The following is a 72,089-nucleotide window of genomic DNA, read 5'->3' on the forward strand; positions in this document are numbered from 1 at the left end:
GTCCAACCCCATTCTGACATGCAGGAACTCTCATTCAAAACCAGCCATCCAGCCTCTGTTTAAAGACATCCAAGGAAGGAAACTACACTACACTCCGAGAAAGAAGTGTGTTTCACTGTCAAACAGTTGTTACTCTCAAGGAGTTCCTCCTAATGTTGAGCTGGAATCTCTTTTCCTGGAGTTTGCATCCATTGTTCCATTGTGTCCTGTTCTCTGGAGCAGCAGAAAACAAGCTCGCTCCCTCCTCAATATGACATCCCTTCAATGCCTTCTAGGGATGCAGAAAGTCCCACAAATCAGGTGAGAATGCTCCTATGTCTTCAAGAGGGCATTGGAAGGTGGGGATAGGAATGATCATGATCATGATGTAAGAATAGATGCAGTGGGGAGTGCAGCCTCGCAAAAATTCTTGGGGAACTAATATGGCCAGTGAGCTTTCCCAAAAATGCCCACCCCTGATTTATTAGCATACTGGATCAAGATCACCTATTTTGCTCCTGAAATGGAGAGTTTCCCAGTTAGGAAAGATTTAGCTTCTCCAGAAAGTCATAACTCCTAACAGAATATTCTGCAGTAGGAAGAGTCAGGTAGGGCTCCTGGTTGAGGGGAGTCAGTTTCTACCTGGTGGCCACTGAATAAAATTTGGGTTTTGCCATTGGTGAATGTAATTTCATCATGGCTACAGACCATGGAGAGGACTACAATTCATTCCCTGCAAAATACCATAAGTTTCATTTTTGGCATCGCTAAGTAAAAGGATCAGGGAATGGGAAAGACCTTTCCCTGGGATCTTTAAGAGCCACTGTGGGTCACAGCAGAGCTACTGAGGCACATGGACAAATCACTGGACTCAGAAATGAGGCAATGTGTTATGAGTGTGAAAGTATGGAGAATGGCAATAGCTCAGTGGCAGAGCATATGCTTTACACTCAAAATCTCAGTTTCAGCATCTCCAGGTAGAACTAGAAAAGCCATCCTTTTTCAATCATGGAGAGCTGCTACCAATAAGTGTAGACAAAACAGAGATAGATGGATGAAGAGGCTTACTACTTATTCTGGACTGAAGCTTATTGCTGCACACCTTTGGTACAGCTTCAGTTTAGGCAAGGATAGTTAGCAGCAGTGATTGCCCTTCTTTCTGACAGGAGTCAGGATCTGAGATGAGGGTGTCCCCTATCCATTGCTCCCATCATTTCCCCGATCCATTTTAGGAAATATGATAGTCTTTAAGTGTCCCTTTATTTTGCTTTGATGTACTTTGCAGAGTAGTTTATCCATCGATATTTATATTTTGCTAGATAAATATTCAGTTATAGAGAGATTATACTGCTCATTCAATTGAGTCTTGTGATACTGGCTGGATTTGTGGACTCATTCCCGAGGTGATTTAGCTGAGAGATGTGGATGTAAGCCAATACGAAAGAATACCCTGTCAAATTGACAGATGATGATGATAATGATAATGATAATTATGATGATAATTAGTTCAGGTTTACATACACAATGGAAGGCAGGTATACAAAATATGGGGTTCTGATGTATGTGTGAAAGCTTAAATACTCTAAAGGCACCAAATCCTTCTGATTTTGGAAGCTAAGCAGGGTGAGTTCTGGTTAGTACTTAGATGGGAGATCACCAATGAATATCAGGTGATTTGGGCATATTTCAGAGGTGGGAACTTGCAAAACACTTATGACTATTATTTGCCTAGGAAAACCCAATGAAATTCATGTGGTCACCATAAGTTGACCAGGGATAATAACATATGGATAAATTGAATCAAAAGGCTGGAGCAGAGGCTGAGAATGAAAATACTGACTTGGTTAAGTGCCTGAAAACAAGGAGCCATTCTCTTCCCTCTTCGAAATGGATTAAAAACAAATGTTGGCATATGCTGGAAGCTGCACCAGAAAAACTCCTCTTGTGCCCAGGAAGAAGTAATAGTGCACCGCATGCACAAGCCCCATTACTTCTAATGGAGCTCGAGCATACACATTTTTTTCCTTACGCGGGAGAGTCTGGAACGGATTCCCACATAAGGGAAGAGTATGCTGTAGATCATTTTAAACTTCCTTTGTCATATGTTATGATTTGTTACATCCCCTGGATCTCCTGGCTGGTGAGCCCAGGATGGAGGTGTTGCTCTCCTTGATGAAGAGAATTGTAAAACTAAAGCCCGGATTGGACATAGAAGGAGACTCCACCAAAATCTCTGAGGGATTGTGTTCCTCTGTCGAGCAGCCCTTACTCGCAGGAAGTTCCTCTTAATGTTGAGCTGGAATCCCTTTTCCTGCAGCTTGCATCCATTGCTCTGAGTCCTAGTCTCTGGAGCAGCAGAAAACAAGCTTGCTCCCTCTTCAATATGGCATCCTTTCAAGTATTTAAACAGGGCTATCGTATCACCTCTAAACCTTCTCTTCTCCAGGCTAAACATCTCCAGCTCCCTGAGTCTATCTTCATAGGGTTTCATGTTTTCCAGACCCTTCACCATTTTAGTCACCCTCCTTTGGACACGCTACAGTTTCTCAACATCATTTTTAAATTGTGGTGCCCAGAACTGGACACAATATTCCAGGTGGGGCCTGACCAGAGCAGAATAGAGTGGCACTATTCCTTCCTTTGATCTATTCTAGACACTATACTTTTATTGGTGCAGCCTTTTTAGCTGCTGCATCACACTGTTGACTCATGTTCAACTTATGGTCTACTTGGATTCCCAGATCCCTTTCACACGTATAAGTCTCTCATTCAGCCTGGTGTCCCCCATCCTATATCTATGCATTTCATTTTCCCGTCCTAAGTGCAGTACCTTACATTTCTCCCTATTGAAATTCATTTTGTTAGCTTTGGCCCAGATTTCTAATCTATTAAGGTCATATCAGAACTTGCTGGTATTTCTTCCTCCTATTTTCACTCTTCCTTCTTCTGTGTCAAAGCCTGCTTTTCATATAAATATGTTCTGCATACAAGTTGAACAGGTAGGGTGAAAGGATAGAGCCTTGTCTGACCTCTTTGCCAATTGGGAGCCATCCTGTTTCTCTGTTCTGAGAGTATCCTCTTGTCCTGAGTACAGATTGCTCATCAGGACTATCAGATGTATTGGTACTTACATGTCTTTAAGGGTGTTCCACCGCTTTGCCATAGTCTATAAAGCACATGCTGATTTTCTTCTGGAATTCTTTGGTGCCAGTCTTTTGGGTCATGAGACCACTAATATCTATTCACTGCAGCAAATAAAATTACAAATTCTCCTTCCTCTTGTGTGAACATTGGCTTAGTTGCACCGGGGCTACAAACTCATATATTTATGGATATCACTCGTAATTTTGCTGCCAGGTGACCATAACATTTTGCATTAATACACATGTATAAAGAAAGAACTGGTAAGTTTTACTTACCAGTGAATCAATGAGATACCAATGAGCAAACCACAGGGTGACAGTGGGAAAGATACAGCAATTCTTAACTTTTATTACAGCAGTCCAAAGCATTTTATATCCAGGAGGCTGTTCGCTGGAGATCTGAAGAAAGAAAAAGTTTGTGCAAAATTAAAATTTTTCACCCAGACATTCCACAGAATTCAATGCATGCAAAACAGAAATACACGCATATTGATATAGAACTCCCAAAATTCAGCTATTTAATAAATTCTGAGTTCAGCTTTAAAAACTATGAACATCTGTCATAAAAAATGTGTATATGAGAACCTCCAGAAAATCCACTCTGCATTTCAAATTATACTCTCCATGGAACCAGGACCTTTTGTTTTGTTTTTAAAAATCAACTTGTAATGCATAGTGTACCCTGAAATTCCTACATACATGTCTCATCCAAGTTATTCCTTTGGTTTGGAGATGGGAGTTGTGTTTGGTTATGTTATACCATTTTGTGGTATCACAGTTTTTACCTTTGCCAGAGGTTTCCTTAGGCTTGGGGAAGGCAGGCAGACAGGTAAGAGAGCAAGTAAAAACCTCAAGTTATTTTAATCACATCTATGAAGAAACCTGTGACGTGTGATATGATTTTGAGGGCAGGGGAAAGGAACTAAACAAGATTCTTATCCATTTACACTTATCAGTTTAATGGGTATTTCCAGTATGGAGATGACAGTGTTCATCCATTTCACATAGATGTTAAACATGAAGAACCTCTCAGAAAAAGCATAAAGAAAAAATTGACAACTATAATTCAGAATCACGAACATGGGTGAATATTCAAAGATTGAATGATAGATGTTTAAGAACTAGGCACTCATCCCATGTCCATTTCTGTCCATTTCCCTTCCTCCTATGTTATTTTTACAAAACAAATCTTCCAGTCTGTTTCATGGATTTTATAAGTAATATTGCAGATTTTGTAATATTACTATTAAAAAGTGAACCAAAAAAAATTGTTACCAATCAGAAAATAAGCGAAAAAGGGGAGAATACCACCCTCACTCCCCACAAACAACACAGACAACAATTTTAAGATTGTTGATATCCCATTCCACCTTGACTGAACCAAAAGTATATCATTCATGTACAAAGTGTACATTTCACAATTCAAATTCAGTTCAAAAAGGACACTGAGAAACTAGAGTGTGTCCAAAGGAGGGAGACTAAAATGGTGAAGGGTCTGGAAACCATGAAGTCCTATGAGGAAAGACTTAGGGAGCTGGGAATGTTTAGCCTGGAGAAGAGAAGGTTAAGAGGTGATATGATAGTTCTGTTTAAATACTTGAAGGGATGCCATATTGAGGAGGGAGCAAGCTTGTTTTCTGCTGCTCCATAGAATAAGACACCAAACAATGGATGCAAGCTCCAGGAAAAGGGATTCCAGATCAACATTAGGAGGAACGTCCTGACAGTAAGAGAAGTTTGACAGTGGAAGACATTCCTTTGAAGAGTGGTGGAGTCTCCTTCTTTGGAGTAATTTCAGCAGAGGCTGGATAGCCATCTGTCAGGGGTGCTTTGATTGGGAGTTCCTGCATGGCAGAATGGGGTTGGACTGGATGGCCCTTGGGGTCTCTTCCAACTCTGTCATTCTATGATTCTATGATTAACTTTAAAGCCCCAGATGGTTTGAGTCCAGGTTACCTCCTCCCATATAATCGGCCCTATACACTCAGACTCCAATCAGCCAGAAGTAGTTTGGCAACTGTCAGCCAGAGGACTTTTTCTTCAGTCACCCCGAGACTGTGGAATGACATGCCAGATTCAACAACTGAATAGAGTGTCTCAATTTAAAACAGCATTAAAAACCAGTCTCTTCTGGAAGGCTTGTCCCAATGATTTTTAAAATTGTGATTTTTAAATGATGAATTGTTTGATTATATAGTGTCTTGCAATGAATAGGGAATGAACATTTACAAAAGACTGTAAAGTTGATATAAACTGTTACACGTTTGTTTGTTTGTTTGTTTGTTTGTTTGTTTGTTTTAAAAAATCTTCTCTTTGATGGTTATACTTTCATTTTGAAATTTTAATAACTCTGTAAGAGTAACTTTGGGTGACTTTATAGAAACTTTGTAAGAAGCGGATCCACGAAAAACTCCTTGAAATAGTAAAGATTGCTGTGAATAGTGTGATGTAAGTATTACATAAAGTAAAAAAAAAACAGCAAGAGTTAAAAGGAAAAAATTGGATCTCAACCATTATGTAGAAGGTTTCCATTCTCACAAACATAACTAATTACTAGAAATGGTTAGTATGTAACTATAAAACATTAGCTATGTTTTATTTGTATGTTATAAAGGCTATAAATAAAATATTTAAAAAATAAATAATGACTTCTAAATGTGCATTATTTTGATATGTGTCCTTTTACATGTGTTTTTAACTGATGCCATATATTTATTAATTGTTGCTGTACCTTGGCTCAATTCCTGAAGAGAGGTGGGTAAGAAATAAATTATCATTTATTTATTTATTTATTTATTTATTTATTTATTTATTTATTTATTTAATTTTAATTATTATATCAAGGGTGGGAATTACTGGACCTCCAGATTTTGGACTACAGCTCCCAGAAGCCCCAGCCAACAGTGATGCATGCATGTCATAGTCCTACAACATCTGGAGAATCACATGACTCATCCCTATCCTAATAGATAGGAGACTATTGCACATTTTCTCTACCCAATCCAGCAGCTATCGATAAAGAGCTTCCATTAAAATTAGAATAAAAACCCCCATGATCAACTGTTTTAATATAATAGCTTTATGTCGTCTCTTCTCCCCAAACAGCAAATGGATGAGCTTAAACTTTTGAAAAATGCTAAAAGCACACTTTACTGCCTTCTCCGTGTGTACTTTAATTGGATTGACATATTGGTCGGCATAGAGAGAATAATTAATCTACACTTACATTATGAAGAGTAAAAATTTCAGGCTTCTTACTTGGGTTTCCTATTGAAATGCATTCATAGACACAGTGGGATTTGATCCCAAAATTTCTCCAGTAAAACTAGCATGAAATGAGATAAGGGAGAACAAAAATGATACAAACTAAGGCCTCTTTCACACTATCCAATTACAGTATTTTGATCCCACTTTAACTGCCACGAGTACATCTTAGAAAATCCTGGGATTTATTCTTTAGTGAGGCACCAGAGATCTCTGGTAGAGAATTAGAAATAACTCATGGAACTATAAATCCCAGGATCCCATAGGAAGGAGGTGAGGCAGTATAAAGGTATTTTAGTTGTGCTGCACCTTAAATACTGACACATCTTGTTTGTTGTAAGCTTCTATAACTTCCCATAGAAACATAACAACACAGGGAATTGCCTTATGCTGAGTCAGACTATTGGTTGACTTATCCCTGATTTGAAAAATCTGACCAGCAATGACTCACCATTATTTGTAGCTGGATTCTTTCCTAACTGGTGAATCCTAGCATTCCCTGGCAGTGTCCCATTCAAGAACTAACCAGAGCTGACCCTACTTTGAATCAGGTGTATTCAGGCTGGCATGAGGATACCTATGATGAAGGGGCTGTAGTATACTAGTTGTTGTTGTTGTTGTTGTGTGCCTTCAAGTAGTTTCCAATTTATGGAGACCCTAAGGTGAACCTATAATGGGGTTTTCTTGGCAAGTTTCTTCAAAGGAAGTTTGCTATTGCCATACTTGGAGGATGAGATAGTCTGACTTGGCTAAGGTCACCCAGTGGGTTTCATGGCCAAACTGGGAAATGAACCCTGGTCTCCAGAGTTGTAGTCCATTCAAACCATTCATCATTCAAACCACTACACCACATTGGCTCTTATAGGCCTGGAACAGACAAGCCAAATGCACCATGCTGGCACTGATTTTACAGTTAGGGACCATGCACCAACTGCACGGTCCCTAACCCTAGCATGGACTGGCGGTGTAGTAATGGCAGCGTCCCATGTACATGGGTGCCGCCATTGCAACATAAGCACTGTGCAGCGTCTGCATAGTGCCACGTCGCTTATGTAATGAGTGCACCAGTGGCGCACTTGCGACGTCACTCCATCACCATAAAAAGAACCTGGAAATACTGGGTTCTTTTTACTCCGGAGGGAAGCTGTGCAGTTTGGAGGCTGTGGCTTCCCTCCAGAGGAAAATAGGCTGCCAGCAGGCCACCACTTTTGGGCAGCCTGTACCACACCTTAGTCTACAATATTTTAAGCCAAAAAAAAATATTAGGCTTTGTGTTACCACAAGATTCATGGTTTCTTCCCCAACAGGCTAAGATGGCTATCCACTGGATATCAATCTGACTTGTGCATTGTCCCCTGCTTGATCTGTGCAAGTCTACAGCGCTATATAAATAATAATAATAATAATAATAATAATAATAATAACAACAATCTCTTCATTCTTCTAATTGTGTCCACATTTCCTGGGGCTGGTTCCAGATATAGTCCTGCTTAGAATAGACCCACTAAAATAAACTGAATTACTAATGTTTAATTCCTTTAAACTTCTGTAAATTAATGTTTAACAGCATCTTTTTTGGATTACTGTAAATCAACCTCAAATCTTATTTGGGGATATCAGTTAAATCAATAAATAGCCCTACTCTTAATATAACCAACACGAAACCAACACCAGGCTTCCTGTTCTCACCCAACAGACAAAATTTGGTAATAATCTAAAGATGTGTGGGTGCACCTCAAGAAATGTCACCAAGTTATACCCACACTTCTTTTGGCTCTTTCACAAATGTAAAAGGTGTTTTGTCAAGGTGTTTTGTTACAGAACAAAATGGTGAAAGGTCTGGATGCTATCCCCTAAGAGGAGTAGCTTAGGGAGCTGCATGTGTTTAGCCTGGAGAAGAGAAGGGTAAGAGATGATATGATAGCCATGTTTAAATACTGAAGATGGAACAAGTTTGTTTTCTGCTGCTCCAGAGATTAAGACACAGAGCAATGGATGCAAGCTACGTGGAAAGAGATTCCACCTAAACATTAGGAGGAGCTTCCTGACAATAAGAGCTGTTTGACAGTGGAACATGCTCCCTTGGAGTATGTTTTGATTGTGAGTTCCTGCATGGCAGGGAGTTAGACTGGGTGACCCTTGCAGTCTCTTCCAACTCTATGATTCTATGAAATTGCTTTAGGAAATAATTCAACTGTAGTGTTGAATTTTCTTGGAAAGGGGAAGGAACTCTTGAAAGTGATACTTGCTCTTCTTTTTGCACACAATGCCTCTAGAACACAATGTTTGTGTTTGAAATTCACCCTCGCTATACCTCAGGGCATCATCCATTTGGCTGACCAGGCTAAGGAGTATGATGTTGATGTTAAAAGGTGAAAAAATGCAGCTGGAACAGAGATGGTTTGGCTGTTCCTCCACTAGGACTTAATTAAGCTTGGTCTTAATTAAATAATTAGTCAAGTTCTTTGAGTGGTTGAGATGAAGGGTGATCTGTGAGAACAAAGCTCTCTTCCCATTATCATTGCCATCCTCATTGCCATCCCAACGGTGCCTGGAAGATCAAAGGGAACCTAACATGAATGAGCATCAGCACACAGTTCTGTTGTTCCAATTGATTTTTTATTATTATTTAATTTTTTTTGCAAAGCACTTTTCATGTGTATCAAAGTGCCTGGCAAGAGATGCACCAAATAATGCTGCAGATTCAGTGGGAGTCAAACTTTCTTGAGGCTTTTTCTTTAAGAATGGATATGAATGACAAAGAAAAAATCTGCTGGACTCAGAGCACAAAAGAATTCCTTCATGCTGTTCAAGATGCTGAAGAGAATTCTGCACAGTGTCTTAGCACTTTGTAAAAAGAAATATGTGAAGGTAGGGCAAAAGAAGGAGAAGGACAGAAGGACTGTGGAGCAATATAGTCGTTGGGTAGCTTGGGAGAAAATGAGCATCCATTTCATTTTCATGAAAGCAGAACTAGATGAGATATTAATTGCAAGACTGCAGTTATTGTGCATGGTGGTTCTCCTTATTTGTTATGCACATAGGAGCCATGATGAAATCAGTTTAACTTCGGAATGAATCATAGAATCATAGAGTTGGAAAAGACTCCAAGGGCCATCCAGTCCAACCCTATTCTGCCATGCAGGAAATCTAAATCAAAGCATCCCTGACAAATGGCCATCCAGCCTCCGTTTAAAGACCTCCAAGGAAGAAGACTCCATTACACTCTGAGGAAGGAGTGTGTTCCACTGTCAAAGAGCACTTTCTGTCAGGAAGTTCCTCCTAATGTTCAGTTGGAATTTCTTTTCCTGGAGCTTGCATCCATTGCTCCATTGGGTCCTATTCTCCGGAACAGCAGAAAACAAGCTTGCTCCCTCCTCAATATGACATCCCTTAAAATATTTAAACAGGGCTATCATATCACCTCTTAACCTTCTCTTCTCCAAGCTAAACATCCCCAGCTCCCTAAGTCATTTCTCATAGGGCTTCACGGTTTTCAGACCCTTCACCATTTTAGTCGCCCTCCTTTGGACAAGCTCCAGTTTCTCAACATCCTTTTTTAATTGTGGTGCCCAGAACTGGACACAATATTCCAGGTGGGTCCTGACCAAGGCAGAATAGAGTGGCACTATTACTTCCCTTGATTTAGACACTATACTTTTATTGATGCAGCCTAAAATTGCATTGGCCTTTTTAGCTGCCGCATCGCACTCTTGACTCATGTTCAACTTGTGGTCTACTTCGACTCTCAGATCTCTTTCACACGTATAAATCTCTTGTTCAGTCAAGTGTCCCCCATACTATATCTGTGCATTTCATTTTTCCGCCTTAAGTGTAGTACCTTACATTTCTCCGTGTTGAATTTCATTTTCTTGGCTTTAGCCCAGCTTTCTAGTCTATTCAGGTCATTTTGAATTTTGTTCCTTTCCTCTGGGGTATTAGCTACTCCTCCTAATTTGGTGTCATCTGCAAATTTGATGAGTATGCCCCCAATTCTGTCATCCAAGTCACTGATAAAGATGTTGAATAGCACTGGGCCCAAGACAGAGCCCCACTGGACACTCCACTGGTCACTTCTCTCCAGGATAAAAAGGAGGATGAAATGGGGTGTGTGTGTGTGTGTGTGTGTGTGTGTGTGTGTGTGTGTGTAAGTAACAGAGGTGAACCTTAAGTCCTCTACAACCCATTTTTCCTTCCCCTGTCCTGACCAACTCCCCCTCCGCAGAAGAAACAAACTAGAAACATTTAGCCCATGACACTGAATTTTGTAACTGCTTTTTAAATGGAACTTCCATTTTCACCGTTGGCAGATGGTCTTGATGTGTAGATAACAGCTTCAGACAGAAGATATGGCTCTGGACCATGGAAGGGGAAGTTCTATCCAGTTTTCCTTTAATAAACTCAATGTGATCCATTACCTTCCTTTCCCCACTTTATCTTCACTTGTAAACTGTGGCACAACTGGACTAAGGCTACCTGCTGATTTTCATGGCTCAGTGGATACAACCTGTATCCTCCGAATCCTAGTCTAATATCCTAACCTCAACATCATACTGGGTTTTCCTTTGAAGAGAAGGAGGGAAATAAATTTAAGAAATACACAACAAAACTGCATTCTTGCAATTGATAGCTTGTCTACTTAAGCCCAGTTAAGCCTTTCCTTGTCTGTACCTATGGAAATGGGGGGATCAATCAACTCATTGATAGATTAGCTACATCTATATGACTGTCTCTCAACAAAGGTTCTTCAGCTGGCATATAACCCAAGACAAACAAAATTAAACATTGAAACAACTACAATAAGAATGCAAAATAAAAAGCCTTTCTCTTCAGAAAGACAACATATGACAATTAGGGGTTTGGATTCACTGTACTAAAACAGCAAAAGCTGAAGGCGCGCTTAAAGAGCACTTCAGCTTGGATTTGTTGTGACTGTGAATACATATCTCACCTTACACCAAAGACCTTGACCCAAATAATTCCTAGTTGTTGAAGGCTTTCATGGATGGCATCCATAGTTTTCTGTGGGTTTTTCAGGCAATGTGGCCATGATCTAGAAAAGTTTATTCCTGACGTTTTGCCAGCATCTGTGGCTTTGGCATCTTCAGAGAATGCTGGCCTGGAAGAGAGCTGGATACACACACACACACACACACACACACACACAGTGTGACCCTGGGTAGGGAGGAAATTCCACGTTAATCTGTGTATTGTTCTGTTGTTGATGGCAGGGCACCAAGGTGGGAGGATATGCAAAGGAGGATTAATGTCTGCTAATTGGTGATTATTACACAGATTAACATGGAATTTCCTCCAGACTCAGAGTCATGCAATATATATATATATATATATATATATATATATATATATATATCCCACTTTCTTTCATGCCAGCATTCTCTGAAGATGCCAACCACAGATGCTGGCAAAACATCAGGAATAAACTCTTCTAGAACATGGCCACATAGCACAAAAAACCCACAAAAAACTTCCTAGTTATATTATTCCTTCTACCCATATCAACATAGATGGGGAAAAGAAAGGATAGACCAGTCTCCTGTGAGGTAAGTTGGCACAACAAAGTTCATCATTCCCTTTGAGAAGGAAACTGGAAAGAGGAACACAGGATCATTTTCACTGCTGCCAATTTTCCGCAAAGCCGAAAATGGTGAAATGTTGGCTTTCTTGATACATGAGAAACTCTGACAAGGAGAACTCCAGCTATCATCCTACATGGGGAATTCTGTTTTCTGTGCAGGACTGTAATTTATTGTGAAGAAAATACTGTTTTCTGTGCCAAAACTCAAAAAGACGTGATTTTTTCCCACTTGGAATGCGTCCCAAACTGTGACTAGCTTTTAAAAACTGCACAGTTTTCAATTATTATCTCACAATGAGGAGAAAAACGGTACAATTATTTATGCTTGCCTGTGGAAGCAACATTTATGAAGATTTACATCACTACTGAATGCATCCTAAGTGTCCTCAAATAGAAGTTGAAAGTGATGGAAGGACTGGACATATGTTTGATTTATCTGTTCTTAGTTCCATTTTGAGAACTCCATTTTGGGATGATTTTAGCACATCTACTGAATTGGATTGACTTGTTGGATTGTCCTGCAGCCAAAGAGGGTAGAGGAATGCCAGCCCTGTTGCTAGGGAATGCAGAAGAGGGCAACAATGATGAAGACGGTGAAGAAACGCATGCTGGGCATCAGGGAAAGTGGGTATTAGCTGAGAGGCAACATTGAAAGTCTGGAGGCATCCAAGCCAGGGAGAAGGAGGGCATCTTTATTTATTTACATCCGACTGCTTCAGGATTATTATTATCAGAGTGGCTTACAGCATGGCCTCAGAACTCAGCTGGGTATCTGGATACTGAGCCAAGGATGAGGAGAAGGATTTCTCGATGCTATTTAACCCCCATTCTCTCTTTTTGAGACCTGATTGAAAGCACTAATGTGAGAATCCCTTCCTCCCCACCGAGTCCCACCATGGTCCTTCCATGTGCATTATGCACTTTAAAACCCTGTTTGCAAAATCCTTTGGCATTACAAGTGGAGCTGAGCAGTACTTAGAAAGATATGTACATCAGTTATTGTAATTGCTTTGCAACCAGCATACATATTATATACCACCAACACCCACCCGCACACATAGACACATACCCTTCCTCCTTTCTTGCAATATTATTCCTGTTACATGCTGGCGTGTGAGTCGTCATTTCTCGGAAAGATCTGATGGAAATGTATTGCTGTGAACATTCATCCACATGGAATTTCCCTTTGTTCTCAGAGCAGCCGAGGAACACCGCCGGACTGAAGATGTAAGAAATCAAACAGTTTTTAATTTAGGGAGGCAGATGATAGACCTCATCGAGAGCCTGTTTTGTGATTCAAAAGATTGCTCTTTCTTTTCCCTTTTCCTTTTAAAAAAGTGTCAGCCAGTACAAAAGAAATAAGATGCTTTCATCCCAAGATTTAACTGTTTCTGCCTATTTTACCTATTCAAGCTCCTAGCCATTTAACAAGTATCTCTCCTTTCTTACATTCAGCCACGTATGCTTCACCCCAAAAAGGAGAGAATGAAAAGATTCGCATGTGTATGATAACTTTCATGAATTCAAGAATAGCTACTGTGATGTGACCAGATATATGATAGGACTACACAGAAAGACAGTAATATCTCAGCAAAGTAGGGAAGAATGAGCCCAGGTGAGATGTGGACCTGCTCAATCCTATGACGGCTGGGGATTCTGATGCCAAAAGGGCCATGAAACCAACTTGAGGTTTAGTCCAAACTCAGAAAGATCTATCTAAAATATTTAATGTAGATTGAACCTGTTCCATCTTTTAAAGATTAGGGCTGGCATCCTGTAAGGCATTTATGAATTTGTAACCTAAAGCCTGTACTTTTCAGTTTAAGGAGTATGCATGCATGAACATACAAAGTTCATTGTGCACAAGTATAGGGTGATTCAAAAACCATAGTGCAAAACCAAATAAGATCAATCTTATTTTTACACCATTCTTTTTTTAATCACCCTGTAAATTAATTTATTCTATGTGTTTCTTTCCATATGTTTTATGTCTCTGTGACTATCTAATTATGGCTGGCACCATGTGTCACAGTTGTAGATTCATAATCCAGTGTTACAGATCCGGTTGAGTTCATTGTTCAGATACTGCCTCTTGACAGGCACCCCCTTATCTTCTTTATAAGGTTTTGAACCAATTTGAACAATTATTAAGGTTTGTTTACTGTTTATTTCATTTGGATGCCACCTTTCTTCCAGAAGAGACTCAAAGCTGCTACAGTTAAATCACTCTGAACCACTTTGGAACCAGTTTGAATGACAAATGATATTCATGCCCACTTAGGCAAACCCTTTTTACACCATATCGAGACACAGATACAACAATTTAGATTTGCGGCTGTACAGAGTAGGAATGGTATTGTAATTATTTTGGGTGGAATTTTAATAAAAATCAACTTATCTTGCATCTAGAATCATAGAAAAATAGAGTTGGAAGAGACCCCAAGGGCCATCCAGTCCAACCCCATTCTGCAATGCAGGAAAACCAAATCAAAGCATCCCTGACAGATGGCCATCCAGCCTCTGCTTAAAAACCTTCAAGGAAGGAGACTTCACCAAAAACTCCAAGGAAGGAGTGTGTTCCACTGTCGAACAGCCCTTACTGTCAGGAAGTTCCTCCTAATGTTGAGCTGGAATCTCTTTTCCTGGAAATTGCATCCATTGTTCCTGGTCTTATTCTCTGGAGCTGCAGAAAACAAGCTTGCTCCTTCCTCAATATGACATCCCTTCAAGCATTTAAACAGGGCAATCATATCACCTCTTAACCTTCTCTTCTCCAGGCTAAACATCCCCAGCTCCCTAAGACGTTCCTCATAGGACACAGTTTCCAGACCCTTCACCATTTTAATCACCCTCCTTTGGACACATGGCTCCAGTTCTCAACATCCTTTTTAAATTGTGGTGCCCAGAACTGGAAACAATATTCTAGGTGGGGCCTCACCAAAGTAGAATAGAGTGGCATTATTATTTCCCTTGATCTAGACACTATACTTCTATTGGTGCAGCCTAAAATTGCATTGGCCTTTTTAGCTGCCATATCGCACTGTTGACTCATGTTCAACTTGTGGTCTACTTGGACTCCTAGATCCCTTTCACACGTATTAGTCTCCTTGAGCCAGGTGTCCCCCATCATCTTATATCTGTGTATTTCATTTTTCTGCCCTAAGTGCAGTACCTTACATTTCTCCGTGCTGAAATTCATTTTGTTAGCTTTGGCCCAGCTTTCTAATCTATTCAGGTCATTCCCATTTTTGAATGCATAGCATCAGCTCTGATCTCTACTCTATGGCATTAAAAAGAAGGCTTTTCATGACTCCCACTTGATCTATATCAGATGTGGAGAAACGTGGTGCTATGCCTCATCAGTAACACTGCTGACTTGATAAACTGGAAAGTGCACTGCTTCGAAGCAACAGGGTCAAAAGAAACAGTGGGACATTGTTAAATATAACATTTAAATATAAAATAAGAGTCAAATATAAAATGAAGGAGAAGTTAAGGACAGTAGGATCAGATGGACTAAGAATTTTGGTTACAATACACAGAAGGATTAATGAAAAATAGGGTTAAAGGAACTTTCTTAAAGAAAATATTTTTTAAAAGGCTGTTATCGAAGATTGTTGTTAAATATGATAGGCCTGGTAGAAATGCACAAATTGTTTTTTATTATCATTAGAATATTAATATTAGTTTTCAAAGACTGGAAGCTCCTAATGACTTTTGTTTTTGGAAAGAAATAAAACAATCACTCAGTTATTTTTGGATCTGATTATAATAAAGGACTGAAGATGTAAAGAAGAGAATAATAAAGGACTGAAGATGTAAAGAAGAGAATACATGTTTAGGTTAGAGAGTGGGGCATGAAAGACAATATATATGTTTGTATGTATAAATGCTGAAAAGAAATTAGGATGTAATTTTTCCTCTTTCTTTTTCTTTCTTTTACTTTCTGTAGTTTAATATATTTTTGTAAAATGCAATGTCAAAATCCACTACACACACACACACACACACGGTCACCTACCAAACTTTTCATGTTTTGAGATGAAAAATCTTGTGAAAAATACAGGGATTTTGAAAAAAATGTAAAATGTAGTTTTTCACAAAAACCAGTCAAATGCTGCATAGAACACATCTTCCAGTCCCTTAAAACCCACCTTAGAAGCCAGATAGCCATTCTGAGCAAAGGGGTTTTGTGGCATCATGGAGCAGGGTTTGATAAAATTGCCAACTTGATAGATAAAGGGAATGCTGTGGATATAGTATATCTTGATTTCAGTCAGGCCTTTGACAAGGTTCCCCATGACAATATTACAAACAAGTTTGTAAAATGTGGGCTAGACAAAGAAACTGTTACATGGATTTGTAATTGGTTGACCGGCCAAACCCAAAGGGTGCTCAACAATGGCACCTTTTCATCCTGGAAAGAAGTGACCAGTGGGGTGTCCAGTGGGGCTCTGTCCTGGGCCCAGTGCTATTCAACATCTTTATCAATGACTTGGAGGATAGAATTGGGAGCAAACTTATCAAATTTGCAGATGACACCAAATTAGGAGTAATAGCTAATACTCCAGAGAACAGGATCAAAATTCAAAACAATGTTAATAGACTAGAAAGCTGGGTGAAAGCTAACAAAATGAACTTCAACATGAAGAAATGTAAGGTACTGCACTTAGGGAGGAAAAATGAAATGCACAGATATAGGATCATGGGGGACACCTGGCTTAAAGAGACTTCTACGTGTGAAAGGGATCTAGGAGTCCCAAGTAGACCACAAGTTGAACATGAGTCAACAGTGCAATGCGGCAGCTAACAAGGCCAATGTGATTTTAGGCTGCATCAATAGAAGTATAGTGTCTAGATCAAGGGAAGTAATAGTGCCACTCTAGTCTGCTCTGGTCCGGCCCCACCTGGAATATTGTGTCCAGTTCTGGGCACCAGAATTCAAAAAGGATGTTGAGAAACTGGAACATGTCCAAAGGAGGGCAACTAAAATGGTGAAGAGTCTGGAAACCATGAAGCCCTATGAGGAAAGACTTAGGGAGCTGGGGATGTTTAGCCTGGAGAAGAGAAGGTTAAGAGGTGATTTGATAGCCCTATTTAAATATTTGAAGGATGTCATATTGAGGAGGGAGCAAGCTTGTTTTCTGCTGCTCCAGAACAATGGATGCAAGCTCTAGGAAAAGCGATTCCAGCTCAACATTAGGAGGAACTTCCTGAGAATAAGGGCTGTTCAACAGAGGAACACATGCCTTCCTCGGAGATTTTGATGGAGTCTCCATCCTTATGATTCTTTAAACAGAGACTGGATGGCCATCTGTCGGGGATGCTTTGATTTAGATTTCCTGCATGGCAGAAGGGGGTTGGAATGGATGGCCCTTGGGTCTCTTCCACCTCTAGGATTCTATGATTCTAGGTTGTTGAAGAAGGATGCCTCCAGCCTTCCTCACCCAGCATGCTGTAGTTCAATATGCACAATCCAGGGTCCTGTGAAATCCTGTTGCAATTCCTTGTCACACTACAGCTTACCAGTTGAAGGAGGCTGGATCCATCCTTCTTCAGCGTCCCACTCACCAGCACTGCAGAACTCTTTCTTTTGGAATGGCTGTCCAGCTTTTAACATGCATTTTAATGACATCTGCTGTCATGATGATGGTGTCATAATCATTAATAAGAATACAAAATAGTTATAAGGTTGCATGTCAATCTTACAGGATTGTCACTGCCTATTTTCTTAACAGGATGCCAGCTAATATTTTTTCATGAAACATTTTTTTGCACCTAGTAAAAATACATATAAACATACATACATAAATCACAATTGACCCTGTGCAAAATATTTCATAATCTCACCCAACTATGACAGAATTTCACACCACTATGAAAATATTCACTTTGGCACTTTGGGGTCAAATATGCAAAATTATAGATTCCAAATTGACTTTTGGATCTGGCTGGGAACTGCAGACGCTGAAACTCACATCCAGAGCTGGGATTTTGTTGATGGCTTGTGTGTGTGCAAGTTCCCCATGGAAACAGTGTCTTCATTCATTTCAAGATTGTGAAAGTAGGCTTATGTATATGGTGCAATTGCACATGCAGGTATGCATAGAAATGACCATTCAGTTGTATATTGGGTTGCACATACAGATGTGCAACACTGCCATTCAATACAAGGGTTAAAAAACACAATGTGGAAGAAAGCATGTGGAGATTCATGCTGCTCAATCCCAAAAGGGGATCTCATCTTCTAGCATGGCATCCTCTTAGTGAATTTCTGGTGCCAGAAGTAAAGAGGCAACAAATTCTGCTCTGGAATATGCAAAACCAGACATCTGTTATTATGTCAGATGGGATAAAGACAGAGGTCACTATTGTCTGCCAATTATGGCCACATATTTATTCTATTCTTCGCCTAAAGAAGGCCACCTACTCACTTTTGTCTGCACTAGACATCCAGTTCTGCATGAGCCCAAGGTTCCAGACAGGCATCTTTTGCATCATATGTTTGTTTTGTTGTTATTATGTGTATCCAAGTCACATCAACATATACATCTCCAATAAACAGAGTTTTGTTGGCAAGATTTATTCAGAAGAGCTTTACCATATCTTTCCTTTTAAGCTGAGATAGTGGGATCTGCCCAAGTTCACCTAATGGAAATCAAATCCTCGTCGACCAAAGTCCTACTCAAACCAATGGTAGCATGCTGGCCCTCTTCACCCATTTCTTGATCCTTTTAACTGGAGACTGAAGGAAGTAATCCTAGGACCTTCTTCAAAACAAGTAAATGCTTAATCACTTAGTAGAATCTTGTACGAAAACTCGGCAGGCTGCCTCTCCACCCAATAATATGAATTTCTCTCAGTTGGCAAGGGAAGGGGCAGTTCTGGGAGTTGGATATAAAGAAGTAACTTTAGCAAGCTCTGCACCTGCCATATTCAGCTGGAGCCTCTATTCTAAGAGAATATACAACATTAAGTATTGAAGTTTATTGCATAGCTTATACCTGGAATCTTGGCAGGAAAAGAAATATAGAAATGTATTTTGTGCTCAAGTGAACTAGATAATAATAATATGCTAATGGAAGCTTCTAATTTATAGGTGTCCATGAACAAGGGCTATCTCTGGCAACAGTCTCCATAAATAACTCTGTAATCAAAGCTGTATGCACACATTTTTAAACAAATAGTAATCACTATATTTCGTACATAGGATTTGTTGAAAGAAAAAAGAGTTTTAAATTGTTTGGGTTTTTTTTTTATTGTGTTCTTTAATAAACTTGAATACAAAAAAAGTTGATATGACAGTCCTAAGCATAAAGTACGTACAAAAGATATGGGAGACTTCTGTTGCCCTTACGGACAATACTTCAGAGTGTGGTCCAATAGTGCGAATTCATCAGCTGTGCATCAATCACATTGTTATACACCATTAAAAAATCTGACAGACAGAGAAAGGATTATACTGTATGGTTTCAATGTTCTTACAGCTTTTGAGGTAGGGCTAGGAAAAATAATCATATTCTGGCTATCAGTTGGATATTCTGATTCTAAAGCATGACTATAGAATTTAAAACTGGAAAACAGTACATCTCAGAGATCACAGAGGGCCCACACAAAGTCCCTCAGTGACACAGACACTAGAAGTTGTAATATCAGGAAGAGGTTCTGGGCACCACCATTTTAAAAGGACATTGAGAAACTGGAGCCATGTGTCCAAAGGAGGGCAACTAAAATGGTGAAGGGTCTGGAAACCATGAAGACCTATGAGGAACGCCTTAGGGAGCTGGGGATGTTTAGCCTGGAGAAGAGAAGGTTAAGAGGTGATATGCGAGCCCTGTTTAAATACTTGAAGAGATGCCATATTGAGGAAGGAGCAAGCTTGTTTTCTGCTGCTCCAGAGAAAAGGACCTGAAACAATGGGTGCAAACTGCAGGAAGAGAGTCCACCTCAGCATTAGGAGGAACTTCCTAACAGTAAGATTTTTTTAACAGTGGAAGACACTGCCTCAGAGTATGACAGAGTCTCCTTCCTTGGAGGTCTTTAAACAGAGGCTGGATGGCCATCTGTCAATGGGGATGCTTTGATTGTGATTTCCTGCATGGCAGAATGGGGTTGGACTGGATGGCCCTTGGGGGCTCTTCCAACTGTACGATTCTATGAAACCTATCCAAGAAGTATGAGAATCTAAGGAGCTTATCGCTTGGGCAAATAAGCTGGTTTACCTCTTCTGGCTTCAATTCTGGATCTGGAATGCCTCAGATGTTATCATATCTAAATCACCACTGATCTAGGTGAGATGACGTTGACTGGATGCCAGCACTTTTTGAAAGTTGGGGATCTTCAGACTTCAGAAATTGGCTGCTGAGCAAGGCTTCAACCTGGGATGCATCCAGTCAGTGGCATCTCACCTAGATCAGTGGCGATTTAGGTATAATAACATCTGGGGCATCCCAGATTCAGAACTGAAGCCAAATAGGTAAGCCATTTTATTTTCCCAAGTGTTAAGCTCCTTAAGAAAATCTGGAATTTCTTGACGCCAACAGTAATTTTAGTAGAGTTGCCAAAAAGATTTCCAAATAATGTAAAATTACAAACAACTGCTTCTGTCATCCCTCAAGACCTTAAATACTAGCACCAATAAATATACCTTATTGAATGCCAGTCACTGGGACTGATGGTCAACACCAGAGGTAAACAATCAGGAGACCTTGGAAGACCACCCTTTCCCCGCACCAAATCCCAGGACAAAATACCGCCAAACACTCTCTAAAGTGTAAGTGTGTCACTTCTGGTCCCTAGGTGTCACTTCCAGTTTATTTGCTGTTCTTATTATAAAAATGACTCCCAAGTCCCTGAAGGACATTTGGTGATACAAGGAGCCATTTTTTGGGGGGGCAAAGATCCATTTTTTATCCCTGAAGGAGACCTGGTGACCACAAAATGACCCTTTGGACCACAGGCCACACTTTCTGCATCCCTGTTTATACTCTTATTCCATTCCAAAACTGAAAAGGAAACTGAGCCCTGAATGGACATAGTTCCAATTTCTTTGTAATAGAACCTTCCCAAGAGTGTACCTTTTCCTTCATAAAATTACATGAAAGCTCATTGGGAATGGTATATATTAAAGAAAGGTAATGAATAGATTTGTCAATCCAAGGAAAGGTCTTTGACTAAAACTATTTTTGGAACCCTATATAGTCAACCACATTTGCAAAAACGTATTAGGATTGCCACTCTGTCCTCCTGTCTGTGGGGAGGGTTGGCATATAGAACCCACATGATCCTCTCTGTACTTGGAAAAGCTGCATTTATTGGATTTAATCATTGCAGTTGTCTGAGGATTTATTTCAGTATATTTTTTATTAAAAACTTATCAACGTTCATGAATTCCATGAAAAGAACATCACTTTTTCTTTAACATCAGCACATGGGAGAAAGCAAACTGTCCATCTGTCTGTTAACATTTAATTCATACCTGTCTGAAAATTAGCCAAACTCTTTATGCCCAGGCCAACTTTGGGGTAATTGTTTTGCACGTACTGCCTGTATTCAGGATTGAGCCCACTGCTTTATTGTTCAATTCGAGACTGTTAATTTCTATTTTGGTTTTATTGGCACGGGTACAGTTTTCTGCCCGGCTTTAAAAGTCCAGCTGATGTCAAACATACATTCTGGAAATAAATGGGGGATGGGGAAGGGAAAAGGAAACTGTTCTGTCACTTTAGGGTTAGTGTTGCTGTCTACTATTTGTTTTCCATTGCTTAAAAAAAACCCAGAGAATTAAAAGTTGTCCACCGATTGTTTGAAAGAACCATGTCTCATCCTTTCCTCCGGCCGTTTCCCCTTCAATGCCCAGCTCTTTAGCTATCTGTTATCACATCAGGGGGTGCCAGTGCGGTTCCCTTTACACAGCTGCAATAATCACAGACATCAAGATACCACCTGAGAGATGTGTGCACACATGAGCATTCTCCAAAAGCCATTGTGAATGCAAATCTAAGGCATAGTAAGTTTTGCAGGGGAGGAAAGCGAACCCTTGAAGTTAATAGTAATTAAATAAAACTTTTATTTATATCCCACTCTTCTGTAGCAAGACAATCTGCGCGGCTCACACTAAAACTACACATACAATATAATACGTAAAATTACGATATCCCCTCACCTTAAAAAAGAATTAAATATATTACAATTAAAAGAGTTTTAAAATCAATTTATAATAAACATAACATAGGCAGAGTCTCTATTTTTGATAAAATTGGGTTGTTGTTTTTTTGATAAAATTGCTTTTTTTAAAAGTAAAATTACCAGCTTGGTAGATGAAGGGAATGCTGTGCATATAGTATATCTTGATTTCAGTAAGGCCTTTGACAAGGATTCCCATGACATTCTTGCAAACAAGCTTGTAAAATGTGAGATAGACAAGGTAATTGTTACATGGATTTGTAATTGGTTGACCGGCCGAACCCAAAGGATGGTCAGCAATGGCTCCTTTTCATCCTGGAGAGAAGTGACCAGTGGGGTGTCCAGTGGGGCACTATCCTGGGCTCACTGTTATTCAACATCTTTATCAATGACTTGGATGACAAAATTAGGGGCATACTTATCAGATTTGCAGATGACACCAAATTAGGAGGAGTAGCTAATACCCCAGAGGACAGGATCACAATTCAAAATGACCTTAATAGATAAGGAAGCTGGGCCAAAGATAACAAAATGAAATTCAACACGGAGAAATGTAAAGTATTGCACTTAGGGAGGAAAAATGAAAAGCTTTTTTTCTGCTGCTCCAGGGAACAGAACACAATGGAGCAATGGATGCAAACTGCAGGAAAAGAGATTCTAGCTCAACATTCGGAGGATCTTCCTGAGAGTAAGGGCTGTTTGACAATGGAACACACTCCTTCCTCTGAGATTTTGGTGGAGTCTCCTTCCGTGGAGGTCTTTAAACAGAGATGGCCATCTGTCGGGGATGCTGTGATTGAGAGTTCCTGCATGGCAGAATGGGGTTGGACTGGATGACCCTTCTGGTCTCTTCCAACTCTACGATTCTATGGTTCTATATGGCTCCCTCCATTGCAGAGGTCAGGGATTAGAGATATAGGTTGGCATCCTGTTACCCAGTTACTATGTCATAAAATAAGCTTATGACCTCATAGCTGTTTGCTATCAAGAGTTATTAGTGTGGCTTCATTACCACAATTGTAAATGCCCCTGCAATCTACTTTAAAATCTAGGGAGCCACAGAAAGGTATGCAGTTCTGCAGTGCTGTTCAGTAGGAAACTGAAGGATGATATGGTCAGCTCTGTCTCATCAGTGAGCTGTGGTCTGAAGAGCAGAAGGTAGGACCCTGTGGGATCTTGTTGTAACTCAAACCACTTATTGGTGGGAGGAGTTGAATGCAACATCTGCCAGCATCTTGTTTCACCAACACTGCAGAACTGCGACCCCCATGTACAGATGCCAGGATTTTAAGATGGATTTCAGAGGTCAGGTCAGGAGATGGATCATAGCCACAACTTTGTGATTATGTGTCTGATGCAGGATCTCAGACTTCAGTTGATCGTAGCTGGCAGCCATCTCCTCCCAATGATGAGAACAACATATTTGTATTACTCCCTTCATGGCTGTTGTTCTAATGCCCCCCCCCCAAACTTTTGCTACTGCTTGCCACCACTTACAGCTATGCAACCACATGATAGCACAGATCCCTAACAGGATCTTGACATCACTGAATCACTATCACAGCTGCTTCTCTTTACTATTTGATATTAGAGAAAAAATAAAAGAAGTTGCAAAATAAATTTTAACCCTCCAACTCACCTTCCATAGTCATGATAAGTATGCCCTGTAATCCTTTCTTTTTCATACTTCAAAGCGAACTGGAGGCCAAAGCTGTCTTGGTCACAACAGCCCAATCCAAAGAAGGAAGGAAGGAGGGGAAGAGAGGAGGCTGGAAGCATTCAGGCATCTGGGGTAGAAGATAAGAGAGAGAAGTAGTATCCTGGAGCCAAGCACATATAACCTTAAGCACATCTTGATGCTTAGCCTCAAATGCTCTTTATTTTTACACACATGCACAGACCCTTGTCAGAGTCCTCTGCCATCTTCCACAACCAATAGTGACAGTTTGGAGCCCTTTGGGAAATCAAAAAATCCAAAAGCACTTGAGAGTTTATCCCTTCTAGACTGTCTGTTCCACTCTTATCTGCAAAGTGTCTGCAACAGAAGGTTATAATTGGGATGGAGGGCCAGCTGTAGTGAAGAAAGAAGGACACAGTGAGGAAGGGTTCATAGCTGGATTATTTATCGCTTATCTAATGTAAAGAATGTGGTACAATTAAATTATCACCTCCTCTAAAGATTAATAGATTTCACCCTTCTCCTTCCCCCAAGGAACAACCCCTCACTGAATGTGAGTATTGCTCCACTGCTGCTTAAGAGCGGTTGGTTTCTCTGTTGTTCCTGTTTGGCACTGTTTCCCTTCCTCTCTGACCTTGCAGTTCATGGCCCCATGCGCCAAATCATGGCTGTCACATCCTAAATGTTCTTGCTGTCACATCAGATGTGGAACCATTATGTAACTGGAAAAAAAGTATGTGTCAATTTACACAGTCAACAGAATAAAATGCCTGTGAGTGCAAATGACGACAGGACAGTGAGGTAAATACACACACACACACACACACACACACACACACACATTAAATGGCAAAATGAAGATTATTAAAAGCACAGAAATGTATTTGTAACTTATGCTGAAAATCACTACAAATGACAAATTTTGACATCCAGGATTGGGTGGTAGAACATGAAAGAAGCTGGGTTGGTTTGTTGTTGTTGTTTTTTGGGGGGGTCTCAAATTTGTGCTTATTGATTGTGTCCCCTCCCCAAAAGTAAAAACTTGACTAAAGATGCACAATTAATACTCTTTTCAGACATGCCTCTTGTCTGGAAATGGCAGGTGGGTGTTATTATTATTAGGGGAGTGCTCACTACATTTTTTTCCTTTGTATTATGAGTAGGTCTTGAAACAAGTTGTAAATGGGATGGAACACGAACAAGTATTGCACTAACTAGATCTTCTGACCAAAGTTCAGCTAGTCAAGAGTTCCACTTTCAATAGTGACATGCCTTTGGAAGTTCACAGGGAAGATGTGATTGCAATGATGCTACAATGTTGGTGTTCATTTCCAGTGTGTGGTACTTCAGAAGGTTGCAAGGAACCTCAAAGGCCATGTAGCCCATTTTCCTGCTTAATGCTACAGTTATTTCTGCTTTGTAACTATCCTGAAACCATGAAGCCCTATGAGGAATGACTTAGGGAGCTAGGGATGTTTAGCCTGGAAAAGGTTAAGAGGTGATATGACAGCCCTGTTTAAATACTTGAAGGGATGTCATATTGAGGAGAGAGCAAGCTTGTTTTCTGCTGCTCCAGAGAACAGGACTCCGAACAATGGATGCAAGCTCCAGGAAAAGAGATTCCAGCTCAACATTTGGAGGAACGTCCTGACAGTAAGGGTTGTTTGACAGTGGAAGATGTTCCCTTGGAGAGTGGTGGAGTCTCCTTCCTTGGAGGTCTTTAAACAGAGGCTGGATGGCCATCTGTCGGGGATGCTTTGAGTGAGAGTTCCTGCATGGCAGAATGGGGTTGGACTGGATGGCCCTTGCCGTCTCTTCCAACTCTATGATTCTATGATTTTATGCCTTTGATCTAACAGGGAAGACTTTGCCACCTTCTGACAGAGTCTGTTCCATACTGAACAGTATTTCGTGTTTACCATCTGGACGTTCCTCTTATTGTTTAGTCAAAAAATGATTTCTTGTTATTTGAACCCACTGATTGTGATCATGCCTTCTGGAAAAACAGATAACAAATTTGCACTACTATCTATGTGACAGCTTGTCAGATATCCAAAGGCAGCAATCATTAAATCTCTTAATAATCTCTTCTCCAGGTTAAACATGCTCTGATGCTTCAACTTTTCCTCAAAGGACTTTATTCCTTGTCAACAGTAAAAAAATAAGGGGGGGGAGTGTCCCACTCTTATGGGACATGTTCATGTTCAGTGGTATCCTTCTTAAACTGGTGGACATAGTCTTCTAAGTGGCACATGGCCACATTAAGCCATGCTGAAGACTTCAGTCATCCCAGCTTTAAAAATACTCTATGGTATTATCAAGAAACATATTATGCTAACACAATATTTGTTTGTTTGTTTGTTTAGAGCTTCCCCCAATAATCTTAGGCCCTAAACTGTAATTTATGTATGTTGTTGTGTGCCTTCAGGTCATTTCTGACTTATGGCAACCCTAAGAAGAGCCTACATGGGGTTTTCTTGGCAAGATTTGTTCAGAAAACTGGCTCTTGATTTATGATATTAGTTCTACAAAAAGCTGAAATTAACTATGATAAATTTGCAAACCTAATGGCTCTCACTGGGATGCACAAAGCATGTGCTCCTTCACTGAACTCTGGTCCTAAAATGGTATAAGTAAACACCACCTTAGAAAAATGTTGGCCTAAATCCTACTGTTAGTTCTGACTAGCGTAGAACTAATGATCAATTGGATTTGTATATGCGTTCGCACACCATTTAGCAATTGAATCAATGTCTTTACTCTAGTGGGACTAACCGATACACTGCTGACTATAGTGCTTATTTTGCAGACATACCGAATAGGTACAGTTGTCTTTCATGAATGATCATATCTGCCCTATGATTGCTCCAGAAGAGCACAATGTCCACAATATACAGTCGGCCCTTCTTATACATGGATTTTTTATACACGGATTCAAGCATCCACAGTTTGAAAATGCTCAAAAAAAGTATAAATTTCAAATATCAAACGTTGATTTTCCATTTTTTATAAGGGACATCATTTTACTATGTCATTATATTTAATGGGACTTGAGCTGCCACGGATTTTGTTATCCATGGGGGATCTTGGAACCAACCCCAGCAGATAACAAGGGTCCACTGTAGTGGTGAAAAGAAAAAAGCAAGATGTAGTCTTCCACACTAGCAATGTTTTTTCGCTTCTTCTCAGAAATGCTTTTGACCACAGATAATGTTCTCTTTGGAGATGAAGAAAGATGTCCATCAAACAGATTCCAGCAGCCTTATGTATAGGAGAAGGGGGGAAGTTCACAGAAAGACTGAACGGTCTATTCTTGGATGAATTCCAAATTAAAGTGAAAGAAGAAAAAAGAAAAGGCCATATATTTTAAGAACATCCATTGTGGTTATTTTTTCCATATATCATATAATAATTAGAGAAGTGTCCCTTACAGATAATTGCATGAGGCAGAAACACGGCCAAAGTAGGATCAACGGTGCACCCCTCTTTCTCAGTTAACGGTATTCTTGATCAGGATCTCTCTATTTAAAGGTGGCTTTTTGGGGCGGGGGGGAAGCAGTATGTGTTTTAAAGGTCTGTTTACTGTTTACTGTAATTTCATCACCAATATTGTTTTATAGTGGGTCCTTGTAATCCGCTGGGGTTTGGTTCCAGCATCCACCGCGGATGGCAAAATCTTTGGATGCTCAAGTCCCATTCAATCCAACAGCATAACAAAATGGTGTGTCTTATATAAAATGGGAAATCAAGGTTTGCTGTTTGGAATGTATGCTTTTTCTGAATATTTTCAAGCCAGTGATTCTTGAATCTGTGGATAAGGATGGCCAACTGTAATGAAAAAATTAGAAAAATCCTGCTAAGTGAGACCAAATGCTGATGCAGTTTTCTCAGACCCTTTAATTTTACATAATAATAACAATATAATTCCTTTTTACCCATTCATTGCAACATGCTATGGGATTCTGTGACTTGGAGTTTCTTGCAGTGGCATAACTAGGGCTGGCATCACCCAGTGCAGCAACTCCTTCTCCCATTGACCTCCTCTCATACCACACCATACAGAATCCTGAATCATGATTTTTCTTTTAACGTTGCTCATAAATCATAATGCCAATATATCACTGAATGCAGTGACATAAACAACTAGCAAAATTCAAATTATATATTTAAATGACAATAGCACATCCATAGCCTCAATGTATTTACAGTGGACCATTGTTATCCTCTGGGGTTTGGTTCCAAGATCCCCTGTGGATAACAAAATCCGTGGATGCTCAAGTCCCATTAAATATAATGATATAGAAAAATGGTGTCCCTTATAAAAAATGGAAAATCAAGGTTTGATATTTGAAATTTATACTTTTTTGGAACATTTTCAAACCATGGACGCTTTAATCTGTGGATAAAAAAAATCAGTGTATAAGAAGGGCTGACTGTACATGTATATTGTTTCATGTGGGTAAAGTGAAAATTTTGTAAAAAGTGAAAACAGCCACAGAAGTTCACTGCGTATCATGTAGCTGTGGACAAGTGCATATAGGGACCACCAAATAAAGTGTTCAAACATGAATAACGGAACATGAGAGACACTTCAGACTGGGTCAACCAGAAAAATCAGCAGAAGCAAAACATGTTATAAACCATCCTGGTCATAAAATGCTGTTTGAAAACACTGAAATTCTGGACCATGCCAACCACTATCAGGTCAGAATGCACAGGGAAGCCATTGAAATCCACAAACACCAAGACAACTTCAACAGGAAAGAAGAAACCCTTTAAATAAACAAAGAGCCTGTACAGACCAACGTTATACGCCGGCTTGGGGGTGATATGGGGGTGTGGCATACACACATTGGCTTCCCCCCATGCCACTCCACATTGGCATCACTCTACACACCCAACTACATGGTGAGGAGGTGCCACAGCACTCTGTTGGCACAGTGTTTAAATGTTCTGTGCCAAAGAAGTGCCAAAAAGCTGCCACCACAGTATCTAGGGTGCCCTTTCCATGGTGAAAAGGAGCTGCTTTCTGTGGCTTCTTTTTGCATCATGGAAAGGCCAGAACGGGGCTGTGGTGTGCCATTGTTGCAGCCCCAATTCAGTGAGGAAAGGGGCTGCCTGGAGCCACCTCTTGGGGTGGTGTGTTGAGCCCCAAAGTTTGGCTACCAGTCCTGAAAAACACCAAAATCAAGACCCAGTGAGAGCAAATGAAAACCACCCAGGGTCAGGGGTTTTCACAGCAGACAATGGATCACTCATTAAATGGACACCCTGAGGCCTTGCTGTTCAGCAACAAACCAACACACAGATTAACATGTAAATCACTTCCTCTCAACCAAGGGCCACACAGTATATATACCCCACTCACTTCCATGCCAACATTCTCTGAAGATGCCAGCCACAGATGCCGGTGAAATGTTAGGAATAAACATTTCCAGAACATGGCCACACAGTTTGAAATACCCACAAAAAACTATGGGTGCCCTCCATGAAAGCCTTTGAGTTCTTGTGGTACAGTTTGCATACATTAAATCCTGCACATGTTTTAAAAATACAAATAACTAGATCCATATAAGGGAGGAAAATATCCACCCACATACGTTTGCCAGTGGAAAAAAATGTATGCAAATAGGTAGAGAAGGAAAAGTAAGTAAATAAATGCACACATTGCAGAAAATGTGTATGGAAAATGTGTAAACATTTTGAGACAGGAAGAGAACACAACAAAGCTTCATATCCTTCTACAAGCAAGGATGAAACAGAAGCTCAGGTGAGGCTTGATAAAAGTTAGTAAAACTGTTCACATCTGTAAGCAAAGTGAACAGTCAGCTTCTTCCATGACTCAAAAAATGGTTTGGTAAATTCACAGAAGCCAGAAGTCTATATCATATTTTGCTCCAATGAATTTACCATTACTGTGTAAAAAGTATTGTCTCTCTTGATGTCATGTTTGCTTTTTATCCCAGAACAAAAAGCACACTTCTCTACATGATTGTTGCACAAAGAACAGAGCCAAGAAGCAATATACACTGAAAGAAAAACATGAAGCCTAAAATGTAGAGTCCAGGCATCAAGGACACCTAAAAGAAGATTTATTTAGGAGACAGAGGTTTTTCTATTAAGAGATGCCCTTTCGGTGTCTCTGCAGCACCTTCTGAATCTTGGTCCACATTTGTCACAGAATTTGATTGAGGGCAGAAGGGCACTCCAAATTTCTCCCAGAAAAGCTAGCAAGAGTTGCTGGCCCAAGGAAGTTTGAATGCTACCTTGTGCAATTGACAGCTTGACAGATAAGCCTCTTCCATTCTGCTCCCCACCATAATAATTGGACACACCACTCAAGGTCTTTGGAGAGAGTGCCAGTGTTACAATCAGTTCTAAAAGAGATTGTGAGAAGCTGCTTCACTAGAACAAACTAAACCAAAACTTGAGCATAAAAGGAAAACAAAACAAACTGAAACCCGCACAAATGGAAGAATTTTTGTTTCTATAACTGAGAGCTTAGAATCATATGATCATACTGCTCGAAGGGGCTTCACAGGCCATTGAGTCCAATCCAATACTCAATGCAGGAACTCTAGTTAGGACATCCCAGTTAGTAGCTGTCCAGACTCTTTTAGAAAACATCCAAAGAAAACAGACCCCATCACCTTGCTAGGCAATTGGTTCCACATTAGGCTGCATTAGGAGCCCTGGTGGCGCAGGAGCCCTAGTGGCGCAATGGTTAAATGCCTGTACTGCAGCCATTCACTCAAAACCACAAGGTTGCGAGTTCAAGACCAGCAAAAGGGCCCAAGCTCGATTCAGGCTTGCATCCTTCCGAGGTCACTAAAATGAGTACCCAGACTGTTGGGGGCAAATTAGCTTACTTGCTAATTAGCTTACTTGCTGTTCACCGCTATGATGTTTGGAATAGCGGTATATAAATAAAACAAATTATTATTATTAATAGAGGTATAGTGTCTAGATCAACGGAAGTAATAGTGGCAGTCTATTCTGCTTTGGTCAGGACCCACCTGGAATACTGTGTCCAGTTCTGGGTACCACAATTCAAAAAGGACATTGAGAAACTGGAGTGTGTCCAAAGGAGAGTGACTAAAATGGTGAAGGGTCTGGAAACCATGAAGCCCTATGAGGAACATCTTAGGGAGCTGGGGATGTTTAGCCTGGAGAAGGTTAAGAGGTGATATGATAGCCCTGTTTAAATATTTGAAGGGAAGTCATATTGTGGAGGGAGCAAGCTTGTTTTCTGCAGCTCCAGAGAAAATGACATGGAACAATGGATGCAAACTGCAGAAAAAGAGATTCCAACTCAACATTAGGAGGAACTTCCTGGCAGTAAGACCTGTTCAACCATGGAAGACAGCCCCTCAAAGTGTAGTTGATTCTCCTTCCTTGGAGGTCTTTAAACAGAGGCTGGATGGCCATCTCTCAATGGGAATGCTTTGACTGAGAGTTCCTGCATGGCAGAATGGGGGTTGGATTGGATGGCCCATGTGGTCTCTTGCAACTCTATGATTCTATGATTCTATGACTTACCACCAATACATTTATTTGAATGAAAGCTATCCTCCTCTAACTTACTGTTATACCCAGTGCTACCCTCTGGGGCAACAGAGACCAAACTGCACCCACTTCTGTATGAAAGTCTTCTAGATATTTAAATAGTGCAATCATGTCAACTCTCCTTTTTCTATTCACCAGACTGGACATGTCCAACTCCATCAAACTTTCTACATATCTTTTGTTCTACATGTCTCTTATCATCCTTGTTGCCCTTTTCTCAACCATTGCTTACAGTACAGTTGTGGACCAAGAGTAACTGGGTCAACAGACATGAAAATTCTAAATTTCTGAGATCCTTTTCCTGATTCCAGGCAGGAAGATCCATCCATATAATGGGATTTAACAGTCCAGACCCAATAGCAGTGGAACTATACAAATCGAGTAGATTGACCAAATAAAGTTATTCTGGAGACAGTGTTTTAGAATAACCCCAGGGTCAAAAAAAAGTGGACACCCTTGAAGGGTGGTAGGTAAGTCAAATGAGAGTGGTCAAAATGCAATGTAAAGAAAACAACTCAGGGTCTAACCAGTTCATTTCAGCAAGCAAGCAGGGATATTCCCAACATAAGCAGCACTGGTGGCACAGTGGGTAAATGCCTATACTGCAGCTACTCACTCACAAAACACAAAGTTGTGAGTTCAACAACAGCCAGGGGCTCCAGGTCAACTCAGTCTGGCATCCTTCCACAGGTCGCTAAAATGAGTAACCAGCTTGTTGGGGCAATTAGCTTACACTTTGTAAACTGCTTAGTACAATTGCTATAGATAAAGTCAAAACAGAATCCAAAGCCAAGCAGCCTCAGATCACTCCCAGGATTCAAAAGCAAAACCATCAGGAGCTGAGGAAGAAAATGATTCCCAGAAAATTTTTGATACCAGCTCTGAAGCTATTATAGGCCCAAGACAGATGGCCAGGAAGCACCATCATGAGGCCGACAGTAGGGTTAGGGAGCCCACAGCAACCGCACGCTCCCTAACTCTACTAAGTGTGGGTGCCACCATGATTACGTGGTCCCACTCACACAGGGTGCGTATCCATGACATGTCCTGTACAACGCGTCCAAATGGCGTGTCGCACAGGACACGTCACTGCACCACTGGAGGGTGCTTATGGTGCCTTAACAGTGGCATGGAAAGGAGCTCTGTTTCAGAGCTCCTTTTTGGTGCACGCATCATTGGTACAGCAACTGCACAGCCGTGCCAATGATGCAGGGGAGAAAGGGGTTGCCCCTTTCCTCTGTCCCTGTCCTCTTTAGGGTCAGGGTGTCCAGGGGCATGAAGCCCCAAGGACAACCCTTTTCTGGGCCATAGAGAAGCGGCATTTTGCTGCTTCTCTGTGGCCCAGAAAAATGCCAGATTGTCTGCACAGCCTCAAAGTTGGCTTACCTGAGCCCCATCAAGAGCTTATGCATAATTAATACTCTGTTATGAGGATCCTACAACTGAGAGGACCTCTTATTCCCAAGGGACATCTTCCTCCTGGTAGCCATGAGCAAATCCCAGTCTACCATCCATCAATATTTACATGGCCTGGGAGAGGCTCCAGCCTCTTTGTCTGACTCTGAGCTCACACTGTCTCTGCCTGGGGTCCAGTCTGTTTTATATAAGGGTCCTTAGTCTATAAGGGTGGCCAGTCCTCCTGGAATTTATCTTCACTTTTTAGGGCATGGCAATTCTTATCCTGCCCAACTTGTGGCATTCCCAGAGTTAAGCCTAAGAGAAACTCAAATTTGACCAGCATAATAAAAATGGAAGGGTGGAACTCAGTAAATAGTTCCTTTTCAGCTTCCAAATTCTGTTTGATCAATTTGCATGTCAAATTCATTTTTAACAGTCCAAAAGGTCAAAAATAGAGATGTTGAGAGCAAGCACATTGCAGGATGAAATAATTTTAAAAAGCCAACTTACTGGAAAATGCCTCCTTCAATTAGATTCATGGAACCTTTCAAAGTTTGTGTCAGTTTCATTGTTGCTAAAACAAATTAGATTATACTAATTATACAAATGAAGGTGAATTAGATCAAGTGAAGTCAGATTAAATTAAGGGATATTCATCTGTGAAACTGTGCATTTCGATGAAATATACATACAGCATATACTTTGCAGGAATGAAAACCACGGGTGTACAGATAAATCTTGAGCGCTATTTTGCATCAGGATCATTGTGCCTCAAGGAGGATCCAGAAACACAAACAGTTGTGTTGAGTCATATCAATAAATCAGTTCTAGCAGTCTACAGCACCACAAAGAGATGCTTTTTTTGCAAAATGAATGAGCCTTGCTGATTAAACACAAAGCTATCCAAAATATTTACAAAAAGAGTAGCTCGCAGCAATATATCTATCCTGTGCATATGTTCAGAATCAATCTCTTCTCCTTCCCTGCAGTTACTGACAACAGGGGAAACTGAGGCAAACAGAGCTGGCAGATATGCCATTGTCCCTGCTAATCAAAACAATCATTATGAGTCCTGGCTCCTTTGCAACAGTAATCAGAACTAGGAGAATGTTTTCAGGGAAGTTTGCAAGCATACCTCAGTGAGAGCAATCGCATAGCATTTAGTACCACAAATCATGCAAGCTACTTTGGAAAGACTATGAGGTTGAAAGACAGATAAGAAGCATATGTATGTAAATAATAAGTGGCCTGGATCCTACTTTGCACACAATCATAAAATCATAGTTGGTGGGGACCACAAGGGCTATGTAGTCCAACCACATGCCCTTGAGAAACACACGACTAAAGCATTCCTGGAAGACAGCCATCCAACTTCTGCTTAAAGACCTTCACAGAAGAAGAACCCATTACCCTACAAGGCAGTCTGCTCCGCTGTCAAATAATTCTTGCAGTGAAATACGTTCTCCCTAACATTTACGTGGAACCTTTTTTCTTGCACTTTGAAACCACTTTGAAACCATTTATCCACTGGAGCAGGATAAAACAAGCTTGCTCCAACTACTTTATCCATCCCTTCATATGTTTAAATATGACTATCATATTACATCTATTCCCAACTTGAATTGACTACTGAATCAACTGAATCTGTTGACTAATGTAAGCCCTATGTGTTGATTATCACCGAAACATTGATTCAGTGTGTCTAATCTAGTTGGGAATGAACAACAGGGCTCAGGCCAAATACCTGTTATTCCTCGGCCCTTCTATTTTGGATTCTGATATCCTTCATTTTTGCTATATTTGAAGGGAGAGGGGCTAATCAATGCATTTTTAAGAATTACAAACACGTATCATCCAACATTTCACAGATGTGGCCAAGCAACACCACGATGTGGTCAAGATGGCAAAAGTTATTCATTAAGGAAGAATATATAAACTAGGAGAAGTTGAACCATTTGCTTTTGTCTGAGTCTACTGGAAAGAGCACAGTTACAGTGGTCTCTCCACATTCACTGAGCTTAGGGTTGAAGGACCCCCATGAATGTGGGAAAACTGCAAATAAAAAACACTATTCTTTTGACCTGAGAGAACTCCTCTCCAAGGCTTTCTAGGTCCTCCACTGCAACTCTATGGTCAACATCTGCCAAGAGTTGATAACAGAATCATGCTGGAGGACCTACAAATGCCTAGAGAAGAGTTTTCTCTAGGGACCTCTAGGTTCTCCAGCACAACTCTTTGTTCCACTTCTGGCAGAGTTGCACTGGGGACCTAGAGATTCCTAGAGAGAACATGTTAATCAAAACCACAAATAATCAAACCAACAAAAGTCAAAACTGTAAATATGGAAGGCCAACTGTAATACTCACACCCCCCCCCCATGCTGAGTTAACCTGATTACAAACTATGGGGCTCAGCAGATGGGAAGAAAGGGGCGGCGAGATGCCACCCCTTTCTGCCCCCGATGGAGGCCACAGCAACCAAATGTGGCCTCTGGGAGCCTTAAAAAGAACTCGCTCCCGGCGGGTTCTTTTTAGGGCGCACCTGCACACACTTATGATGTCCATGTGGCACTGTTTGGGCACTTCGCTATGTGGACGTTATCATTATGTGCCCCATCTTTAGGGGGGCATGCCAAGATGGTGCCGGAGGTGCACACTAGGCCTCGGGACATGTAGACATTCTGCTCCCCCAAGTCATAAAATCAGCCCAAGGCCAGTGCATAGCGCCAGTCTGTACCGGGCCTATTTTTTCACTTTGAACTCAGTTTGCACCAAGCTAAACACAAAGGGAGAAAGGGGGAAGATGAGAGATAAACTGGGGACCTTTTCACACGGGGAAAATTGGAAGGTTAAAGTGGTCACAATGCAGGGTCATCCAGGGCATTAGGGGCAATTTCTCAATTGCTTTTCAGGTGACAAACTGGTTCGAATCCAAACAGAAATTGAGGTGAATCAGGGAATAAGCATTTTCACAAAAATACTGTGTTTTCATTTCCAGTTCATTCATGAATTCTCTTTCTTCATGTAATTTCAGCTGTCTGAAAACCATGTGCCAGATTCCCCCTGTTCCCTCATGGTTCCTTTGCTGTGCCAAGGAGAGGGATGCAGCCTTGTTCTTAAAGGGACACACACACAGAGCTGTTGGAAAAGCAAGAGAGAAGATGTTTTGGGATTCCTCCTGTACAGGAGGGAGAAATGGAGGATATGTCCCGGAAAAGGGGGGCATCTGGGAGTTTCAGCCCTCGCTGAAATCAGCCAGGTTTATGGACCAGCCCCATCCTCTTTCTCTCTAGTGTGTGTGCATGTGCATGTGTGTGGTTTTATGGGAGTTTGCAAAGGGAAACCTCAGCCTTCCTTCCTCTGAAACAGCTTCTGGGACAAAGAGGATTGTTCTCCCCGGTTTTCCTTCTCTCTCCAGAGCATGTGTATGTGTGCACTTGTGGAAATGACAGTTTGGAGCATCCGCAAAAAAGTTATTTCTGAGCTAGCAATGGGATTTGTCCTTCTCTGTCTGAAACCCAAATTCACTTTCCACCCACTTTCTGGCCTAGGTACCATGCTGTTAACCCGTTGTTGTGCTCTGTGTGTAATAAGCATTAGTGAATTTGCTTGCTTTTCCGGGATGCCAACACTTGAACCTTTTTTAGGATGGAAACACATAGGTCCCCATGTGAAAACGTCCTGGGATATTTTAGAAGCAACTGAAAAGGCAAAATGGCAGAGGATTAATTGGGGCTGTCTCTGCATATAAAGATAGTTGGGGCTGCAAACACATTCCTGCCACATTTTTGAAAAATCAACATTGTACTTGGGAACAGTGCTTGCCTTTCCCATTGAAAGAGAAAAGAGACAGATCATTCTTAGGTCACGACTATTAAAGAGATGCGAAAGCAAAGTATCCCCCCAGGCATCAGAGAGTGTTGGAAAAGTCCCAAACTGCCACCTCACAACACTTCAGGAAGCAGATTCAAACTTAATCTGCACAGCTGGGCCTATTGCTTTGTTCTCTTCTTCCCAGTATCTGCCAAGTAAACATGATACCTTCAAACTTTTCTGCAGCGCGTACTTATAATTTGGCATTCCTAGCTTCTGCAACCCAGTGCTAGGGAAGAATCTCTGCAACATTGGCTGAATGGAATTTAATTCTTTCTCTACTCTTTTCAGATCAGCGTCTGTGTCAGCAGGGTACTGTTACAACAAGAGACTTTATTACAGCTTATCCAACGCTTGGCAAGTTCTGAATCTTAAGGAGCGCTGTTTTGTACTACAAAGATGAATGCTCTTCACTGAATACTAGAAAAGAGGGGGGGAAATACAGAGAGGAAATTGAAAGAGGATTTCTGAAAGCATCTTGCAAAGCTTTTTAAAGAAGAAGAAAACGTAGAAATGCCTTTTTCTGGAAGAACCGATATCATATGTAGAGCAGTTTCTTCCCCATCCAACCCTTCTACCCCTATGGAGCTGTTAGTACAATGACAGAAAAGGGAACAAGAAAGGCAAAGGCTGTTTCATGTGTGTACTTATTAATCAAATGCCAAAAAGGAGAGGGGGAGGAAACCCTCAAGGCTCGAATCCGTTCAAAATGGAAATAGCTCGATTGTGTATATAGATGCAAGTGTGGAGTGCATAGGGCAAAGGCTTTTAAAGGCAGCATCACTGCTTAAGAACAACATATATCAAAATACATATAAGAACCTATGAGAGTCGTAAGGTCCTTAGGACAGGGTTTTTCCTCCGTCCCACCACCATCACATGTCCATCTGGTGAAGATCTGGGGGAAAGCCTTCTCACCATCTTCTCCCAAGCTATGGGATTTTCTTCCACAGAAGGATACATTAGCTCCTTCTCTGCTCATTTCTGTGGCAGGCAAAGACCTTTGAAATAAATTAAGGGTCCAAACAGACAGGCCAAAATAAGGCTGCTTCGGGTCAATTTGGAAGTATGCTGTTTAAATGTTGCATGTGTCCTAAGAAGCTGGAAGCAGCACCAAAGCTGCATGCCAGTCCTTAGGACTGGAGCATGAATTTGGTGCGGTTTCTGGCCTCTTATGACACCATTTAAACAGTGTACCTCTAAACTGACCCGAAGCAGTCTTATTTTGGCTTTTCTGTTCAGGCTCTAAGAGGCATTTAATGATTAACTGGTTTCAGGGAGTCTTTTTTTTTTTAATAGGATGCATGTGCCATATTTTTGACTTACTGATTTTTTAAAAATTGATTTTGTATTCGTTTTATCCAGGGGTAGGCAACCTTTTTGAGCCGGGGGCTGGGTTGGTGTCCCCCAGACAATGGGGGAGGGAGGGGGGGCAAAGCCAAAAAATAAATAATTAAATAATTAAATAATATAGGACAACATTTTCAAACATAGGACACATTTTTTAAAATGGAGGACATGCGAAAAAATTTGATGATTTTTTTAAAATGTTAGTATAAATGCATGTTTCTTAGGCATGATCAAAATGGAGGACATTTGGGCATTATTCCTAGACAGATGGCAGAAATGGACTTCCCTTTCTGGCCAACCCCCCTCCCCCCATTCCAAACAGCACATTTGGGCATTGAACATGGCTTTACTTAAGATGGCCTCTTGCATATTTCAGAGGCTTATTGCATAACCAAACTCTTTGGGTTTCACACTGAACATGGGTTCACATGGCTATGCATATTGAACATGTCAAGGTGGTTTCACAGTTCTTGCACCAAGTGTACTTCTCAGAAGTGTGTACTTGGTCAAGGGACTGTGGTTTTTCTTCACTGCGCATGAGTTTGTAAAAATCACAGCAATTTACATTGGCCGTGCCTCTGAAGCTGGCTCATATCAATATCACCATCACCATCACCATCACTATCATCATCATCATCATTGTTAAAACAAAGCAGACCTGTAAAAATGGAATTGAAATCCTCCTCCTCCCCCTGCTCCTCTTCTTCTTCTTCTTCTTCCTCCTCCTCCTCCTCCTGCTCCTTCCTTCCTCCCTTGTCCTTCCTTCCTCCCTCCCTCCTCCTCCTGCTCCTTCCTTCCTCCTCCTCCTCCCCACGCGCCTGCGCTGGAGGCCAATGGCCCCGCACACCTGTGCTACAGGCCCCGCACACTTCCGCGACAGGCCAAAAGCCCCGCGGGGCCTTTGGCGGCGGCAATCGGCGGCAGGACCGAGCTGGGGCCAGTCCCAACAGCTCGGCGGGCTGCATGTGGCCGTAGGTTGCCGACCCCTGTTTTATACTAATAACTTATGATATAACTCATTTAATGGTGTTTTACACTATTATTGGGTTTTTGTTGTATCTTGTTTTATCCTAAATTAATAAATAAACCCCACAAGCCTGCACAATATTTGGCTAAATTAGATTAGTACAGTCAGCCCTTCTTATACATGGATTTTTTATGCACAGATTAAAGCGTCCACGGTTTGAAAATGTTCCAAAAAAGGTATAAACTTAAAATATGAAACCTTGATTTTCCATGTTTTATAAGGGACACCATTTTGCTATTTCATTATATTTAATGGGACTTGAGTATCCACAGATTTTGTTATCCACGGGGGATCTTGGAACCAAACCCCAGCGGATAACAAGGGCCCACTGTAGTAGTTTAGTGCATTTTTAGTATTTAGTATTTACTATTTTTAGTGCATTTCTACAGACTTGTGGAATGTTTCTTTCTTTTTTAAAAAATAAATAGCATAGAGGACATTCTGAAATTTGGATGGTCATTATAATGGCATATACAAGAATAGCCCAGGCAGCTGGATTGATCTATACTAGATTTTCAAATTTATCTGGCTCCATTTTGTTGTGCGTTCCTCTAAATCTGCTCTGCAGTTTAGTCAGTCTTTCTTCTGTATTGGGTTGATATAATGATTGACATTTTGTTAGTTAGTACCAACCAGACTGGATCTATTTACTCAGTGGCTGAATTTCTATATCAGTCAACACATAGGTAAATCCTGTTTATTGAATGCATCTACTCTAGTCAGAACTAACAACCGGATTTAGGTGTATGCACTATAAAATGGTAATCTATGCCGATTTCTACACATGTTATTCAGATGTGTACATTTATACACAGATTTTACCTAATGTATCCAAACCACCCCCATGGCTAAGGCATGTTTGAGTATTTTTTAAATGCTGTGCTTTCCAGCTATTGTCATTTTGCAGTGTGCACAATATTTTTAATCCACTTTCTTGCTCCAGACTTCCCTGTAAGCTTCACAAATGTGTGAACTCTTGAGGCAAGGTGTGTTTCTTTTTGCAAGAGTCTCAAGAGGTGTGAAAAGGCTACTTTTGTCAAGACTACTGAACCCAATAAATTGTTTTTCACCCTTAATTGCTATTGGAAAAACCCACTCTCGACTATTCTGAGAATTACAACTAAGCTCAAAGGGAGCAGGGAGGCTGAGGGAGGACAAATGAGGTTTTGTTTTCTGTGGATCACAAAGAAAACACCATTTCTACTTTCCAAGTTATGGCTCTTCTTTCTCTTTTGTAATGTACGGTGATATCTGTCATCCTCAGTGCATTTCATTTATATATGTATTTATGTGAAATATTTTAACATGTTATCTAGGGTCAAAAAAGAAAATAACAATTGATACCCAAACATTTTGGGACCTAAAGTATCATAAAAGGGAATGGCTGTCACAAAAAAAAAAAAAAGACATATGGAATTAAGAGGAGCAGCAAAGATCAGTTTAGGAATGGATTCTCAAGAAACTACCTGGCCCACGAAGCTGTGTGTGAAATGGGAAGCTGGGCAAGCTGGTAGAGCCAGCCAAGCACTATATATAAAATGCTGTAAAATAAAAAGAGAGAAGGCCAGGATGAAAGAGGCTTGCCTGTGTATGTGCCTTCCAATCACCTCTTGACTTATGACATACCCGTGAATTGCACTGAGTTTTCTTAGGCAAGGAATACTCAGAGGTAGTTTTGACAGTTTCTTCCTCTGAAACATAGCCTACTGCACCTGGTATTTATTGTTGGTCTCCCATCCAAGTACTAAGCAGGGATGGCCCGGCTTAGTTGGGATCTGGAGACTTTAGGCCTTGTTCCCACTTACCAGAAAATCCATTTCCTTAACCAGTTCTTGAAATCGGTTCTGAAAAAAGGTGGTTCCCACTATGTTTGTGCCGGTTTCAAGAATCGGTTCAGTGGTGGGGGACATCTTGATCGCCCGGCCTGTCTCTGGCCTCTCCTGGCCCCAAAATCCCTGGCCCAGCCTCCTTACTGGCTTCTTTGGCCACTGACTGGCCCAGCCTCCTTCCCGGCTTTCCCATGGCTTCTCTGTGACTTCTTTCCAGCCTCCCCAGCCACGGGAAATTTTTAAAAAAGCCCAGTTAACCTGGTCAGTGGCCAAAAAGCCAGTAATGAGGCTGAACTGGGGATTTGAGGCCAGGAGAGGCTGGGCCATGCCAGCTGCCCCCTGGGCCAGGCTGCCAGTGGGAACCAAGGCAGATTTGATTCCGATTCGAATCCACCTTGTTCTCACTTGGGCTGAATAATTTTATTTCTAAATAAATCGATTCAACCCCCAAACCACCCCATTTTCCCAGCGTCTTTTTGACTCAGGTTAAATGGGCAAAAATTGGCAAAAGGCATGCCCCCCCCCCTTTCTGAATCGATTTCTGAAATCAGATTCAGTGGGAACCATTCCTGTTTAACCCAGAGCAAGATCCAGATTTAAACATTGTGGGAACAAGGCCTTAGGATGTTTGATGGCTCTGAAATAGAGTTAGGGAGTTGGAAATACAGTGTGGAGGGTAATTAGAAGGAAAAAGCAGTAGCATGTACATTTCTATACTGCTTATCAGTGTACTTAGCACTCTCTAAGCGGTTTACAGTCTGGAAGCTAATTTCTCCCAACAAACTGGGGACTCATTTTACCAACCTATGAAACGATGGAAGGCTGAGTCAACCTTGGAGCCCCTGGGATTGAACTCACCATCTTCTGGCTGCAGTACCAGCATTTAATCACTGCACCACCAGGGCTCCTTGGGATTTAGATTTAGAGGATTTGATAATGTCAGGAACAATTCAGGGAGAAGTGTCACTTTGGTTGAAACAGAAAGATTACGGTGTATGGTATGTGTGGAACTGACAAATGTGTCAGCTCCCCACACAGATCCACTCCGGTGCCACTACAAACTACAGTTCCCAGAACTCCATAGCATTGATCCCTAGAAGTTAAAGTGGCATCAATCTGGATTATTGTGAAAGGGATCTAAGAGTCCAAGCAGACCACAGGTTGAACATGAGTCAACATTGAGATGCGGCAGCTAACAAGGCCAATGCAATTTTAGGCTGCATCAATAGAAGTATAGTGTCTAGATCAAGGGTACTAATAGTGCCACTGTATTCTGCTTTGGTCAGGCCCCATCTGGAATAATGTGTCCAGTTGGCACCACAATTCAAAAAGGACATTGAGAAACTGGAGCCATGTGTCCAAAGGAGGATGACTAAAATGGTGAAGGGTCTGGAAACCATAAAGCCCTATGAGAAAAGACTTAGGGAGCTGGGGATGTTTAGCATGGAGAAGAGAAGGTTAAAAGGTGATATGATAGCCTTGTTTAAATATTTGAAGGGATGTCATATTGAGGAGGGAGCAAGCTTGTTTTCTGCTGCTCCAGAGACTAGGACCCAATGGAGCAATGGATGCAAACTCCAGGAAAAGAGATTCCACTTCAACATTAGGAGGAACTTCCTGATGGTAAGGGCTGTTCGACAGTGGAACAGTGATGGAGTCTCCATCCTTGGAGGTCTTTAAACAGAGGATGAATGGTCATCTGCCAGGTATGCTTTAATAGAGAGTTCCTGCATGGCAGAATGGGGTTGGACTGGAGGGCCCTTGGGGTCTCTTTCAACTCTTTGATTCTGTTATTCTATGATTCTATTTCTGCAGTGTGGATGTGGCCAAAGTGAGGTTGCTTCACTTCCTCTCACCATCTTGAGAGGATTGGGGGGGGGGGGGTGAAGCAAGTATTTGGTGGTAGTATATGTATATGTGTCGGTATTTTCATATGCCGTTACATGTTTTGGAGGCTTTTTGTGTACATTGTGGTCAAAAGGGGGGCTACAAATCATGCCAACATAGGAGAGCAGTTGTGGTTTGGGGGCACTGGTGGGGGCCTCAGGGGCCACAAAGTGGGTCCAGGGGCTGCATGTGGTCTTTGGGCCATACTACTCCCACCCTTTTTCTTGGCTTTTGCTCTGATTCCTGGGAATGAGATGTGATAGAAGTTTAGAAAAAACGAATAATCTCAGTAACATAATGGTATATAATGAACTAAAGCAGGATAGCCTCCTCTACTAGAGCTGAAAAAGGAAATCAAAGGTGATCATAGTTCATTTTCTAAAGTGAGAGAACCCATATATTTGGGTCCTGTACATAACCAGAGATGGTAGGAAGACATTTTTAACATTAAAAAACCCACCCCTAAAATCAAGCTGCATATTATTATTATTATTTGTCTATAGGGGTCTGAATAAAATAGCTAACAGGTTCCAAAGGGACTTCTTCAGTTAACTCCAATCATGATGAAGGGTTTTTTTTTGGGGGGGAGGGCGGGGGAAATGGAACAAAAATGTCACTCATGCCCTGAGCACTGATGTGTTTTCAGGCTTCCTGATTTGCAGAATATGGTACGATATCCCAATGGAGCTTATTAAGTGGCCTATAGATAGACAGCTGTGCATTTCGGCACAATATGTATATATGCCATTCAAAAGTTTAAAAGAATTATCAGGCAATTACATAGATTTCCCTCTTCCTGCTCATCTCCAACAACGAGGTTAATAGAGGGGCTATTTTGCAGCACATTTTGGTACATAAATGTTGTCCAGAAAAGAAGCAGATCTGGCTTGAACCCCAAATCTGTATTTTTCATGTAACTGGAATCAATACTGACACATCTGAATGTGAGATAAAGGATACCTCTGATGAGGTGCAGATAGCTTGTACTATCATTGCTAGCAATTTAAGCAGGTAAGAACTGTCTTGCTGGATCAGATTAGCAAACTACAGAGTGGTAATGGGGTGTCATTAAATGTCGAGGAAGAACATCAAATAGAATCATAGAATCATAGAGTTGGAAGAGACCACAAGGCCATCCAGTCCAACCTCATTCTACCATGCAGGAACTCTCAATCACAGCATCCCCATTGTCAGATGGCCATCCAGCCTCTATTTCAAGACCTCCAAGGAGGGAGACTCCACCAAAATCTCAGAGGAAGGAGCCTCTTCCACCGTTGAACAGCCCCTACTGTCAGAAAGTTCCTCCTAATGTTGAGCTGGAATCTCTTTTCCTGCAGTTTGCATCCATTGTTCCGGGTCCCAGTCTCTGGAGCAGCAGAAAACAAGCTTGCTCCCTCTCAATATGGCATCCCTTCAAGTATTTAAACAGGGCTGTCATATCACCATACATCATATCAAGGGCTGGATTGTGCCATACCTCATGGGCCAGTGTGCAAATTGAAATGATGATGTTGAAACGGGTTGGAGGAGTTGCTTTTAAATCACCAAAAAGTAAGAAGTTACTTTTAAGGAATTGTAAATACAGTGGTGATTAACTACCCGGGGAAGGCAGAAGGAACTATAACTTTTACTGATTGTTTATTTAAAATAACCTTTCAAGTTCTGCGTAAGGGAAGGTCAGAAGCAGAAGCGAAATACAATAGTATTCTCCCATTCATGTTGCCCAGGAACCAGTGCAGGAATGAATACTCTCTCTCTTATACTGGAAGTAAGCAGGGATGAGTTGCTACTGAATTAGCATTATCCTTAGTGGATTTGTCTAATCTCTTCAAAGCATCCAAGCCATCATCACTATATCCTATGGAAGAAAATCTCATCATTATAGTCATTACAAGCTGTGTGTGAGAGAGAAAAAAATGCTTCCTTTTAGTCTAGACTTAGACCTTAATTGTTTTTCAGCTTTTTAGTGTTAATATTTAATTAATGCATCATGTTTTGGTTCATTTGTGAGCTAGCTTGAGTCACTTTCAGGAGAAAGGTCCTAAATAAACAAACTACTACAACCACAGGTTTCTAGTCTTATGAACTTGGGATTCAAAGAAGAATCCATCCAATTCCACCTTCTGTTTCCAGAAGGGCCATCCAAATACCTCTGAGAAATGTATAAGAAAACTACAAAGGTAGCAACAGTCTCTAGCATCTCCAGCTACCAATCCCAGCTATAGTAGTAGATGGTACAGACAGATACAAATGGGTATGGTCACAAATGGAAAGATTATTCAAACTATTTTTAACATCAATAGTTTAAAAATTATTTAAACACCAAATTAAGTACTCCATTTTAACACCCGCCAAGCCTTCAGAACAGATATAACCTAAGAGAATAGGATAAACGTAAAAGCCTACTACTGGAGATGCTTGGAATCAATGGGACTCGGGAAGTCAACAGTAATGTAAGTTGCATTGGTTCAATAAATGTATGCTTGTTGAGACTAACCGCTGGATTTAGGCCCAAAGTCTTAAATGCTTTTTTGTAAATGTTATGAAATAACAGGCTTGATCCTATTCTTAATCTGGCTCCTTTCACTAACTTCCTCCTGAATTAAAACATACAAAAGTATTCCTCTGACCATATTCACATATCTTCATCGCTGCCAGCCCCATTTAGGATTAGAATAATCCCAAACTGGAATAATCCCAGATCAGATGCTATGAGTGCCAAGTAGAACTGAGGTTCAGTCTCCTGTTTTCAGAAACTGAATCTAAGTTGGATCTAGTAACCCATATTTTGAGCCTAGAGAGCCAGTATGTCCATATCATTCTGGAGCTAAGATACTTTTTGTCCTCCTAAAATGCCAATTGTAGCTATGTCATTGATTATTTAATTCAATAGATTTGCAGATGAGTTGGAAGTCAATTTTAATTCTGTTTAAAGGACAGTCAATAGAGCCTCCTCTTGGGTTTTCAGAAAGGAATTTTATATTCCATTTAATATGTACTCTTAGATGTAGCAAAGAGAGAAGTGAGGATTTTACTGTCAGAAAGGGATATGGTTCGGGAACCACTTTGCATATGTGTGTGTCTGTGTGTATGAGAGACACAGAGAGGCCAGTAGACACGATAAACCAGCATGTCTATGCCAAAGAAGATTGGAAGGCTTTTGTACTCAAATCCAGACCAGCAGTTACACAGAGATGTCAGAGTACAGAGCACTCCAGGTAGAAAATGTCAAGGATGTGGCTATAGCCTGGAACTGGGACCAAGGAAGCAACCTGTTCTTCCATGTTGACAGAAGTGTCAGTCTTGGTTAAGGGGTCTGGTGTATTTTATTGAAATGCCAGGGAACAACATATCTTGTGTCCTCTTACACAAAGGTCTAGAAACCATGCCTTATAAGGAAAGACTTAGGGAGCTGGGTATGTTCAGCCTGGAAAAGAGATGGTGAAATGATACCCCTGTTTAAATATTTGAAGGATGGAGCAAGCTTGTTTTCTGCTGCTCCGGAGTATAGGACCTGGAACAATGGATGCAAGCTACAGGAAAAGAGATTCCACCTAAAAACTAGGAAGAACTTCCTGACACTAAGAGCTGTTCATCAGTGGAACACACTCCTTCAAAGATTGGTGGAGTTTCCTTCTTTATAGGTCTTTAAACAGAGGCTGGATGACCATCAGTGGTGCTTTGCTTATGTCTTCCTGCATGGCAGAATGGGGTTGGACTGAGTGGCCCTTCGGTCTCTTCCAACTCTGTGATTCTATGAAAGGTGACAAGGTAACCTGAGTTCAGGTGGCAGACATTTTGAGAGTCCTGAGTCACAGGAAGCTGATGACAGAAGGGCAGGAGGTGAAACCAGCAGGCTTTGATTCTGCAGAGTCACAGCTGTCAGGTAACAGGAAACTGGGTGACATCCCAGGAGTGAGATGGACTCAAAACCCTAGGAAGGGATGTGTGTATAAGAGTGTGAGTTGAATGCTCAGTGTGATGATGGTTGTATATAGGAGTCTGGAGAAGCACTTTGATAGTCTACTGTAAATATCGGAACCAAGATTAAAGTCCTCTTTGTGAGTACTCAGCAATCCAGCAGTTATTTATCTGGCAGGTAGCTTCTGCACGGGAGGATTTATTTATTTATTTATTTATTTTTGCAGCATCCACAGAGCTTCACAGCAAAGACCTTCCCATGGTGTTTCTCTTCCATGTGCATGTCTTCTGCATGTTGATAGTATAGCCCCGTTTAAATATTTGAAAGGATGTCATACTGAAGATGGAGGAAGCTTATTTTCTACCGCTCCAGAGAATAGGACCCAGAGTGATGGATTCAAGCTACAGGAAAAGACATTCCACCTAAACATTAGGATGAACTTCCTGACAGTAAAAGCTGTTCGATAGTAGAACACAGTCCCTTGGAGTGTGGTGGACTCTCCTTCTTTGGAGGTTTTTAAACAGAGGTTGGATGGCATCTGCTTGAGGTGCTTTGATTGTGTGTTTTTGCGTGGCAGAATGAGGTTGGACTGGATGGCCCCTGAGGTCTCTTCCAACTCTATGATTCTAGTTTGTGTTTCACATCTGTTACTATTTTTTAATCTGTATGAAAAAAAAAATCAATAATATAGTTGAACAAATTTTCTTACAAAATGAGTTTAAAAAATACAAAATTCATGTGTATGTGGTTTCATTGATCTAATCCATACCTTTGCCTCTGAACCGCACAGTATTCCTCATGTTGTGTGGACACTGATGAAGATCTACTCAGTCGATTTTATTCATTTGGTTTATTTAAAATGCTTACATACTTCCCATCTGGCAATTAACTTGGATGTTTTTAAAAAGGGGAAGTCAATAAAATCAAAGACATTACCATAAAGTAAAGCAGTCAAAACATCAAAATCAAGATGTTAAAATATTTGAATATTAAGATATTAAAATGTTGTTAAGAGACAACAATAAACCAAAAGAGGAAAATCATCATTAAAATCAAAGACTAAATGCCTGCAAGCAGGTGAAGATGAGTATGGCATTGCATACGTTTCCTTTGGTGACCAACCTTGACATCATTGTAGGCACTTCTACACCAAAAGACTCTCCAAGGATAACCTTCACAGTCAGACAGGAACATGCTGGAGCAGGCACTGTCAAATAGACTTTAACTAAACCATTTCCCCTAAGCAATAACTCAAATGGCAGGAAAGGAAGCCAGAATGAGGTCTGTGGTATACCTAGAAAGGAGATTTTCAGAGGACTATGGCAGTCTCTTGGGTCAGTCAAGATAAATCTGGAGAATGCAAAAGAAAGGGTCAAAAGGTAACTTGTGATGGGGAGTGGGTTTGGCCACATGTTGTTGTTGTTGTTGTTGTTGTTGTTGTTTTTGTTGTTGTTGTTAGCTGCCTTTAAGTCAACTTCAACTCATGGCAACGCAATGAATGAGAAAACCTCCAAGACCCTCTGTCCTCAATTGCTCTACTCAGGGCCTGCAGGGTAGGACTATGATCTCCTTGGCGCAGTACAGACCACCAAGAAATGGCGGGCTGCTGGTGCCTGTTTTTACTCCAGAGGGATGGCACAGACTCCAAACTGTGCACTGGCGTAAAAAGAACTTGGATTCTCGGGTTCTTTTTGTGCCACCGGAGTGATGTCAGGAGGGCGTACTCGTGACGTAACTGGTGTGGCGCGACATACGGGCACTATGTATCCATTACATTATAATGGCAGCACCCGTGTACATGGGACACCGCCATTATTGTGCCGCCAGCACGTTTTAGGGTTAGGGACTGTGCAGTTGCCGCACGGTCCCTAACCCTAAAATTGGCACCAGTATGGCACTTTTGCATGGTCTGTACCATGCCTTAGACTGAATCTGTCCATATGCTGTCTGCCTTTACTAGCATCACTATCTTTTTTGTGAATCTTGCCTTCTTATGATGTGTCCAAAGCATGACAGCCTCATTTTAGCCACATAGGGGGTCATATAATCTAGATATAGAGAAGAATGTCATTGGATTTGACAGTTTTAGGAGGAGATACAAACGACTGTGGTTCCTCTAGTGATAGGGGTTCTGGAATCAATTCTAAATGGACAAATAAAATGTCTGAATGAAATAATCATAGGCAGCATCACAATAGGACAATTTTAAAAAGTGGCACTGCTTGGCATATGCCCCATTAGCCAACAATACCTCACTGATTCCTTGGTTCTTAGATAGATTCTGAATCATTGATCATCCAAATCTCCAGTCAGTAACACCTAAAAAATACTGTGAAAGTACTACTAGTAGTAACAATAGCAGCAATAGTAATAGTAACAACAACAACAATGCCCTTTTGCATATTCAAAGACTCATTTCAAGAAACAATCCATTTCACTTTGAGAATTCACACATTTGTTGGCCTTACAAGTTAATTTAGAGAAATAAAGTCTTCCCAAAACAACGTATTCTTTTGAAAGTGTATGTGAATGGTGGAAAATGTGGACAAAATGTCTTGAATCCAGTTTTAGTTAGTGGAGAAAATTGGTACGTTGGATCAAATTCATAATCAAGTGTGTACATCAGGAAAAATAATGTGTGACACAGTATATACTGTTATAGTTATCATGTATTTTTGTTGCGATTTGAACCTGTGTTGAGGGAATGGAGAAGGAGTTAATTATGAATCCGGGCGGGCTACGGGGTTGAGACCGCCATGGTCGCCCTGGTCGATGATCTCCGTCTGAACATCGATGGGGGAAGCGTGTCCCTGTTGGTGCTCTTGGACATCTCAGCGGCTTTCGATACCATAGACCATGGTATCCTTCTGGGGCGCCTGGCAGAGGTGGGGATCGGGGGCACTGCGCTCCAGTGGTTCCGTTCCTACCTCTCCGGGAGGTCCCAGATGGTGCAGCTGGGAGACGTGTGCTCTGATGAGAGGCCCCTTAAAACTGGGGTCCCTCAAGGAGCCATTCTGTCTCCCATGCTATTTAACATTTACATGAAACCGCTGGGAGAGATCATCCGGAGACATGGGGCACGGGGTTATCAGTACGCTGATGACACCCAAATTATTTTCTCTATGTCTCCGACTGATGCAGTGACCGGGGATGGCGTCTCTCCTCTCGTGGCCTGTCTAGAGTCAGTAATGGGCTGGATGAGGGAAAACCGACTCAAATTGAATCCAGAGAAAACGGAGGTACTAGTGATAGGCTCCCCTGGTCCAGGAATGGCGGTGGTTCCACCTGTCCTGAACGGGGTCACGCTCCCTGTGAAGGACTCCGTGCGCAGTCTGGGGGTGCTTCTTGACTCGTCGCTTCACCTGACTGCTCAGGTGAACGCGACGGTCAAGAGCACCTGTTATCAGCTTCGGCTGATCCGCCAGCTGCGCCCATACCTGGCCCAGAGGGACCTAGAAACTGTTGTACATGCTCTGGTAACTTCGAGATTGGATTTCTGCAATGTACTCTACATGGGGCAACCCTTATACCAAACTCGGAAGCTGCAAATGGTGCAGAACATGGCAGCCCGGCTGGTCACTGGTGCTCCCAGGACCAGCCATATAACACCGGTTCTGAAAGACCTCCATTGGCTGCCCATTCACTTCCGAGCCCAATATAAGGCGTTGGTAATCACCTATAAAGCCCTAAATGGCTTGGGCCCGGGATACCTGAAGGACCGCCTCTCCCCATACATTCCGCCTCGCACCCTCAGAACGTCTGGGCAGCAATTACTGAAGGTGCCTGGGGCTAGGTTGGCCTCCACTACACGGAGGTCATTTTCCACAGCTGCCCCAGCCCTTTGGAATACGCTGCCCACCGAGCTCCGCTCGTCTAACACCCTAGCCCAATTCAGGAAGGATTTAAAGACCTTCCTGTTCCAACAGGCATTCCCCAAATAAAATCCTGTGGGCCTCCCTCCTCTTCCGTGGCCAAGAGGTTGGGCTATGGGGCTTTTATTGGTTATTTTTTGTATAATCATTGTATTGTATTTTTAATCTTTTGATGTGTATGTGATTGTATTTTAATCTATGTTGTAAGCCGCCCTGATTTCTAGAAGGGCGGGATATAAATAAAAATTTTATTATTATTATTATTAGATTGTAATGTTTTTATTTTCTTTGTTTGATTGCTATTGTATTTGTTAGATTGTTATTGTATTTGTTAAATTTGTTTGATTGCTTTTGTAATTGTATTTGTATCTTATTGTAATTTTTATATTGTATTTCCCCACTGCTGTTAGCTGCCCAGATTCCCCGTCATTGGGCGGGATACAAATAAATATTATTATTATTATTATTATTATTATTCAAAAATGTTTGTTGCGGGGAGACAGACATCAAAGTCTCACAACCAGAAAATGAGAGTGGGTTTGGGAGAAGCACAAGAAATCAAGACAGAGATTTTTTAACATCTTTTCTTAGCCACAAGATGGCACAGCCCTTCTCCCCAATACTGTGCAAGTCAGCAGAACAGCTTTGGAGACCTTTCCTATTAACCTTCTTGCATGCTTCACCTTGACGTTATATCACACAACCTGGAATGTTTGGTTCAAATGTTTTGGGTAGAACTTCCCTAATTCATAGAGTCTTTTATTACAGGGGTAGATGAAGGGCAGCCCCAGGACATATGTGGTCACCCAAGCTGTTTTCTGGCTCTCAACTCCTCCTGGCTAACCAGCTTACTCTTTTTCTGTCTCCAAAAAAGTGCCTGTCCCATAAGTATCCAGGAGTGGCAATTCTTCTCCTAAATAGGTTGCAAGTGTACCAGACGTCAACGCCAGGTGTAGACTTCTGATCACTTCTAGTTTGGTTTTCTTTTTCTTTTCTTTTCTTTTTCTCTTTAGCTTTCTTGGCACTCAGCATAGGCTCAGAGGATCCACGGCAGAAAACTGGTCTCTGGACCAGTTATCCCCAGCTGCTTTAACAGAAAGAAATTTATTTAAAAAAAAAAAAAAAAAGAATGCAGTAAAGCAAAATTGGAAGTCTGGCCAACTAGCTGAAACCATAGATTGCTTAGCTCTCCATATGTGGCCTTGAATCTGTTTGTATTTAACCCTGCTTGTGGTGCTATCTTAGAGTTTCCATTGCCACCTCATCTTTGTGTCCATTTGAGTCCTTGAGTCCAGTTGAGAAACTGGAGCGTGTCCAAAGTAGGACAAGTAAAATGGTGAAGGGTCTGGAAACCATGCCCTATGAGGAACAACTGAGCAAGCTGGGGATGTTTAGTCTGGAGAAGAGAAGGTTAAGAGGTGATATGATAGCCCTGTCTAAATATTTGAAGGGATGTCATATTGAGGAGGGAGCAAGCTTGTTTTCTGCTGCTCCAGAGAACAGGACCCAATGGAGCAATGGATGCAAGCTCCTGACATTAAGGGCTGTTCAACAGTGGAACATACTCCCTCGGAAAGTGGGGCAGTCTCCCTCCTTGGAACTCTTTAAACAGAGGCTGGATGGCCATCTGTCTAGTATACTTTGATTGAGAATTCCTGCATGGCAGAATGGGGTTGGACTGGATGGTCCTTGTGGTCTCTTCCAACTCTATGATTCTATGATTCTATGATTTGCATTACTTAGTTATTGTTGGAAAGAAAGGGCTATCAATTCTTGTATAAAATGATTAGTGAGAAAGGGGAATCTAGGTAATGGCCCCATAAGGACAGGCCAAAATAAAACTGCTTTGGGTCACTTTGGAGGTATGCTGTTTAAATGATGCATGTGTCCTAAGAGTCCAAAAGCTGCGCCAAAGCTGCACTGCACTCCTTAGGACTGGATCATGGCTTTGTCATGGCTTCTGGCCTCCTAGGATGCATGCATCATTTTAGCAGCATACCTCCAAAGTGTCCCGAAGCAGCTTTATTCTGGCCTGTCTGTATGGGGTAAATGTCTCCTCTTTGTTTCGCCTCTGGGTATCTTTCTTTGGTCTATGTACTCAAGCTTTTTGCTTCCTTCCTATGAGCAAACTTTCCCCATTTTCATAAATTAGGTAGTCCAATAATAATAATAATAATAATAATAATAATAATAAAATTTATTTGTGTTTCCCCTCCTCTCCCAAAGGATCGAAGCGGGGTTACAGACTACTAAAATCAATACATACAATGCAATACAATACACTATAAAAACACAAAATGGTACATCTATACAAACATCAATAAAATACAACAATCCAACAGCATCCAACGTCCAGGGGTAAGACAGAATATCATTGTCGGCAGGCATATTGGTCATGTAGCCATCGCTGCACGGGGGGGAACACTTGGCAAAAGAGTACGGGTTTCAATCTCTTTTTAAATGTTTTCAAAGAGGTCATGAGATGGGGCTCCTCCGGAAGGCTGTTCCAGATCCGCGGGGCCGTTATTGTAAAGGCCCTTTGGGAAGAGGAGACGTATTTGGACGATGGAGTTTCCAATAAGTTCTTAGTGGATGTTCTGAGTGTGTGGGGCGGCTCATAGGGGGAGATGCAGTCCCTCAAGTAAATCGGGCCCAAGCCACGTAGGGCTTTATAGGTGATAACCCACACATTGTATTGTGCCCGGAAGTGAATAGGCAGCCAGTGAAGATCTTTTAAAATAGGTGTTACATGGTCAAACCTAGATGCACCGGTGACCAGTCTGGCTGCCATATTTTGTACTAACTGAAGCTTCCGGATTTGGTACAAGGGTAGCCCCATGTAGAGCGCATTACAGAAATCTAGGCGAGAGGTTACCAGAGCATGTACCACTGTTTCAAGGTCCCTTTGACCCAGGTAGGGTCGCAGTTGGCATTTCAACCGAAGTTGATAGCAAGCACTTCTGGCCGTCGCATCTACTTGAGATGTTAACTGCAGAGACGAATCCAGAAGCACTCCTAAACTGCGAACTTCGTCCTTTAGGGGAAGTGTGACCTCGTCCAGGACAGGTGGACAAATTTCCTTCCCCAGGCCTGGGGAACCTATCACAAGTACTTCCATTTTCTCTGGATTCAATCTGAGTTTGTTTTCCCTCATTCAGCCTATTACCAACTCCAGACAGGCATTCAGGGGAGAGACGCCATCCTTAGACACTGTGTCAGTTGGAGACACAGAGAAACATATTTGGGTGTCATCAGCGTACTGATAACACCATGCCCTGTGTCTCCGGATGATCTCTCCCAGAGGTTTCATGTAAATATTGAACAAAGTGGGGGACAAAATAGCTCCCTGAGGGACACCAGATGCAAGTTCCCCCTTAGAGGAGCAAATGTCCCCCAACTGCACCATCTAGAATCTGCCCGAGATATAGGATCGGAACCACTGAAGCGCAGTGCCCCCAATACTCAATTCCCTCAGGCATTCCAGAAGGATACCGTGGTCAATGGTATCAAAAGCTGGTGAGATGTCCAAGAGCACCAACAGGGTCACACTTCCCCGGTCGATGCCCTTTGTCTTGGAAGCTGGTATCCCTGGGGATTCAACCCTAGAGATGGTTGCTAGCTTAACCCTACACATCACAACCAAATTTTAGGAGCTCTTGTAACTTCTTTTGTCTGACACCTTTCTAAGATGGGTTTCCTGAGATAATAAACACAACTGTTTTTGTTTTGTTTTTACCTTCTGAGAGCATTCAGAGTAATTACCCCTGTTTCTACTACAGGATCATTTTGTACTAGCCCCGCTACAGTCTGCTTATATAGATACCAAATATCCCTACAATAATAACACTGTGATTCCATTTTAAATGTCACGGTTACATCCTATGGAGTTCTGTGGTTTTACTTTCAGGGCAAAGCATTCTGAGCCCAGCAAACACAAACTCCAGGATGCCATAACAGGATTGCTATGACAGTTAAAGTGAAACCATCACATTATAATCATGTAATGTGAATGGGTCTCTTATCTTTAACAGCAATATCCATGACAAGTATATAAATTTGATCAACTTTATCTCTACACTGGCAATATTTTAATGTTTTAACTTTATAAATTATTTTCAAATGTTGTGTTTGTACTATTTAAATGTTTCTGTATTGCTTTTAATTTGTTGTTGTTGTTTAAATTTGCTTTTAGCTTGGGTCCCTATATTGGGAGAAAAGTGTGAAATAAATGAATAAATGAATGAATAAATAAATAATGCCTGTTGAATTTGGCTAGTATGCATGGTTGGGAACCTTGATTGTTTTATTTTTGAGAACAGCTTTTCAAACTTTGTACATTCCTTGTCATTAACTTCTTGGAAAGAATGCTAGGTGTTAACAAATCCAACTGTGTGAGGAACTGAAACTGGCAAACTGATATATCCCTGTATACAACCTCTCTGCCACCTTGCTCCCTTCCTACTATACTGTGCATAAACCATTTGTCTCAGTGTCACCACTCACAAAGTAATTGTTCATTGTCTGCTATCGCAGAGTGCATGCACTACATGTTGTAGACTGGTGGAAAGATGCTAAATCCAGTTTTAGTTTTGGAACCAAGCATCCACAGTTGGTAGCATCAAGGGATAATTTGTGTGAGTTTAGAAAGTATTTCTAGGAAGACAGAGCTTTGAGAACCATCAAAATCAATACAACTGCAATATCTTTCCATGACCAAGATCCAATAGAGGTGTTGCAGAGCACAAAGTTATGCCAGTGTAGGTTTGCAATGGTTACACTACTAGGCAATTTGCATCATGCTTATACATACTCCTATGTATGATGGTTGGTAGGTGTGAAAGTCCTCTAAGGGATGTACTTACATAATGCCTTAAAATTGCAACACTTGTGCAAGGGTTGCACTAGCAGAACTCTGCTAGTACAACTATGGGCCCAAACAGATAGACAAAATAAAGCTGCTTCGGATCACTTTGGAAGTATGCTGTTTAAATGAGGACCTCCTAAGGACTGGAGCGCCATTTTGGCACAGCTTCTGGCCTCTTAAGATGCGTGTGTCATTTAAACAGCATACCTCCAAAGTGACCCAAAGCAGCTTTATTTTGGCCTGTTTGGGCCCTATAATCAGCATTCTAATACAACATCCAAACAAGTGCAACTGCCAACATAAGAGTACTTACATTGGTGAATATTACCAGTAGAATTCTTGCAATGTATACAGCCTCTGCTTTAAAGCTAAGAACCAGCAGGTGAATCCACCCACTTTTAAAGAAGGAAAACATTCAGTCTAGTCAAATGTGTACAGCCAAATCAATGACCGGTTAGAAAAGCATCATCTTGTGAATTAGCTGGCAACAGACCATCTCTGAAAAAGCCTTCCTATTGTCAAACTTCCTGTCTGAAACTTCTTTACCACCAGCTAGTTGCAGCAGGTATGAAACTCACATTCAGTAATTAAAATCCACATGAAGTTGTGGGAAGTTATTTTGAAAATGTTACTCTGAATTATCCTTCAAGGTTAGAGCTGCTATATCCAGGACTCAAACTGGAACTAGAAAATTTAGAAGCACTTTCTCCTTTTCTTCCTGAAATATGAAGCCAGGGGACACGCCATTAAAAACTACACTGGTCTTGAGCGATGGAAGTCAATGCAAATTCATGCAAAAGAAACCAGGTCCTTGCCCCCAGGTTCTGCCTCACCCCTTCTCCTTATTTCATACCAGATGCTGGTTTGCAAATTTGTTCACAGGCTGGTGAGGCAGATTGCAAGGAGTTTGCCTCAAGCACAATAAGCAAGCACACTGTGCAAGATTTGTAGCTGTAATATAGCCAACCATCAGTGCTTAGAGCAACCTGGAATTCTAGAAACTCAGGCAGTATACAGACTGCCCAAAAAGGGTGGTCTGCCAGTGTCTCCTTTTCCGCTGGTGGGAAGCCGCAGTGGATAAACCGCACAGTTTCCCACCGGCAAAAAAGAACCCGCAAAAAGCGGGTTCTTTTTCTGGTGCATTTGTGCCAATGGCGCACTCGGGACATCACAAGTGCACTGCGACGTGCAGATGCTAAACGTCCATCGCATCAAAATGGCAGCGCCCATGTATACAGGGTGTTGCCATTTTGACGTTCGGAATACGTACTAGGGTTGCGGGGCATCTGTAAGTGACGCCCCGAGGCAACCCTAGCACATATTCCTTATGTGCTAAAAGGCCCATCTGTACTGGGCCTCAGGGCCCAAACAGACAGGCTAAAATAAAGCTGGTTCAGGTCACTTTGGAGGTATGCTGTTTAAATGCTGCATGCATCCTAAGAGGCCAGAAGCCATGCCAAAGCCATGCTCTAGTCCTAAGGACTGGAGCACAGCTTTGGCACAGCTTCTGGCCTCTTAAGATGTGTGTATAATTTAAACAGCATCCTCCAAAGTGACCCAAAGCAGCTTTATTTTGGCCTGTCTGTTTGGGCCCTCAGTGGCCACCATCCAAAGAAATTCCTTTTCTCCTCCTTTTCAGCATAGTGAACCAGACTCTCTCTCTCTCTCTTCTTCCCCCCCCCCCCCACTCTCTTATTGTCCATGCATCATTTGGAAAAAGTGGAGATGGCAGCAAACTGTATAGAGTCAGCCCTTCTTATACACGGATTCAAGCATCCGCGGTTTGAAAATATTCAAAAAAAGTATAAATTTCAAATATCGAACCTTGATTTTCCAATTTTTATAAGGGACACCATTTTGCTATGTCATTATATTTAAGGGGACTTGAGCATCCATGGATTTTTTATCCACGGGGATCTTGGAACCAAACCCCAGCGGATAACAAGGGTCCACTCTACGTACCATTCTCTATAGTAAAAGAAAGCTTTTAAGCCAATAATCACGATACTATTTACAATTATTTTGTTAAGCCTTTCTGATTTTTCATCCCACCAAGCAAACTTGCCTTACAAATAAATGTTAAATATAGAAAAGAAGCAACAATAACAACAACAAACAAACAAACAAAAGATGACAGATCGGGGGGGCTTTATGTGAACTATTATTATTATTATTATTATTAACCTTTATTTATGAAGCGCTGTAAATTTACACAGCGCTGTACATGCAATCTTTTTAGTTAGACGGTTCCCTGCCCTCAGGCTTACAATCTAAAAAGACATGACACAGAAGGAGAAGGGAGTGGTGACGGGAAAGGGTAAGAGAACTAGAACTAGATTACAAAAACATGTGAGAAGGAGAATACAGTAGTGCTACCCCTCCATCATTGTTATTCTGGCATGGAGAGAAGATCTGAAGAGGAGCACTGCCACTTCATGTGGAGGCTCTTCATACAAGAGGAAGTTCTGAAAAATCAGGAGAGGTTCACCCCTTCAGGCAATTGAGTTGGAAGGAGCTAGTGCACTACTCTCTCCATGTGTTTACTTAATATAATTCACATTCTGCCCAGATATGACTTCTGACTAGCCAGCTACACACACATATAAACACACTGAGAAACATGCACGATGCCAAGTAGAAACCATGCAGTTATCAATTATCCAGTATCTATTCATTTAAAAATGTATTTGCTGATGTCCCAGGGGAAAAAAATATTCCAAGGCAGCATATAATAAATTCAATCAGTATGTATGCATAGACAGACAGACAGACAGACAGACAGACAGATAGATGATAAGCAGATTTGTGCTTTAGCAATAGACTCAATCAATAGCTAGCTGACTTGTAGTATTTTAGGGTATGTCTGCATACCTTTCACCCTTTGAAAAGTCAATGCACACATAGCTCAAGGCTATCAGAAAGACCTGAAATGAAACATTTGTAAAGTTTTATCTCTCTCAAAGTGGAACTCATATTGTGACCCCCAAATGGTGAAAGGATTCCCACTTTGTAGATGGTAAAGGCATATAAACCAGTCCCAGATCACTCTGAGTATGCCCTCTTGTACCACCTTTGTATTCCATATGTTACTACAAATGCCTAAATTACTCCCTGGTTACTCAAAATATGGAATATGGTGTTAATGACAGTCACAACATCCAATTCCTGTAAACTGGGGCAGGGGGAGAATTGCACCTGATCCCTACTCAGAGTTGGCATCCTGTAAGAAGCTACTATTCCAGAATATAGTAATAGAGTGAGAGATATTGGCGATGGTGATAAAGAAGCAGGAGCAATAGGAGCAATAAGATGGACCTGGGATGAAATGTTAGGCTGTAGGAGTTCCACAGCATATGCCTGAAACACTCTTGGATTCAGGAACAGGGGATGCTTCTGGCAACAGCAGTTTTCATTGTCTAGACCTTTACCTGAAAAAACAAACAACAGTTCAAATATTTTTAGGCCACAATAGACTAGGTTCATGAACCACTGCAGCAGACACCCTTCTTGGACTTCTGTGGAGGGGAGGAAAGAGCCCCAAGGAGACTGTAAATGCTACATATGTCTCATCCTGATACTCCATCTTCTGGTTTTAGTGATTCTTCACCAGATCTACCAAGATGTAGACAGTGAAACCTACCTCCTTTATGTGTGTGGAATGGATTCCCCCATGTATTTGAAAGATCTGCTATACTGCAACGTCTGATAAAGAACCTCCAAGGACTTGGAAGATAACAACAAGTGTCTGTGAGTTTAATCAAGTGTGATCAGTGCATTGCCAATACTTAAACTGTTTAGGCATTTGAAGGGGTGTCATACTGAGGAAGGAACAAGCTTTTTTTCAGCAGCTGCGGAGAATAAGACACAATGGAGCAATGGATGCAAACTGCAGGAAAAGAGATTCCACCTCAACATTAGCAGGAACTTTCTGACAGTGAGAGCTGTTCAACAGTGGAACACACTCCTTTGGGGATTTTGGAGGCTGTTTTTAAACAGAGGCTGGATGGCCATCTTTTGGGGGTGTTTTGACTGTGAGTTCCTGAATGGCAGAATGGGGTTGGACTGGATGGCCCTTAGAATCTCTTCCGACTCTATGATTCTATGATTCAGCATACATGAACCATGAAGCCCTATGAGTAGACCCTAAGGAAGCTGGGTATGTTTAGCTTGGAGAAGGTTAAGAGGTGACATGAAAGCCCTTCTTAAGTATTTGAAATAGTGTCATATTGAGAAAGGAGCAAGCTTGTTTTCTGCGGCTCCAGAGAATAGGACACATTGGAGCAATGGATGCAAACTACAGGAAAACAGATTCCACCTAAATAGTAGGAGAAACTTCCTGACAATAATAGCTATTTGAAAGTGGAAGATGCTCCACTGAAGAGTGGTGGAGTCCCCTCCTTAGAGGTCTTTAAAGAGAGGCTGGATGGCAGAATGGGGTTGGACTGGGTGGTCCTTGGGGTCTCTTCCAACTCTATGATTCTATGATTCTACCTCCACGCCAGCTCCAAGAATAGCAGGAAATGCTCCAGCTTTGCCAGCATACTTACCTGTGTATAGACCCTTCATATTTAAATAAGCTTCCTCCTGAAAGGCGGAGATTAGTATAGCAATAGAATAACAAGTACATTTCTATACTGCTTATCAGTGCATTTGAGCACTCTCCAAGCAGTTTACAATGTGTAAGCGAATTGCCCCCAACAAAGTGGGTACCCATTTTAGGGACCTCGAAAGGATGCCAGGCTGAGTCAACCTTTCCACACATGGAAAGAACAGCTCTGTAAGATGAACCCCACAAAAGAGGATGAAGACCAATTAAATTAGATTGGAGGCTAGATCACAAAATTAGAGATTAAGAAATACTCCTTCCCACTTCTCAAATGACTGCATCCTAAGAAAACAACAAATATCCAAACAAGGGAATGAAGCTAAATGCCTGAGTGGCATAGTAAAATCAAATAAAATTAGACACCAATAGCCAAATAGCTAATGAAAGGAAGAAATAAGAAGGAAGAAGAGGGAAGCAAGCAAAGAAAGAAAGAAAGGTAATGTAATGTAATGTAATGAAATGAAAGGTAGGCTTTTCACTTGCCTCTTTAAAAGTCTGTAATGAGGGAGTTAAGTGGATTTTTACAAAGACATCGTTCCAAAGAATAGGTGTCATAATGAGACAGTTTCTAGCCTCTGTCCTCATCAGTCTAATATCACAGCAGCAAAATTTCTTCAGCTGATCTCAGTGCACAACGGAGTTGCTAGTGGTAAAGATTATCTCAAAGATGAGCTCTCTGGGTGCAGTTTTCAGCACTTCCCCAAATGTACCATCACCAGTTTTTCAGCCCTTTGCATCGAGAAAAGCAGACAACTGGAAGATCAATAGCAGGATGAAAGGTCAGCCCATTTCCATACTCTCCTTAATGCCTAAAATGGCTGATAGAATCTACTATCAGCCCATACCACTTGGACGTCCTGCCAAGGGTGAGTGCAGGAGATGTGATCTGCAGATGGAAAGTATTGATAAAGAAAGAGGTTTGCATTTCTTCAGCTCATTTAAAATACTCCCTTGAGGGCTTACGGAGAGGCTAGCGAATTATAGACAACCTCTGTGCCGCTTTCTAAATGGAAAAATTACTATTGCAGAGAATAATTCCATGCACAATGAAAGTTGATCCTAACACTCAGTGTATCGATTGCCAGCTTGAATTTCATGATTGCAGACAAAACATGGGGTTTATCAGAAAAGATTCCCATCATACATGCCAATAAGTTCAGGAACATACCTTTACTGACAAACGGAGGGTGGTACAATCATGTTTTCTTCAGCCAAATCAGGATTCTCTAGTTACGGACTGTTGGCAGTAAAAAAGAACTCTATTTTCTGAAGGGATAAAATAAGTCATCAATTTCATGGTCAGCAAGTTTTGGACAAGCTGAAATAATCTAACAACACTAGTCAAGGTAAACAGTAAAATACACATTTTGACCTTTCAAAAAAAACAAACAAACCCTAGTTTGTTGGATTCCAACTTGGAATGTCATGAATAGTCATAATTTTCAGTTCCTGAAAAGCAGGTACTTGATGCTCTGAGCATGCACCAAAGGAGCGACAGGAAAATTTATCGTGAATCTATGAAAGGGGATACAATATTACAGCAAGTGAAGGCAACTGAGCAACAGTGATTTAGATCAGCATTAGATCATTGTTTTTAAGTGAAGAACAATATACAATTGGCATGGAGGAGTGTCACCAATAAAGACCATCACACAGTAGATTGGAGGAAAGGCCACAGCTTTATTAACCCAAAACAGCAGAGAATAGGGTTGGCACCAAAGCATGAGGTCTGGATCTGTCATTAACCCCTGGTTGATCAATGAACTGAATTGCTTGGTCACGGCAAAGCTTTGGGATGACATAGGAGCAACCGGTTAAACACCCTACTGAATACAGGTAAGCGGTAGATCGGATTTTTCCTGTCTGCCCCAAGTCACCGAGAAATGCTGAATCGATGGTGACACCACATGCCCCCAGCACTCCTGGGTCCCCAAAGGACTCCTGATCCAGTGTCACACAGCCCTGGAAACCATGGCCACCAGATCCAAGACTTATGCGACCGCCCTGAAAGTTGTGACAGCGCAGCCCCTGATATCCACATAAGGAGGGAGGGAGGGCAGAGCCGAGCGAGAATAGCATCAAAATCTGTGCCACGTGGCTCTTAAATAGGGCCAAGACCCAATCAGGAGCCGAGGAGGGGAGGAAGCACCACCACCCTGGCCCCCAAACCAACCAGCCACATCGCCGGAAGCAGCTCAGCGAATTGGGTGGCACCACTGCTCCCCACGGGAGTTGCAGTCCCAGCACCTTGGAGTAGAAGGACCACCCCCTTCTGCTTGGTCAGCCAATGGCTGCCTCTCCAGCCCCAACAAGGCATGCTGGGGGCCCCACCAGGCAGTAAAAGGCTCCAATGGCTCTCTCCCTCACGGCAACAGGGCTGGCCCAATAGGTCGGGAGGCCCCATTAAAATCAGGTCATGGTTAAATGGGGAACAATGTGTTGTAAAGCCTGTCCTGCACTTTTGGATGGGAACAGTGCAAGAAAGGGGAAAGATTTTTATGTCATCCTTTATTACTATTAAGCACTCTCCTTAATATCACTATTAAGGATTACGATAACAAGAATCCAACTACAGTACATCATTTTCCCTCATTTGGAACTGCAGAGAAAAAGAAGACAAGACGGGAAAATTTAGAGAAAGGAAGAAAGGAAAGAGAGAAAGACCTTTCTGAAACACATCAAGCACAAATAAAATCGGATGTCCTCAAGAAACACTTCTTCTGTGTATTGATTTGTTTGGTTTGTGTTTCTTCGTGATAACACTTTGGGCTTTAATGCTCCATTCTTTGGCACATGAAAGGGTAGTATGCTTTTCACCACCAACCAAAAACCTTGACCTGAATCCTACTGATAAGTCCCAAATAGAATAAATATGTGACATTAATTATTGAATGATGAGTCAACATATAGTTAAATCTCATTGATTTGATAGATCTACTCTCTTTGCAAGAATCAACAGGATTTTGGCTGCTAAGGATAAGTGAGAATTTAATTTCATGTCTATTTTTGATCAGAATGTACCAAATTTCACAAAATTCAAACATGGGGAAATGAAACTGACAAATCCACCCACTCTTCATTCCAATTAGACTTCGTTTTCTTCTAATTTGAACCCATCCAAGTTTTATAGTTTCACTTTTGTTATTTTGTGTTCCTTAACTGTGTTATGTTTGATTATTTAGTTAACTCCTTTATCTGCGTATGGTCCCATGGGGGGGGGGGGGGTGACATAACAAGCAATACACATCTAAGCAGTCTTCTGGCACATTCAAAATCAATTCAATATTTTCAGGCACGTTTAAATATGCATGTAAATATATTGGGGCATCTGTATTGAAGTCATTGAGTTTCTTCCCGTTCACATCATCTGGAAACCTGTGCCAAATGTTGGCCCTGTGATAAATGTTCTAGGATAATATCTGCTTAGCAGACTCTGACTCCCTCTAACAATTGCCAACATATGGCTATGAACAAGCGGGAGGAGGGGGTGCTCTGGAAATATCCTGGAACTTCAAATAAAAGTCAAGTCAATTGGAGTTAAGCCTACTGCAGGGGAGTCTTGGCTCAGACGAACAATTGCTTCACAGTTACAGAGTCCATGGTTCAGCTGCTGACATCTCTAGCAAGATGCTTGCTGGGGGAGCGGGGAGCTTCTGCAGAAAGTTTGGAGGTGTTCCTAGTCTGGCCAGACAATACCGAGCTAGATAACCTCTTCTGTTTAGAATGAGTCTCGAAGCTTAACAACATGCACTGTGCAGCTTTCTCTTTTAAGTCAGCAGGTATCTACTCTTGCTTTAGTTGCCATTGCACTGAGGGATGCCCCCAATACTGAGAAATGAAGGCCTATCTCCGTGGAACCAACTTTTGAAACGGAATACAACATAATATTTTGTTCCAAGAAGGAGCACTGTTCAATTCTAGATGTGAGAATAGGAAAGGGGGAGCCCTTCCTGACCTATCTGCTGCATCTACAGGGAACATTCTTCATGTCATGCCTACAGTCAGCACATAGAGAATTTTGGATTACTTGCTATGATGCAATGATTCTCAGTTGAGAGCCTTTAATAAAAGGAACATATAGGGCCCAATCAGATAGGCCAAAATAAAGCTGCTTTGGTCACTTTGGAGGTATGCTATTTAAATGATGCATGCATCCTGAGAGGCAGGAAGCTGCATCAAAGCAAATCCTAAGGACTGGAGCGTAGCTTTGACACAGCTTCTGGCCTCTAAAGATGCATGTGTCATTTAAACGGCATATCTCCAAAGTGACCTGAAGTAGCTTAATTTTGGCCTGTCTGTTCAGGCCCATAATTAGGCTTAGGGTAAGAATTGTATGCTAGAAAAATGCACATCACTATGATCTATGATGTCTGTAGAGGGAGGAAGTGCTTGTCGAATGCAAGGATGGCTACGACATCCAGAATGTCTCTGCCCATTTTGTGCCTGGATTGACCCACTTTCACATGTGCACACAGGGGCAGGTGATGGATCCACCATCATGGCGGTGAGGGGAAGATGATTCCACTCTCATCCTTTAGTCATTCTCATATAAAAGGGAACTTTCCTGGTGCAAAGCTGGAAGAACTCCTGTTCAGCTTGAAGAAGATGAGGCAAGGGTAGGGACTGAAAGAATATTTGAAAATATTCAAAAATGGTTGATGTTTATTGAGTGTTGAGAAATCTTGATGACTAGAATACAGGATCTTCACAGTTCAGGACATGTGCATGGGTGCAAAGGCACAGAAAGCAGTATTTTCTGCACAGAAAATGTTGTTTTCTGCCTGCACAAACCCAAAATATGCAAATGTTTGCACAGTATAAGTTCAGAACTGTGAACAGCGTTCAAAAACTGGGCAAGTCTGAATGGCTTTCTCACAGCAGGAGGAAACTTGCTAAATGTACTGGTTGCTTCCTTCAGGAATGAAATTAATGAATCATTATATCCCTAGATAGCAGGGGCAGTAACATTCAAAATGGATTTGCTGCCCCCATGGCAACAAAAATGGAAAACCATCCTGTCCACTTTCATACACACATTCATGTAAGTGAGGGGCAGAAGGGATGCATGTGGCAGAAGGGATGAAAAAAGGTAAACTTTACCATTATTGTAACTTGAACATTTTATTTTTCCTGAAATGGTAGATTAGCAGCAATCAAAATAAAAGTGGTATGCTATGACGGGTGAAAAAACCAGGGTGAAGAGTAGTTGTGAAGGACACAGCAGAGAAGAAAATGAACATCATTCTGAAAGATCTGGAAAAATCTCCAGAAGTTATGTGCTCTCCTGATTTGAATATGGTGGGGAATGGGAGGAAATTTATAGCTGTACTTAACAGATATTTACAATTGATCCAGACTTGCTGCGGGGGGGGGGGGGGGGGAGTGCATTTGAATTTACACCGGATTCTTCAAAATGTTGAGCGTCATGGCATTGAAGTAGTCCTCATCAGATGCAGAACCAGGGCATCCAGAAAGTACACACACACACCATTCACAACACACTAGAGAACATGGCCAAGTGTAGCCAAGATTTTCAAGAGGGAATGGCTGAAGATTATCTTCCTCCAAAACAGGTGAGTTCTGTGAAAAAAATCAGAATCAGAGCTGCTCCCAAGTTGTCGAGAAAAGTGATGTTTAGAGGCAGGTAGAACAGTCCTACTTTGAAAGAGTGCAATGCTGCAGGAAAGCACTCACCAAAGAGACCTTCAAATAGCAGATCCTATTTGGCCTTGTGATGGGGACTGAGCAGCATATGGATAGGTTTTGCTGGAAGTACCAGGATCAACATGTCTATGGAGAGTATCACACAGCCTTTTATCCCATAGTTTTCATGGCAGGACAAATGTATGTTTAAGTTGAAAGATACGTCTTACCATGTTCACCCATATGCAGCCTGTCTGCAACCTGGGCTTATCCTATGGTATTTCAAGCATGAGAAGAGCAACTAGTAGCTCCTGATTGGCCTTCTGATGGGGATTAAGCAGCATGCATGTCACGATGGGGATTAAGCAGCATCCATGACATTGAGAATGGAGTAAGCTTGTTTTCTGCTGCTCCAGAGAATAGGGCATGGAGCAATAGATTCAAACTACAGAGGAAAAGATTCCACCTAAACATTAGGAGGAACCTCCTGACAGTAAGGGCTGTTCAACAGTGGAACACACTGCCTTGGAGTGTGGTGGAGTCTCATTCATTTGAAGTCCTTAAACAGAGGCTGGATGGCCATCTGTTGGGGATGCTTTGACTGAGAGTTCCTGCATGGCAAAATGGGGTTGGACTGGATGGCCCTTGGAGTCTCTTCCAACTCTATGATTCTATGATTCTATAACTGTAACTTTAAATATCCAGAAAATGTGATGGGCCTCCTGACTGGTATCCATAGAATCATAGAATTGGAAGAGACCCCAAGGGCCATCCAATCCAACCCCATTCTGCCATGCAGGAACTCAGTGAAAACATCCCCAACAGATGGCCATCCAGCCTCTGTTTAAAGACCTCTAAGGAAGGAGACTCCACCAAAATATCTGAGAAAAGAGTGTGTTCCTCTGTTGAACAGCCCTTTCTGTCAGTAAGTTCCTCCTAATGTTGAGCTGGAATCTCTTTTCCTGGAGCTTGCATCCATTGCTTTGTGTCCTGTTCTCTGGAGCAGCAGCAAACAAGCTTGTTCCTTCCTCAATATGACACCCCTTCAAATATTTAAACAGGGCTATCGTATCACCTCTTAACCTTCTCTTCTCCAGGCTAAACATCCCCAGCTCCCTCAGTTGGGAGGGCATTGTTTCCAGACCCTTCACCATTTTAGTCACCCTCCTTTGGACATCCTTTTTAAGCTTCCTATAAATTTACAACTAGTCTCCAGAAGTTTCTCAGGCAACTAGGTTAAGGTGGGTGTCCTGATCAGACTGCTTTCTGGGAACACCGAGTCTTGATATAATGAGGACTCATCTAGTAAGGAATTGACAGTGTAAATCCCAAACCAAAGATACAGAGTGAATACAGACTGCCCTGAATTTCACCAGAGAAATTTATAGTTTTTTTTTCCTTTTACTCTACAGTTTAGAATAAATTACTCTGTAACATTTGGGGGGTAATTAGCATATATCAAAGAATTATTCAGCCATGATTGTTTCTTTAAAAAATCCCATAGACCTCTTTTCTTTCTTTCTTTTCTTTCTTTTTTTTTAAAGCACCACTGGAGCACATTTACTTTTCTATTATGCCTTTGAAATTAAGTTATATGGCCCTAATAATAGTCTCGGCTTTGAAAAAGAACGTGGTGTTTAAAGAACAAACTCTCCAATGTCGCTGGCACGACATATTTGTCTTGCAGTTAATTTCCACTCGCTGTTGTATTATTAGACGTTAACATGGTAGTTTTGTTTAATCTGCAGCTCCGTCGCCCATGGCTGACTCCAAACTGATCGCTCGCGCCCGTTGATGAAAGTCCTAATTCATCCTTGTTAGTGCAATTAGAAGGAAATTGGATAACTGTACTGCTTCTCTCCAAAGGTCCATGAGAGGGTGAAGCATTCCCCTGAGAGGTTAAGCAGCCAGTGTACTTTTGACTGGCGGGTGGAAAGAGACACTTGACTTCCCCTTGTAAAGGGAGGGAAGAGGAAATTAATGTAGACCTCAAGAAGATCTGGAGTGGATGCAGTAGGTGTTGGTTCTCCTCTTCCAGCAAAGCATGGATGGAAGGAAGGAAGGAAGGAAGGAAGGAAGGAAGGAAGGAAGGAATTATGAACCCAGCCGTTATCCTGCACAAAGTAGTGTAAATCACATGTCCATCTCTCCAAGTACTACCCTTCTTAGATGTTCTTCTTTGTGGTTTCCACAAAAATAGCAACAACTCTCACCAATTCCCGGTTGCATTTTTGTCGTTGTTGTTGTTCATCTTATGAAAAATTCATCTCTTGTTACACTTCGTTATACTCGGGAGTTCAAGATTTCTCTGAAGATGCCGTCCAAACATCAGGAATAAACCCCTCTAGAAGATGGCCACTTAGCCCGAAAAACCGGCAAAAACTATTGTCAAGATTTGTTTTGTTTTCCCAAGTGAGTGGTACAATGAATCTTTCCCCCAAAAAAGTATGTATGAGTCTAGAAAGAATTTATAGGAGGAGGGCAGATACTATATTTTGCTGATCTTCTGTGGAAACCAGATGTTAGCTCCTTCTCTTTCCCCAAACACATAGGGTAAGAGATGCAATTAGGAACATCCCAGAAGTGAATCAGGAAGAACATAATACTAGAACCTAGGGTTCTATTTAACATAACACAAATATGGCAAAGGGTGGGAGATTCAAGGTGGATTATTATTATTATTATTATTATTATTATTATTATTATTATTAAAATAGAAATCTTCTTCACAAACCGCATAAACTGCAGAATTTGCAAGTATATTACTTTCTGGTAGTGAACAATGTGGACAGCTTTAGAATTATACCGTTTTGGAGAAAATAAACTGACCTATGTCCAGTGGTGAGGATGGATATAGATTATCTTCAGTATTGGCAGCAATGTGCCTCTGTTTATAAGGTGCTGGTTAACAAAAGTAGGAGGGTGCTATTGCATTCTCATCCTACGTGTGAGTTTTCTTTAGATCTCTGGTTGGTCACTAATAGTACACAGGCTGCGAAACACCACCCCTTTTGCTGTGCCACATTGCTGCAGCAACCAAACAGGGCGGCAATGCTGCACAGCAAAAAAGGAGGTGTATGGGTGCCAGAGGCGTGTGGGTGCTCTGGTGCCCTCACATCATGAGGCTGTGCCCTGTGACATAATGGCACCGATATTAGGGCTCAGCACATATAGATGCTGCACCATACCGAGCCCTAATTTTGGCATCAGGGCATCACAAAGCACTTGTGCGTACTACCCCTGTATGACCAACTGGTCTGTGCAGGCTTTTCATTAGTTCCACCAGAGGATCCACTAGGGATCATTGTTTGTTCTTATTCGGATACATGCTGGATGTTTTAATTGTCTTCCAGATCCATCCTAGCACAGTCCTTCTTGAGCCGATATCATGAATTACACAGCAGAATGAGTGGTAGAGGGAGCCAGCACAGTGCAATGGTTTGAGTGCTGGACTGGAACTCTGGAGATCAGAGTTCAAATCCCCGCTCGGACTTGGAGAGGCACTGGTGAGTTTGAGTAAGTCGCACTCTCTCAGTCTCAGAAGAAGGCAATGACAAAACCCATCTGAACAAATCTTGTCAAGAAAACCTCATGCTAGGTCTGCCATAAGGTGGAAATGACCTGAAGACACATAACAACATAAATAAATAAAAGGAACTGGGGGGGGGGGGGTTGTTTGTTTAGAAAGCTTTTGTTTAGTTCTCCCATTTTTTAAACTGCAAACAGTTGGCACAGCCTTGATCTCATGACACTGGATGCAAGGCCAGCGGGCACAGTATTATAGGACTTGCTGCAAGAATTTAATTTTGAAACAAATAACATGATTTTGAGGGAATAATAAAGATGGATTTAGTTTAAAGTATCTTTGCTTCACATAAGATGTATAAAGGAGTAGAGAGTCAGTGTACCTGCACGACTTGAAAGTAAAATAAACACAGCCAGAGTATGGTAAGAAAGAAAATGTCCACCAGGATTGATGGGAAAATCCATAAAATAGGAACAGGAACATGTGGGGAAATTTCTATTTCTTTCTCTGGTTTCAGATACTGACTGGGAAACTAAAGACTTTGGGAAATGGATGATAGATAGTCCTAGGTTACCTTACTGAAGAGATGAGGATGTAGCAATTTGTTTATTTTGTTCCTGCATACAGCTGGGTGAGATTACAAGTTTTGGGGGGTTTGTTTCTGGAAAAAAATGTTGAGAATCCTTGTTTTGTACAAAACCATCATTTTCTGGAAATGTTTAGTGCAGACAAAAAAACAATTCTGTATTTCATGCAAACTCAAGGGATTTTTGTGCAAAAGCACAGGGGGGAGAATTTTGTGAAAGACAAGCTTTTTGGGGGAATCTTATTTTGGGGGATATGGGTGGAAGATCATAGCAGAGATGGCATCTTTGAGGGTGAGGGCAGGACACATTCATGACCCATTTCATCCACATGGAGATCCACATGTTCAACAATCTGTGGAGAGAGGTGGCATTGCAAGAAAATTCTCTACCATTCTTGCTATAAGTGCTCTGTCCGCCAATGCAGGGTTGACATCAATTCAGCATTCCCCAGTGACAAGGGGTGGAAATACGCACATGCGCATAACCGGTGCCTGGCATAGCAACACGTGGCATGTCAGTTACCCCTCTGTCATCCCAAAGCCTGGCCATGACCAGGCAATTCGGTTCATTGACCAACGTGGATTGGTGAGTAACAGATCTGGACCTCATGTTTTTCAGGCCAACCCTCCCACTAGCTTGCTGTATTCAATAAAGTTGTGTCCTTTTCTGCCAATTTGTGTGTCATGGTTGTTATTCACTTCTTCCCTTTCACAGCAATTCCTATCCTAAAGAAGACGGTAAAGTCATCCTAAGGGTTCATTTCATGCTCCCCACCTCTTCAAAAATTGAAGCCATGACTGAATTAGAGGGGCAATCCAGACTGCCCCAAAGGGATGGGCTGGAGGTGCCCAGTTACCTTCCCAAGGGACGCCACAGCAGCCAAACTGCGCAGCGTGCCTCCAGACCAAAAATAACCCGAAAAAAACAGGTTCTTTTTGGTGCGCCGGGACAATGTCACCAGTGCTATAAGATGCAAGTGCAGCATGCAGCAGTGCGGATGCAGTGCCGCGCTTGCGTTATGCATGCATGCCACGTATCCAAGATGTCAAAACAATGTCACCAGTGTGCTATAAGACACAAGTATAGCATCCAAGATGCAAGCACGGCATGTGGTGGTGCGGATGCAGTGCCGCGCTTGCATGCCACGTATGGACGGTGCCACATAAAGATGGCACCGTTCATACGTATTAGAGTTCCAAAGCCTGCAGTTGCCATGCTCTCTGAAACCCTAATTTTGGCTCCAGCATGGCACTTGTGGCCCGTCTGTTTCAGGCCAGGGTGACCAAATTTAAAGATAATAGGCTTAATCAGAAGAGTTAATTCTGATTAATTAAAATAATTTAAAGGTGATAAGGCACTGTCTCCCTTTGAATCTAACCACCTTGAATAAAACTGGATTGATGGTGTGATTTAGCACCATGGATGAAGAGGGATATAAGCTGTTGGCTGTTTCATTTCCTGGTGCTGCAGGTGGGTAAAAGAGAAAGAATATTAATATAAAGTGTGTGTGTATATAAATATAATAAATCACTAAAATAATTAATTATTCAAATTAACTTTACACACACACACACACACACACACACACTCTGTGGGGACTGAAAGAGATGAGGCATTTTTATTGTGTATAAATCTATCCTCTAGTATTGCTTTTTGTCTGGAGGAAATATTGGACAACAAGATTTTAATTGGCCACTGAAGAAGGTCCAATCTGCACTGCAGAAATAATGTACTTTGTCACCACTTTAACTGCCATGGCTCCATGCTATGAAATTCAGGGATATGTAATTTTGTGGGATATTTTGCTTTCTCTGTCAAAAAGCTCTGGTGCCACCACAAGCTCCAAATCCCAAGATTCCATAGCATGGAGCCATGACAGTTAAAGCGGTGTCAAGCTGCATTACTTCTGCAGTGCAGATTAGACTGAAGATTGTAGTCGGAACACATCTAGTTTCTATTTGAATTGAGAATAGGATGAGATTTTACACCCCCTTTCCCCTTCAACAAATTATTTATGTCTCATGGACCTTCTCCCATGAAGCTATTTATTGTTTGGACTGTGTAGTGTTAATCTGAATAATAGTTCATTTCAGTGATTGATTATATTTGTTGTACACCTTTATATTAATATTAATGTTGATATATATCTATTTCGGTATCTATAGATTATACTCATATCCTAACTCTTTCTGTTTACCTTGTGAATTAGGTCATATCCTTTCCTTTTGTACAGTTTACTCCATGGGATCCTGTTTTTGTTTAGTTTGGTGAACTAGCAGATCAATCTGGTTG

The sequence above is a fragment of the Sceloporus occidentalis genome, unplaced genomic scaffold (genome assembly GCF_023333645.1).
Source record: "Sceloporus occidentalis isolate IW3139 unplaced genomic scaffold, rSceOcc1.0.p SCAF_9, whole genome shotgun sequence".
Taxonomy (NCBI): Eukaryota; Metazoa; Chordata; class Lepidosauria; order Squamata; family Phrynosomatidae; genus Sceloporus; species Sceloporus occidentalis.